The sequence below is a fragment of the Lynx rufus genome, unplaced genomic scaffold, assembly GCF_022079265.1.
Source record: "Lynx rufus isolate CCGP_SWC_20201006 ecotype Redwood Valley unplaced genomic scaffold, mLynRuf1.p SCAF_20, whole genome shotgun sequence".
Classification (NCBI taxonomy): domain Eukaryota; kingdom Metazoa; phylum Chordata; class Mammalia; order Carnivora; family Felidae; genus Lynx; species Lynx rufus.
Genome location: NW_025814835.1, coordinates 183,896 through 255,238, shown reverse-complemented (window position 1 = coordinate 255,238; position 71,343 = coordinate 183,896). Strand labels below are relative to the sequence as shown.

At 45.1% G+C, this 71,343-nt stretch overlaps 1 protein-coding gene and 1 non-coding gene across 4 annotated transcripts; both read left to right on the top strand.

Annotated features, from left to right (window-relative positions):
• Nucleotides 1–19,821: 19,821 nt before the first annotated feature.
• Nucleotides 19,822–19,928, top strand: LOC124517179 (U6 spliceosomal RNA). Its single transcript, XR_006963333.1, has one exon. It is a non-coding gene; the product is annotated as a U6 spliceosomal RNA (small nuclear RNA).
• A 17,166-nt stretch (nt 19,929–37,094) lies between these two features.
• Nucleotides 37,095–67,992, top strand: ADNP2 (ADNP homeobox 2). 3 transcript variants are annotated; one of them, XM_047086200.1, is made up of 4 exons: nt 37,095–37,120; nt 44,812–44,932; nt 58,530–58,619; nt 63,225–67,992. In XM_047086200.1, exons 2-4 carry the CDS (start codon nt 44,825–44,827, stop codon nt 66,498–66,500), a joined length of 3,474 nt encoding a protein of 1,157 aa, XP_046942156.1. In that variant the 5' UTR covers nt 37,095–37,120; nt 44,812–44,824; the 3' UTR covers nt 66,501–67,992. The 3 variants fall into 3 exon arrangements, with proteins under 3 accessions (XP_046942156.1, XP_046942155.1, XP_046942157.1); XM_047086199.1 differs by lacking the exon at nt 37,095–37,120 and adding an exon at nt 37,414–37,955; XM_047086201.1 differs by lacking the exon at nt 37,095–37,120 and adding an exon at nt 38,028–38,042.
• Nucleotides 67,993–71,343: the final 3,351 nt, after the last annotated feature.

The window sequence follows — 71,343 nt, the reverse complement described above, 5'->3', positions numbered from 1 at the left end:
TTTCTCAATGAGATTGGAGCAAATCGAATTGAACACATTAAAATAATAATTCTCCATGTTAAGTGGGATTTATTCCTGGGCTGCAGGGCTGGTTCACTATTCACAAATCAATCAATGTGATACACCACATTAATACAAGAAAGGATAAGACCCATCTGATCCTGTCAATAGATGCAGAAAAAGCATTTGGCAAAATACAGCATCCTTTCTTGATAAAAACTGTCAACAAAGCAGGGATAGATGGGACATACCTCAACATCATAAAGGTCATATCTGAAAGACCCCCAGCTGACCTCATCCATTTCTCAGGAAAACCCGAGAGCTTCCCCCGTAAGGTCAGGAACATGAACAGGGATGCCCATGAGGCTTTTTAAGAAGTTTGTTTACCAGAATGAGGTCCAAAAAAGGTTCAGATATTGCAATTAGTTGATGCTTCTTAAATCTGTTAGTTTCCAGGTTCCTATTTAAAAAAAAAATTTTTTTTTACATTTATTTATTTTTGAGAGACAGAGACAGAGCACCAGTGGGGGAGGGGCAGAGAGAGAAGGAGACACAGAATCTGAAGCAGGCTCCAGGCTCCGAGCTGTCAGCACAGAGCCCAATGCGGGACTCGAACCCACAAACCACGAGATCATGACCTGAGCTGAAGTCGGATGCTCAAACGACTGAGCCACCCAGGCACCCCGGTTCCTATTTTTTTAAATGCTTTTTTTTTTTTTTTTTTTTTAATTTTGAGAGAGAGCAGGGGAGGGGCAGAGGGAGAGAGAGACAATCCCAAGCAGGCTCCGCACTGTCAGCACAGAGAATGACTTGGGGCCAGATCCATGAACCATGAGATCATGATCTGAGCCGAAATCAAGAGTCTGATGCTTAGCCAACTGAGCCCTCCAGGTGCCCCTAGGTTCCCTATTTTTTGAATTGAAATTTACTTTGAAAAGGCTGGAGATGTGGCTTCTGGAACAACCTGTCCACTGTGGACTTTCTGCACCACAGGAATGTTCTGTGTCCAGCCAGGCAGCCCCTGGCCGTATGTTGTCTCTGGACACTTGGAATATGGCTACTGTCCCTGAGGGACTGAACTTTAAGTTGTATCCCATTGAGTTAACTGGAACTCAAACAGCACTGGTAAAGCAGGCTGCCTCATCGGACAGCGCAACTCTGGGGGTTCTCGTGCCCTAGATTCTGCAGCTGGCCATCCAGGATGAACTTTGAAGCAGGACCTGTGGCTGGAGTGGGTGCCGGGTGTGACAGAACAGATGACACAGCAGGTTTCCTGTGCCTGGGAGGGCAGAGGGGCCCTTGGTTGAGACAGGGGAGGCCAGGGAGGGGCCCCACTAGGCATCTGTCTGCCCAGGACCCGGTGGGGAGGCGCAAGGCCTCCTGCAAGCGCAGCGGAGGCTCCAGTTCTGAGTCTGCGGGGCTTGGGAGGTAGGGGCCCCGGAGCCCCCTGAAGCCTGGAGCTGAGCTGGGACAGCCGCCTGCTGGGCAGTGCAGGTGACGCGGTCAGCTCCGGCCTCGGGTGCGGCAGGTGGTGTTGGTGGATGCAGGCCCCCGGCCTTGCGGGGGACACAGAGGGGCGCAGGAGGGCAGGAGGGTGGTAAGGCTCCCAGCCTGAGCTGAGGAGAAGTAGACACGGGGCCAGCTCCATGCACGCAGGGGCAGCAGTGACGGAGGGCAGAGTTGTGGACACCAGCACTTAAAGCAAAAGCCACTCACAGCTCTGCCGACATCGGATGTGTGGGACGCACCCCACCAACCAATCCTGCAGCTCTCTGACCAGCCGGCAGTCTTTCAGTTCACTTCGGAACTCACACTGACCATTGGGATTCGTGCAGACCCCACACACAGACCCTCAGGCACAAGGGGGGGGTCCCAGGTTGTCCCCCGTATTTGTGACCCACCGGCTGCGAATTGGGGTTCCATCGTTTGCTAGGGCAGGGACACTCTTGCTTACGCTGAGTGGCTTACTGTGTCATAAAGGATGTGACAGGACACAGGGGAACGGCCAGATGAAGAGCCACACGGGGTGAGGTCCCAGTGGGTCCCGAGCGTAGGAGCTTCTGTCCCCGTGGAGTTGGGAGCGGGCCACCCTGCCGGGACGTGGGTGCGTTCGCCAACCCAGGAGCTCCCCGCACCCCGCACTTTGGGGATCTTTGTGGAGGAGGCGTGATGGGTCGTGAACTCAGTCTCCGGCCCCCTCCCCTCCCTGAGGACGGGTGTGGGGCTGCAGGCCCCAGGCGTCTGCTCTGGCTGGGCTCTGGTGACCAGCCCCATCCAGAAGCCGAAGCTCTGGGCTAGGGCCAGGCGGGGTCCATTGTGTAAAGGAGGAGGAAGGGGATGGTTTGAAGTTGGGGGCAGACTTGTGGGAGGAGGTGCCCCACCCGAGGGTTCTGGACCACGGTGTCTGCCAGAGCCAGGCTGGGTACAGCTGCAGAGTTCTGAGTCTGTCTTTGGTCAGGCCCTTGGGAATGTCTTGTGAGCTGGGGTCCGCTTCTCCCAAAAGACCCATAAACACCCAGCTTCAGGGTTCCTGGACCCAGAGCACCAGGCCAAGGGGCTAGGGTGAAGCCAGGTGGGTCGTTCTGGGGTTGCAGGAGTCCAAGCCCGGCAGGAGCAACGCAGAAGGCAGAGGGGGGTGGGGGCTTGGAAGAAATCATCTTCCCAAAGCTGTTTCTTCCTGTGTCTGGCCAGCCCACATTGCGCTGACACCGGGACCCCCGCTTGTAGGTCATGTGCGTGTCCCCACGGCCCCTCCCTAGCCCTCCCGTGGCCACCCAGCTCTTAGAACTCAGTCGGCTTTTTCTCCCTCTTCCCCACTGCAGAACTCCCTCCCTCCAGGGAGGGAGAGCAGCTTCGGGAAGCCGTGGGTGGGTCTGCGCAGCAGGTGCACAACGCCCTTAGTCCCAGGCTCTCAGGTTCCTAACCCCATAGGGTTGCAGCGTGGGGGTCCCCACGGGACAGTCCTCCCCCACGGATCCCCTGCCCCCTCGTGGCGAGCTCAGGCCCGAGCTCAGACCCGGGACTTCACCCCTGCATCGTGTTCCCGCCCGGCTGCCCACGGTGCACCTGCCGAGAGAAGAGCCTCTGTTCAAGGCAGTCGTGGCACGGGCCGGGTCTTGTCGGCCTTGCCAGGCCCCGGGCCCTGGTGGTGGGAGCCGTGGCTCCCTGTGGTGGTTGACGGGGCAGTTTGGTTGCCTCGTGGAGAATAGGTTATCGGAAGTGCAAAAGCCGCCTGGCCAACCGGGAGCCGCCTGGTGTGGAGGTGGTGGGTTCCAGACACGTTGGCCGCTGGAGCTGGCGCATCCCCGGCAGAGTGCAGACGGGTGTGAGTGTGCACGGGGAGCTTGGGTGTGAGTGTGCACGGGGCGCCTGGGTGGTCCCAGCTGCGGAGGGGCTGTCCCGCTTGCCTGCGTTCGCGCTGTCAGAGCGGGCCCCCGGGCGCGGTGAGCCCCCTCCCCCCTCCCCCTAGCACCAGGAGCACCACCACCGCCACCACGGTGACCTCCAGCCCCTCGGCCACAGAGCAGACAGGGAGCCTCAGACCTGAGTTACCCTCGTCGGGAATCCTCTCCAGGGGATGCTGATTTTGAGGGAGGTTATTGCACTTCGGGAGTGACATTTTACATTTGTCCTTTACCCAGGATGATGCTTCTAGTATGTGATGCTTTTAAAATTATCTAAATCTTAGGGATGCCTGGGTGGCTAGGTCGGTTGAGTGCCTGACTCTTGATTTTGGCTCAGGTCATGATCTCATGGTTCTTCGGATGGAGCCCGCACCGGGCTCTGCGCGGACAGTGCGGAACCTGCTTGGGGTTCTCTCTCTCTCTCTCTCTCTCTCTCTCTCTCTCTCTCTTTCTCTCTGCCCCTCCCCTCCTTGTTCTCTCTCTCTTTCTCAAAAAAAATAAAAAATAAAAATAAAAAATACAATTATCTAAATCTTCAGTGAAGCATTGAAAGTGTGGGACTTTGTGCAGAAAGTTATTGGAGAGGCGACTAAACTAAGGGGACACCCTGGCTGCCAAGCGGGGGCAGGACACTGCTCTGGGCCCGGGGGAGCCGTGTTGCTGAGGGGGGGCCGGGGGCATGTACCGCCGGGGTGCTCCTTCTCTATGCCTGGCTCCTGTGTGAGGCGAGGGTCGGTGTGCTTTTGCAGCTCCCAGCCTCACCAGGTCTTCCCAGGAGCCAGAGTCTCCCCACCCCCGGCTCACACAGCTTCCCTGTGGCGGTCCCGGCCAGCGTGGGGGACGTGTTTTTCCAAGGGACATGGCAGCCTGGCAGTGTCTTCCGGACCCGTGAGTCTCTCAGGGGTCCCTCTAGCCCCCATCCCTGATGATCACCTGCGAGCTTCGTTCTCGTAACTGGTGACTTTGGAGGCCCGTCTGCAGGTGATCTCCCGGCCAGCCGGCCTCCGTGGGGCAGAAAAGGCCGTGTTTGTCTGCAGTCCTTCCTGTCCCCACACCTTGAGTTGCTGCGGGTCTGTGAACATGATCTGCTCAGTGCCTCTCGTTCAGCTGGGCCCTGACCCGGGGCCTCCATCAGCTCTGACGGACCCCGAGCCGGGGTCCTCCCCCCGTGGCCAAGGCTGCCTGCCGAGTTAGTGCCTTCTGTAGTGTGGGTGTATTGAATCACTCTGATGATAGAACTGGATTTTAAAATGCCTCAGACATGGGGAGGGCCCATGAGACAAGAGGCAGAAGGGCGTTTGTGCCTTTTGTGCGGGGACAGCAGGCCAGCAGACACATGGGCCTCGCTGTTCATGAATTCACCGGTGTCTGCAGCTCCCAAGAATTGGTCAAAGCTGGAACCTGGACGGGCACGGCTTTGAAGGGATGAACTTCACCAGCCGGAATCCCGAGGGCAGACGCTGGCGCAGGCAAGTGGGAGCCACAGAAAGTTCCGGTCCGTGCAGAACTCAGGGGCAGGCGGTACAAATCACACACCTTGGGAGGTAGGCTCAGGCGATTCTGTTTTCTCTTGTTTTTCTGACTTCGGTGATGATTCTCCATTACTTTGGAAAGGAGAGAAAGTGGTGGAGGGTAGGCCGTGAGGACTGGGCCGTGAAGGGGGCGCCCCGGGGGGCTGGACAGGAAGGACGAACTGCGAGACCGACCTGCGCTCCTGCCCCCGAGAACACAGGCCCACGGGGCCTCAGGGGTGCAGGCGGGGGTCAGCCCAGCCGAGGCCGCCCTGACCAGGATGCCAGCGCCGAGCGCCGGGCCCTGAAGGCCATGCGGAACCTGAAGGGTTTCCCAGGTGTTGGGCAGGGGGAAGACCTGGAATTCTGGGCGGCCGGGGCCAACTAGAGGGGTGGGGGTGGGGCGGGTGGGGGTGGCGGCCCCCCCTCCCCCCGCAGGCGCACACCCAGGGACCTCGGTGGCTTCTGACCCGTGGAGTCAGGCAGCCCCTCTCTTGCAGGTGGCACCGTCAGGCTTGGGGACTGTGTGGAAACAGGATGTGTTTGGTTTCCAGTTTTGCTGTGGCTGAAGTTCTGAAAGTCAACATTTTAAAGTCTGATTTTTTACATAATCCTCTTAAGATGGGAAATAGTTCCTTTTTCCTTCTCTTTTATTGTTTATTTGAAACCTATTTTGTCGTTGTGTAGCCTAGGATCTGGGAATGAGAAACCCTAGGATCTGGGAATGAGAAACCCTAGGATCTGGGAATGAGAAACCTAGGGTTACCGCAGAGCAAGCACAGCGGCCTGTGTGTTTCCTTCCGCAGCGGGAGGTGCAGGAGCGGCTTCTCTGCAGTCAGTCGGCGCCGTTGGCCTGGAAAGTGGGTGTCTGCTCGCGGGGTGCAGGAAGGTCAGAGGGAGGGGCTGCCTCAGACAGGCCCACTGAGCCCCAGCTCTTTCCCCTAGAGACACGAGGGTCCCGTGGTCCGGAGGGAGACACAGGAAGCCCCCGGGGCCTGTTTCTGGAGGAGGAGGTCGTGGAGGGTGTGGGGCAGGGGAGGTTCAAGTTCTGGAAGCTCAGAGATTAAAGTTTTCAAGAAAGTTTTTATAATGTAAAAGAGTTCCCTTTGAGGGATTAAAAAGTCAATGGGATATGGGTGCTTGGCCTTGGGTATTGTATTGTTGTTTTAAGTTAAGTTAAATACATACTCATTTAAGTAAAACTCAAATTTTTATTTTGTTTTGTTTTATTTTGTTTTATTTTATTTCCTTTCATTTTATTTATTTTGAGAGAGAGAGCGCGCGCACAAACAGGGGAGAGGGCCTGAGGGGGAGAGAGAATCCCAAGCAGGCTCCATACCCAACATGGAGCCCAACTCGGGGTTCCATCCCATGACCTGAGCCAAAATCAAGAGGCAGATGCTCAACTGACTGAGCCACCCAGGCTCCCCTAAAACCCAAATATCGAAAATATTTTCCTCCTAGCAGAACATGCCATTCAAAAAAATCCCATGCCATCACATCCCGCGACCATCAGTCGGGATACAACAATCCATCCTGACACGCTTGCGGGGAACCGAAGGGGAGGGGTCACATGTTTGCACGTTGAGTCTCCTGGCAATTGCAGGCACCCTCCTCCGTGCCAACCTCACACTCCCCCGGTGTTAAAGTGGGCAGTGTCTTCGCCGACTGATTTTTTGAGCCCCGTGCCCTTGTCCAGGTCAGAGGCTCTCTGGAGCCTGTGGGGGTGGCCCAACCCTGTGACCGTCCTGGCTGGTCCTTCAGATCCTGGGCAGCCCCCCTGCGGCCCAGAGTGATGCTCACTGAGGACCGGGAGCCAGAGAGCCCCTGGGGTGCCCGTGGGGGACTTGGTCTTCGCGAGCAAATGCTCCAGGAGGCGACTGTAGTCAAAGAAAAGGAAACGGAATTGTTTTTCTCCTGTTGGATGGGTGACGATCAAAGTGAGTGGAAGCACCTTTGTCGGTGATGTGCTCTCCCACACTGAGGTGGTCGTGGGGCGCAGGTGGGCGTCCTCACGGGGAGCAGCTCACCGGCGTCTGCTGGAGTCACAGTGCGTTCTCCGTGGCCCCCACGCCACGTGTGGCAGTGTGCCCGGCGTCTGAGTCCCAGCGTCGAGGGGCAGTGAGGAAGAGTCACCGTGGCGAGCAGCATGGTCATTGCGAAGATGAATTTCTTCAACACGGTTTTAAAATCAGTGTGTGCGCTCCGTAACATCCAAGAGTCGGCTCTAAAACCAGCATTAATGAGAGCTGATATCCAGCCAGGGCCGAATTCTCTGGGGGCCCAATACGAAGATGAATTTCTTCAACACGGTTTTAAAATCAGTGTGTGCGCTCTGTAACATCCAAGAGTCGGCTCTAAAACCAGCATTAACGAGAGCTGATATCCAGCCAGGGCCGAATTCTCTGGGGGCCCAATACGGACTTGGTTGTGTCCTTTGGACTGACGGACCCGGTACAGAAAATTCCCGGAAGAGCTTTTTCTATCAAAATGAGAAACACTCTGCTCTCAAGCTGCAAAGCAGAGCGGATGGAGGCAGGGTGGCCACACACACACACACACACACACACACACACACACACACACACAGAAGCTTTCTGGTGGCGGCTCCGTGTCCTGCGACCACTGGGTCGGGCGCGTTTGTGACACGGGGGCTAAGTCTCCTTCTGTTTTTCTTTTTGAAGGTAGAAGAGGAGGGGATGTTTATTCAGTTTCTCCGGTTATTTGTTCTGAAGAACCTGAATCACAGGTGGACTTGCCCTGATGATATTTTGAGTGGCTTCCTGTAAGTTTCACTGACTGCTTTGTACGTGGGCTCTTCATGCTGCTACCAGTTTGGCTTGACTTAAGAAAAATGCAAGGAGCACAGCACTTTTGTTTTTGTTTTCCTTTTTGCTTGGGAGTAGTTCAATAAATAAAGGGGAAGGGACAGTTTCATAGAAACAACATGCAATGACAGCTGAGGGGGTGGCGTTCCTGGTGGGTTCTCCAAAACTATGTGTGTGATCAGAAAAATTTCTGCTTTTTTGGTTTTCTAATAAGTAGGAGAGAATAAAATAGTGCTGTGTAAACTCACACCTTACAAAGATGGGTCTGAAGAAAACGATCCAGTGGCGGGGGTGGCGCCTGGGGGGCTCAGTCGATTGAGTGTCTGACTCTTGGTTTTGACTCAGGTCGTGATCTCACCATTCAGTTTGAGCCGTGCGTTGGGCTCTGTGGTGATAGTGTGGAGCCTCCTTGGGAATCTTCTCTCTCTCTCTCTCTCCCTCTCTCTGCCCCTCCCCCACCCGTGTGCACGAATGCTCTCTCTTTCAAAATGAATAAACTTCAAAATAAAAAAAATTATCAGGAGTTTCAAGAAATATGATGGTACCTAACAAGGTAACCTGGAATAAGTAAGTTTTCCTAATCTTGTGGTCATAGAAAAACTCCCAAAACCTCTAAAGAAATATCATGTTTTGAAACTAAGTTTTCTGCTTAGAGGGCTCCCATTTTGTGTTCAGTCAGAAATTAGCTGGCCAAGCAGTTGATTCTGACCAGGTAGTTTCTGTGGCTCAGGACATCTGTGGCATGACCGCTGACACAGCGTGGGCTCTGCACTTCGGATAGTGGAGGATGTGAACGTGTTTCCTACCACAAACGTGTCATGTTCTCTCTTGGCATTGCATTGAGCCAGCCCCACTATTGCGTTGAACATATGATTTTAATACTTCAAAATGGGGCACCTGGGCAGCTCAGAGGTTGAGTGTCTGACTCTTGATTTCGGCTCAGCTTGTGATCTCACAGTGTGTGAGTTCGAGCCCCTGGTCAGGGTCTGTGCTGACAGGGCAGGCCTGCTTGGGATTCTGTCTCTCTGTCCCTCCCCCCTGCTCATGGTCTCTCTCTCTCTCTCTCTCTCTCTTTCTCTCTCTGTCTGCTTTTCCCCTGCTGGTACTGTCTCTTTCTCTCTCTCAGAATAAATAAATACACATAAAAAATACTTCAAAGGGATACTTCCGAAAATGGTAAAATTTCACAAGACTAAAACTTTGTATTATGATACCATAAACATCCTAAGTCTTAAATTTAAATGAAAAAGCAAGAAGTCTGGTCTGAAACCTCTGGAAATGTATTGCTAATGGCATATGTGGAGTTGAGGGTTTGCAGTTTGATCTTTGGCCTTTGGGGAAGCAGGCCGGAGCCAGGCGCAAACCAAACATTTGCATTACACGCCATTACTTGTATGCTGGTGTTTCCTTGGGACGCGGTCTCCTTTTGGTCATGCTAGGGATCTGCAGCTGTGCAAATCGGGCCTGCGGGGCACACAGCATCTAGTGAGGCCCGGCCACCACCTCCGCAGCCCCTGAGTCAGAGAAGGAAACAATGCAGGACCGCGTTTCAGTTGCTGCTTTAAGCAGGGAGCACGTTGTTCCTACCTGTCCTTCCTCCAAGACGGGTCAGAAGTGAAAACAGCTTATGTAATTCGCCCAACCCTAGCGAACGATATCTGTTGTCAAAGAAGTGTGGGGAGATTTTGGATAGGACAGTGTTCTTTATTTTTAAGTATTCTCCAAATTTGTATTCTCTGAAGAGAATTATGTGAGTATTGAGTTTTGGGCTTTCTAAATGAAAATTTGTTCCTTAAAATCATTAGGCAGGGGTGAAATAAGTATATTTGTAAGTTTTGTGTCTGAATGCTTGGGGAGGGTATCTACAGAGATTAGACATTGTGATTTAGACTCGCTGTATACACAGGACATCGTAATGACTGTCTTCCAGTGATACAGTCAGTGCATCATGCCTTTTTTTTTTTTTTTTTTTAATCTGAGCCCCTGAGAATGGAAACATTCCTAAACTACACGTGTTTTGTTCCATCCATCGTGGCCTCACTCTGCATCGGGCTGGGTCGGCTGCTTGCATAGGGAAGGCATTTATCGCCCATACCTCTGTTGGACCAGCCGTGGGGCTCTTCTCTGCGATGGCTCCACCTCCTTTGTGATGGGATGTCCCCAGTCCTCCGGCTTAGATCCTGGCCCCACATACCTGATAATCATGTGACCCGTGACCTTCTTTACAGAGGAAAGCTTGGTAATAAGAATGTCGATGACAATTATTCTAAGGCCAAATCGATCATAGTTGGGCATCTGTCCTTTTTATTGTTTGTTTTCTGAAAAAATATGACTGTCTTTCTTTCTTTTTTTTTTAAAGTGAGCTCCAGACCCAAAGTGGGGCTTGAACTCACGACCCTGAGATCAAGATCCGTGTGCCCAACCCTGAGCCAGCCAGGCATCCCAAAATGCATGTCTTTTGACACAAACCATTACTTTTGAAATGTTCCAATCTCTATTTGGAAGGGGTCTCTTAGAGAAAACCGGAACATTTAGCATTTCAGAGATTTGCAGCAATTTTTCTCGACCCGAATGTTCTCTTTTGCTCATGAGGTGGTTTTCCTGACGTGTTGGTTTCTAGGCATTCCATACTTGCTCCCCTTGAGTGGGTGGCGTGTGTGGTTTCCCTTCTTTTTGGTTAGCAGGCGTCAAGGACTCCTTTCAGTGGCTCACCTGTGAGTGGCCTCTAGCACCGCAGTGATGGCTCCCACAGAGAGGGAGCCCGGCAGTGCAGCCCGGCCGTGGCGGGCACCCCTGATCTATGTCCGGCCTCCCTGGCACAGTGAAAGCTCAGGGCGAGGCCCGGAGCAGAGTCCACCCGCCAGGGAAGTGAGGGGTGTAGACAGCAAAGGCAACCGTGGAGGCGGACCTGGGAACCTCTTGGGGAAGGTCAGAGCACTCCGCGTTTCTTGGGGCTGTTTTGGTCCTTCTGCCCCATGGAACCAGGTAGGCCTTCCTCCACCCCTCCCCTGCCCCCGAGTTTTTATCGCCAGAGGAGATACAGTGCGTCGGCTGAACGTGCGAGCGCCCTTGTTAGCACGGGCGCCCCGCCGCGCATGCCCCGTCCGCCCCGTCCGCCCCCTGCCGTGCAGGGGTAGCGACCGCAAGCCCGGCTCTTCCCCGGTTTCCCTCGCAGATGGGACAGGTGTGTGACGGCAGGCAGCTCCGGGAGGCCTTATTTCGACCCACTGGACGCAGAGTGGAGTCGCCAGGACGGGCCCAAGAAATGGAGTGTGGGTGTCCACCCGGGGGCCCGAAGCGCCGTGAGAAGAAGGGAGGGTCCGGCGAGGGGCAGGTGCGACCCTCACACCTCGCTCGCGGCCGTCGTCTTCTGACCCCACCTTGCAGGGCCCCTCTGCATCTTCCAAGAGGACGGACTCAACGTCCAGGACAAGATCAGGTCTTACAACGGCACAGGGCAAGCTCTGACATTTTTAAAGCTGACGCTGCGTGACTGCTGTTCACGTGGTGGCGGAGCGAAGGAAAGCCCCGGGTCTTTTCCACGGTACGGGATTTGGGTCTGTCGCAGTCTGTCCATTCAGCGGCACTGTCGGATGACCTAAGACGGGACCAGCGACTCCGGCTGCCTGTTTTGTGCGCCTCCACGGCCACACCCTCAAGAGAGGACCCCTCACCGGGCACGCGGCTGCCCGTGCCTGTGCAGCTGTGTTCCAGAATGGCTAAGAATCGTGGTACAAACCCAACCTCACAAGGGGTGGACCGTGTCTGCTCATGTTTATTATTTTTTTATTTTTAAAACATGTTTACTCATTAAAAAAATTTTTTTAATGTTTCTTCATATTTGAGAGGGGGTGAGGGGCACAGAGAGACAGATAGAATCCAAAGCAGGCTCCAGGCTCTGATCTGTCAGCCCAGAGCCGGATGCGGGGTGTGAAGTCATGAGTCCTGAGATCATGACCTGAGCCGAAGTCAGACGCTCAACCGGTTGAGCCACTCAGGCGCCCCACGTCTATTCATTTTTGAGAGAGAGACAGAGACAGAGACAGAGAGACAGAGAGCGCGAGAGCGCATGAGTGGGGGAGGGGCAGAGAGAGAGAGAGAGAGAGAGAGAGAGAGAGAGGTAGGGAGAGGATCCAAAGCAGGCTCTGAGCTATGGGGCTGGAACTCATGAACTGTGAGCTTGTGACCTGAGCTGAAGTCAGACGCTTGACGACTGAGCCACCCAGGCGCCTCTCATGTTTGTTATTTTTGAGCGTTGGCCGTGTACCAGGGCAAGGCCAGAAAAAATGTTCACTTCTAATCTTATAATCTGGAGTTGGATAAAGGACAGTAAAGCCAAAAGAGAAGTGTAAGATAAAATCACTAAAAGCAAAAAGAAATGAGCGGACGTATATAAAATTGCATTGCATGGTGCAGACAGGATTATGTGTGAAATACGTAATGATGGAGACAGATACGGGAAAATGGTTTCTGTCTTAAAGGGTAAGTTTTAAGCTTGGCACCTATTTGAAGTATGTGAGCATTCTGCTTTTATAAAAGGAAAAGGAGTAAGATTTATTAAAACATGACAATTATGATAATGGACAAATTCTGAACGAGTTATTATGCAGTTTTCCATACAAAATGTTTACTTTTTGGTAAATAACTAATTTCAAAGGTTCCCGAAGGTCATTGCCCTCCTCACCGGGCGTGCACTGCAGAGCAGAAATGGATGTGGATGCATCTGGGAGTGTCTCACGTGGAAAGCCACACACTTAGCTGAGGTTCAGAGTCTGAGTTCTCAATGTGAGCCTCACCTGTATTTTATTTTAAAAGAAAATCATCAACTTTCCTCCTAAATAACTTAGAAATCCGTTTTCTTGCGTGTTTTAAAACAAATGCGGAGTATGTCCTGATGTGTAAATGGAGAGAAATCACCCCCATTTCAGCCGCCTGGAGCCAGCACTTTATGGAAGGAAAGGAAGCTGGTAGAAAAGGCAGAGAGGAGGGAGTTGGAGTATCCAGGAAGCTAAAAGTTATTGAAATTACAGAGGGTGATTTTGAAAGACTGCATCATGATGTAAAAATATATATGGCAAGGAGAGAAGAGAGCATCTTGGAGAGGGAAGAATAAGGAGAAAGGTTTTGGTGACCAAGTCCCGATGTTATTCAGTGGTGATGTGAACACACAAAACCCGGAAAATGAGGAAAAGTTAGATCCAGAGGAAGATGACGACCAAAAATGAGATCGAGAAGTCTTTAATGTGAACTTGTTGCTGTCAGGCTCAAGGTGGCTAACTGCTTGGTCGGCTCCCTCCTGCTGGTGCTGTCTGTCAGGAGTCATATCTGCACTCTGTCAGGCCGGGCTCCGTTCTGGTCCTAAAGGCCAGTGTTGAAGGGTGATTCCTGTGGAAAAATGGGAACACCAGGAGTGTGGAGTCAGATAGCCCATCTCCGCATGCCATTGCTGGTGTGGATTTAGGGACCATCCGAATCTCCCTGAGCTGCAGTTTCCTCCTCTGTAAAAGGAGACAAGAACATCTCTAAGGATGTTTTGAGAATTAAATGTTCGTTCTTTTTCCCTTCTCTACGTCATATGATGAATGTGTGTGTGTGTTTTGGTTTGGGAATCAGGCATATATTGTGTGTAAACGAAATATTTTAAGTTTATTTATTTTTTTTGAGAGAGAGAGAGAGAGAGAGAGAGCACACGTGCATGAAGAATGGAGAGGCACAGAGAAAGAGGGAGACAGAGAATCCAAGCAGGCTCTGCGTTGTCAGCACAGAGCCCAATGCGGGGCTCGATCCCACGAATGATGAGATCACGACCTGAGCTGAAATCAAGAGTTGGACGCCTGACTGAGTCACCCAGGTGCTCCTATAAACCAATTTTTAAATGATGACTTTCTCTCCCTAAAAAATATTTGTATCCCTCTTCTAAGAACACCGTAAGAATACCATTAGGAGGCCAGCAATCCAACTGTTCTGTTATTTTTCTGTTAAGGAGGTGGATCTGTTTAAAAGAGCTTGAGAGGGAACTCTGGAGAACCCTATGCAGAAGGAAATCACAGGAGGAAACACTAGAAACATTATAGAAAATGAGGTGAAACCAGTCCAGGCTTGGGACATGGCTGCTCTGTGCTTCTGCTAATAGCAGCTTGCACTATACTTGGACATCGGCTTGCGGTTTTCTCTTCCGCCAAAAGGACAGAGTGTCGTTTTGCTTCTCTCTAGAGCAAAATGGAGACGGATACACTGAGTCTTGTAACTGTGGTCCTGAGGCACTATGAAGCTGCTGCCAGCACTGAATTGGTGACTATGGACCATCGCTCTTCAGGAAATACAGTGTTAGGTTCCTACAAGCCTCTGGTCACAACATTTTCAGCAACCGATCAATACAAAACCTTGTTCTATGTGTGTGTTTGTTTAAAGACACCCTATTTAATATATATTGTTGATTCATTAACATTGAACTCACAGCCAGCAGTGCTCTAACCCATCCTGAATGAAGCCCATCTAACGCGTACGTTTCCTCCATACGGCACATCACAGCCTTCTTGCATGTAAGAACACTAAGAAAGCACTTCAGCACTATGCCTGGGGACTTTTTAAACACTGAAAACACCAAGAAAAAGCACAAAAATGCAATAGCAACAATCACAACAAAAAAATGTGGCACCAAATGGGCCACAGAAAGGACACACTTATGATAGGAGCTGAAACGAGAAAGCAGAACATTCCCTGTTCAACCTCAGCAGGGCCGGGTGCCTCAAGCACTGTGGTTGGTGTGGTGTGGCAGATGGTGGGTGCTCAGAAACTAGCCACTGGTATCACAGGGCGTGAAGTTTGCAGGTGTGTCAGATACTGAGCCAGATACTCCCTCCTGGGGACTACGTGGGGTGCTGTTCTCTGAGCTGCTGCCTGGGGTGGCCCAGGAAAGATGAGCGCTGAATATGTCACTGATAAAAATCTTCCTCAGATGATAGCATGGTTTAACTTTCTATTTGTAAGCAACACAAACCCGACAAAGTAAGGCTACAAGGAACAAGAGTGACTGCACTCTGCTTCTGTAAATTTGCTTCTTCTCTAACCCTCAAGCCTGCTCCAGGCTTTTTAAGAACTGTTCCATGCTTATTTTTGCTCATTATTTTTCACATGTTCCAGCTTATTTTTGCTGTCAGGGGTTCTTGAAAGGGGCTGAGAGGGAACCAGAGAGTACCCTGGGGAGACAGAGCCTTGCAAGTGCTAATGGGTAAAGGGGCTCCGTAGGCTAGGTAGGGATTTCCTATGCACAGAGTTCCAAGGACACCAAGTTGATTAAACTTTCATAAGCTGTTCCAGCAAGTGGGCTGGACCCCAAGCTATAAAAGAGCGCACTTCTTTGTTTGACCCAAATCTTATCTTTCAAGTTGTTTTTGTTTTTAAATTTTTTTCTAATGTTTATTTATTTTTGAGACAGAGAGAGACAGAGCATGAACAGGGGAAGGGCAGAGAGAGAGGGAGACACAGAATCTGAAACAGGCTCCAGGCTCTGAGCGGTCAGCACAGAGCCCGACGCGGGGCTCAAACTCACGGACCGTGATATCGTGACCTGAGCCGAAGTCGGACGCTTAACCGACCTAGCCACCCAGGTGCCCCTCAAGTTGTTGGCCAGGCGCCCCTCAAGCTGTTGGAGAACAATACAAGTTGACACTACAGCCTCTCCAGACATTTTACCAAAAGTTAGGACATTGACTGGGGAAACGTGGAGCCCTAAGAATTGGAATGGGGATCTTTGAGTGGATTCTGATGAATATGAGAACAATGAACTTCCATGCACTTCTGCCTCCCTGTTGCAGACTTTGTATGTTCTCACTGAGGTAATTAGTTTGCAAGAGAATGCTATTCCCATCCCACTGTGTTTTGTTGCCTCTAACCTCATTACCTGCACATGATGGAAGAAGAATACAAAGTCTAACCTAGGTAAAAAGGCATATATGAAGATTTTTTTTTGTAGTTATTGTCAGAAGAATCCTGAGTAAAATGTTTGAAAGTGATTCTATTGATAATGAGGAGTAGAGCAATGTTGGATTGAGCTGAATGTATTGATATAGAGGTACTAAGCAAATATTCTGGATTTGTTGTTAGCATGAGCAGCTGGTTGTGACTCCTACAGTTTGCTTTGTTGGTTGACTAATAGCTGGAGTAATTGGTGGCCACAATAAATGAATTTGAGATCCATAACTTCCTTGATTTAGCGTACAGGAGGAAATCTCCAGACCTAAGGAGTTAGAAATGAACAAATAGGTTGATGATAATAATGGATTGGAGTGAGATCCCTCATGCATCACCATAGTGTCAGTTCCCTAGATTCTCAAGTTCACCTCCATGTCAATAAATAAAATTAATTTTGGGGGCACCTGGGTGGCTCAGTTGGTTAAGTGTCCGGCTTCGGCTCAGGTCATGATCTCACAGTCTCTGGGTTCGGGTCCCATGTCGGGGTCTGTGCTGACAACTCAGAGCCTGGATTCTGCTTCAGATTCTGTGTCTCCCTCTCTCTGCCCCTCCCATGCTTGTGTTTTGTCTCTATCTCTAAGTAATAAATAAATGTTAACAAAAAAGAAAGTGATTTTTTCTCCTTTTCATGTGTGCAGAAGAGCTTTACCTCCTCTTAGTTATACCTGAAATGAGCACCTTCTCCAGAATTCCTGGTATTCAAGGAGAAAGCACTAACTAGGCTTGACTCTGGAATGATGGATCAGGGATGCCCACCTCATGACCTCTTTACTATGCTGGTATCAGTAAAGACAGTGGACTTGTCAAAGACTGAATTTTCACGTTCCTAATGTGAGAAGTATATCTCTCCCTCTGAAAAAGTTGGCAAGTGGGAAAACAGCAGTATAATTCTAGTTCAAATACAATGTACACTTATCAACAATCATTCTACATGATTTCATGCACATCAAGAAACTGCACACCCAAGGAAATGCTTGTTTGTGCTTGATGTTGTACTGTAGGCTGTCTTCATTGGAAGTATTGGAAATAAGGACTGCCCATAGTTACAAAGACCCAAATAAGTAATTCTATTTTTTTCTTACCAATAGCCAACTGATCAAAAGAGCAGGCATTCAATTGTTGATTTAAAATTTAATGATCCATGTACACTTCAGAATGTGTGTTTTGCTGTTGGTGAGTGGAGTAGTCTGTATATGTCTATTAGCTTTAATTGATCAAAAATTTTTTTCTTAGGGTTTATTTTTGAGAGACAGAGACAGAGCATGAGTGGGGGAGGGGCAGAGAGACAGGGAGACACAGAATCTGAAGCAGGCTCCAGGCTCTGAGCTGTCAGCACAGAGCCCGATGTGGGGCTTGAACTCACAAACTGTGAGATCATGACCGGAACTGAAGTCAGATGCTTCAGTTTTAATATCGTTCAAATTCTGTTTCCTTGTTGATCTTTTGTATAGATGGCCTATCCATTATTGAAGTGGAGCGTTGAAGTCTTCAACTGTTAATGCAGAACTGTTTATTTTACCTCCAATTCTATCAATATTTACTTATGTTTTGGGGCTCCACCTATTTAGTGCATATATGTTTATAACTGTTATCTTTCTTGATGAATTGACCCTTTTATCAATATTTAATGCCCTGTTTCTCTCTTATAACAATTTTTTAACTTAAGTCTACTTTGTCTAATATTAGTATAGCCACTTCAGCTCTTTTGGTAACTATTTGAATGGAATATCTTTCCTGATCATTTCACTTTCAACTTATTTGTCTTTGGGTCTAAATTGAGTCTCTTATATAGTTGAATCATGTTTTTAAATCCATTCTGCCAATATCTGCCTTTTAATTGGTGAGGTTAATCCATTTACATTTAAAGTGATTATGGATGATGAAGGACTTAGTTCTGTCAATTAAATTTTTTTTAATGTTTATTTTCAAGAGAGAGACAGAGAGAGAGAGAGAGAGAGAGAGAGAGAGAGACATAGTGTGAGTAGGGGAGGGCAGAGAGGGAGGTGGGGACACATAATCCAAAGCAGACTCTAGGCTCTGAGCTGTCAGCATAGAGCCCAACATGGGGCTTAAACTCACGGACTGTGATATCATGAGCTGAGCTGAAGTCAGACACTTAACCAACTGAGCCACCCAGGCACCCAAGTTCTGTCAATTTTTTGAAAAAGATTTCATTTTTAAGTAATCTCTACCCCCAACGTGGGACTTGAACTCACAACCCCGAGATCAAGTGACATGCTGTACCTACTGAGCCAGCTAGGCTCTCCAGATCTGTCCATTTGCTATTTGGTTTTCTATATTTATTATTTTTTTGTTTTTTAATTCCTCTAATGCTGTCTCCTTTTATATTAGATTGATTTTTATTTCATTTTTTTTCTATATAATTTTTTGTTATTTTTTTAGTGAAACTGGGGATTAGAGTTAAATCCTAAATTTATGACTCTAGATGGGATAGAAACAAACTTAGCTTCAACAGCATACATCAACTCTGCTCCTATCAAGCATCATCTCCCCCTTTATGCTGTCATTGTCACTAATTACATCTTTATATGTTGTGTGCCCATTATATAAATATATAATTATTGTTTTATGCCTGTGGCTTCTAAATCATTTAGGAAACAAAAAGAGGAGTTATAGCCCAATAATACAATTATACCAGCTTTTATTTATTTGTATGTTTACAGAGGTCTTATTTCTTTGTATGGCTTTGTGTTACCATCTAGGTTCCTTTTGTTTTACACTGAATTCTCTTTAGGTTTCCTTTGTAGGATGGGTCTACTAGTGATGAATTCTTTTAGCTTTTGTTTATTTGAGAATGTCTTAATTTCTCTTTCATTCTTGAAGGATAATTTTGCTGGCTATAAAGTTCTTAGCTGACATTATTTAAATGTAATCCCACTGCTTTCTGGCTTCCATGGTGTTTGATGAGAAATTGGCTGTTAGCCTTCTCAAAGATCATTTGTATGTTACAGGTTGTTTCTCTCTTGCTGCTTTCAAGATTTTCTCTTTGGTCTTTTGATAGTTTGTATATTGCATATCTCTTTCAGTTTATCCGGCTTGGAGTTCATTGAACTTCTTAGATGTGTAGATTCATGTCTTTCATCACATCTGGGAAGGTTTTGGCCTTTATTTCTTCAAATATTTTCCTCTCCCCTTCTCTCTCTGTTCTTATGGGATTCCCATAATGTGTATATTGATACATTTAATAATGTCCTGTAAGTTCCTTGACTCTGTTCTTTTTGCTTCATTCTTTTTCTTTCTGCCCCTCAGACAGGGTAGTTTCAGTTGCCCTATAGTGAAGTTTGTCAATCCTTTCAGAAAGATCTGAACAAATCTGCTGCTGGACTTCTCTCATGAATTTTTAATTTCAGCTACTATACTTTTCAGATCCAGAATTTCTATTTGGTTCCTTTTATAATTTCTATCCCTTTATTTTGATATTCCCTACTATTCATGCCTCATTCTCCTGATTGCCTTTAGTTCCTTGTTTATGGTTTCCTTCAGCTCCCTGTGAACATTTAAGACACTTAAAGTTGGGGCACCTGGGTGGCTCAGTTGGTTAAGAATCTGACTCTTAATTTTGGCTCAGGTCATGATATCACTGTTTCTGAGATCTAGCCCCATGTCGAGCTCTGTGCTGACAGCATGACCTTGCTTGGGAATTTCTCTCTTCCTCTTTCTCTGCCCCTCCCCTGCTCATGCTTGCATTGTTTCTTTGTATGCTTTGTACATTTATGTTGCGAACTGGACATTTTTAAATATTTCTAGGTGCTATGTGATATTATTATTATTATTAATTATTTTAGCAATGAAAAATAGCAGGCATAGGCGAGGGTGTGAATAAATTGGAGCTTTCATATATTGTTGTAAAATGGTATGGCTGCTATGAAAAACAGTTTGGTGGTTCCTCGAGAAGGTAAGCACATAATTACCCTATGATCCAGCAATTTCACTCTTATATACATATCCAAAAAATATGAAAACATATATCCTCATAGAAACTTGGACATGAATGTTTATAACAGCATTAGTCATAATAGCCAAAATGTGGAAACAACTCAAATGTTCATCAATGGATGAATGAATTTTTAAAAATGTGATTTAGTGCTTACTTCGGTAGCACATATACTAAAATTGGAATGACACAGAGAAGATTAGCATGGCCCCTGTGTAAGGATGACACACAAATTCATGAGGCATCCCATATTTTTCCAAAAAAAAAAAAAGATAAAATAAAAATGTAGTTTATATAGACAATGGAATATCATTCAGTTATTGAAAAGAATACATTATGATGGATGCTGTAATTTGGATGAACCTCAAAACCATTATGCTAAGTGTAAGTAGCCAGATACAAAAAATCACACAGCATATGATCCCTTTTACACGAACTGTCTGGAATAGACAAACCCATAGGCAGAAAGATTAGTGGTCAGGGGCTGGGGGAGGGGGAATGAGGAGTGATTACTTAATGGATACAGGATGTTCTCCTGGGGGGATGAAAATGTTTTGAACTGAGAGAAGTGATGGAATGTACTAAATACTGTTAAACTGTACACTTTAAAGTTATTAACTATATGTTGTGTGAGTTTCACCTCAATAAAAGAAAATGTAATCCGTAGCTCATCCTCTGTCTTCAACTGATCATTTTCACTCAAAATTATCACTTATCTTATATTTTTTAACCATAACTAAACATTGCCATGATGTATTGCTATATGTTAAAGTCTCTCCTTTCCCCTTCTCAATCTATTGTAAAGTCAAGTAACAAAGTAAATTATTGGGACTCTTTTGCCATTTTCCAATCAATAATGAGCAATTCAACTTGTCTTTATGTTACCATTCTCTACAAATAAGGCTTATAGCAACACTCAATTGATACATACCTGCAAGTGAGAGGGAGACATGACATTAAGTAAGTGCTAACTAGATTTCAGACACTATGCTCAGCTACTTATACATGATACTTCATTCCATTTCATAAAAAGTCCTGAGATAAATATTATCCCCAATTAACAAATGTGGTGACATACAGTGGAGTTCCACAGTGGCCTGAGGGCACACAGCTCATATGGAAAAACCCATATTAAGACTGAGCTCTGCGTGACCCCAAAGCCTATGTGGCTTCTCCAATGTACTATGCCATTCTAGCAACTCCAATGTACTATGCCATTCTAGCAAGTTCCTTAGAGCTCCATCAGTCACTGTGCCACCAAGGATAATTTATCTATTAAGTAAGGCAATATATGTCAATGCCATCATTTTAATATACGAGTGACCAAAAGGCAAATGATTATAGTGAAAATAGTCAAGTTAACACTTGTCAGTACATTTTTTTTGTTTTATAATTGAGTCCTCTTTGATTGTGGGAAATGCACTGGCATCCATAACTTACTCTAAATCTGTGGGTCCATCATCTTGAGAAGAGGTTCCCCCTGGGTTCTGTGGTGAGGGCAGGGTCTCTGAAGGGGTGTACCAAACCTTCATCTTCTCTCTCTCTGGCAAGCAGAGTCGGAATGTGGCAGCCAGGGTCACTAGCCATTACTGCACAGCACAGTGTCCATGACAGAAGACGCACAGTACTGCCTGGGTTCCTGGATGTTAGTGAGCAGAAAGTCAAAGGAAGACTGGAACCACCTTAGAGGGCAGGAGAAATGGCCCCTTACCTCAGATGAGCAGATCCCAAGCCATGAAGCCACCATTATCACTTCATTCTTTTGTGTTCTAGAGACTTTTCTGTGTCAGAATTCAAACACCTCAAGGAGGGGTGTGATTAGCTAACACCCGACCTCATTCACCCTAACCCCCTGCCACCTGAGCCCAGATTAGATGAGGCAAAGATCAGGAGGAGATGGATGTGGTGGTGGGTGAAAGGAGCCCCTGGGCTTGAGGGCCTTTGAGAGAAGGGAAGGGCATGTGCCTCTGGGCTTGAGGGCCTTTGAGAGAAGAAGGGAAGGGCATGTTCCCCGGGGCTTGAGGACCTTTGAGAGAGGAAGGGAAGGGCAGGGGCTCCAACGTGTGCATCTGTTTCCTGTTATTCTAGGCCCTCCACACACACACTGCTGAGATCTCACGTGGTTCTTTTAACAATGGCCGTAGATCCTGACTGGAGAATATACATGCGAATGATGGTGGCCAGAGCATATATACAGGAGGACTTGATCAGCGACTACAACTGCCCCATCTTCCACCCCTGCTTCTGACTCAGAGAAAGCTAAATTTCCTCCCTAAACCCATGGCATTGGACGCCCCACTTCCAGGAGCCACTTACAGCATGCGCAGGCTCACAGCCACTATCAGGACATACCTGAGGTGACCTTTGTTCCACTTTGAGTCTCCGAAAAACCAAGTGATGGTGGCTGAACCCTTGGTCACAGGAAGCTTTGGATAAGTGGACTGTGTTTGTTCTCATTCACGTGGTCTTCATTTCTTTCCACTGCTGTGCAGGCTCTGCCAAGGTCTAGTCTGCCCTGTCTGTCACTGCAGCCCCCCACCTCTGACCAGGTGTGGTCCCCACAGAGGCTCTCGTGGTAATTTGGCATGGGGTCTGAACTCTGCAACCTTTAAAAAAAATTTTTTTTTAACGTTTTTATTCAGTTTTGAGAGACAGAGCACCAACAGGTGAGGGGCAGAGAGAGAGCGAGACACAGAATCTGAAGCAGGCTCCAGGCTCTGAGCCATCAGCACAGAGGCTTGAACCCATGAACCGTGAGAGCATGACCCGAGCCGAAGTCGGACGCTTAACCGACTGTGCCACCCAGGCGCCCCTGAACTCTGCAATCTTTGATCGGAATATATAAGCTATCCTCAGGCTGCTGCCCAGATCTTGTTAGTTCCAGTTTGTATGGCATCCTTTCCCTCTGCTGTCTTTGCATTCTTGTTTTTTAATATTTACTATTTATTTTATATTATTATTTTATTTATTATATTATTTTATTATTTTATTTTATATTTATTGTTATTAATTGAGAGAGAGAGAGAGAGAGAGAGCTGTGCATGAGTAGGGTAGGGGCAGAGAGAGAAGGAGAGAGAGAATCCCAAGCAGGCTCCACATTCTCAGCATGGAGCCCGATGTGGGGCTTGATCTCATGAACTGTGAGATCATGACACAAGCTAAAACCAAAAGTCGATCACTTAACTGACTGGGCCACCCAGGCACCCCTCTTGTTTTTTGTTTTTTTTTTTTCTTTAAGATGTTAAAGTAATCTGTATACCCAATGTGGGGCTCGAACTCACAACCCTGAGGTCAAGAGTTGCATGCTGTACCAATTGAGCCAGCCAGGTGCCCCTACACTGCGGTTTTCTGTTGTGCTGTCTAAAAGTGTTTGGTCATAATGACAAGAATCTCAGAGTAGAACCTCAGCATAGGCCCACGAGCCTGTTGTCTGAGCCAGCCTCACAAAACTTGGGTTTGTAGTTCCCGTGGACTGGTGTCTTCTTGGACAAACTACTGTGAGTCACCAATGAAACCAGATGAGGTTGTCCTTCTGTCTCAGTCTTGTGTCCTGAGAGCCTGGCTTTGACTCAGAGAGAGCATTTTCTCTGGTGTTCCACCTGCTGGCCCACCTGCTGGGCTTTATTAGTATGCAGAGCCCTCCAAATTATATTCTGAATAGGAAATTATTTCACCAGAAGATTATCTGATGAAAGCTAATGAACAACTTAACACACTTTGGCAACAACCAGCGACTCATCCCCCTGGGATCTGCCTTGGTTGCTCTCTATACATACTTCCGTCAACTCTGCCCTCCTTCTCCCATCTTCTAGACCCCCTTCACTTTCCCCCAAATTCCCTTAAAACCCCAAATTACCAATTGCCTCTAGAGATTTTTCCTTCCATAAGTCAGATATGTGGGCAACTGTGGAATTTAACCCTTGGACCCAAGGCAAATTAAGAACTATAATTAAGGATTTCTCTGAAACCAGGTAAGGCCAACAACTATTCATTGGATTTAGAATTCTTTTGGATCCATGTGACCCAGGGTTATCTGACCTATATCAACAGAATTTCATATTCCAAATCCTGGATGGCAAAAGCCAATTGGGTTGACCTGGAAAGGGACGTACGGGATCCATCTTTCCATGATAAACCTGAGGGTCCAAAGAAAGCCAGAAAAGTAGATTGACATCTCCAAAGTCATACTTGAAACATTTCCTGTAAAAATTGACTAGACCGTAAATGCACACCACAAGGACGATTCCTTGAATCCCAGACAACTCATGTCTTCATAATCAAGTTGAGTCTGCCTTCTCCATGATATTTGATGCAGACCCTAGATATAAAGATCTTGATCCTATAGCTGACAAGTGTAAAAACTCCACGGACATGGGACATTTATACTGTAAAAGTTCAGCTAGATCCTACTAAAACATCTGAACTTCCCCCATATTCCTTGAAGCCAGAAGCAAAGGAAGAGATCAAGCCTCTAGCTGAAGGCCTCTCACCCATGGCCTTCTTGTGCCCCATACTTGCCCACATATCTTCCTGTTCTTTCAGTAAAGGAACAAAATGGGTGAGGATATCAACTTGTTCAAGACCTTAGGCATCAACACATTTGTCATTTTCCCTTCCCACTAACCCAAATACCATTTTGCCATCAATTCCTCCTGAAGCCACATACTCAGTATGGTGGATCTTTGCCCTTTTCGGTGGGCCCCTTGATAAAGACACGTGGTGCCTTTTGCCTTTACCTGGGAAGCACAAAAGTATACCTGGATGGTTATGCCCTGGGGGCTCACTGACCCTTCCTCTTATTTTGCTCAGGTCCTCAATCAAGACTGAAGGGATCTAAATTGCTCTCATGATTCAATTCTGACACTCTGTGTAGATGATTTTCTACTTCGCTCAAACAACAAATCCTGTGAAAAGAACTCCATTCACTTTCAGCCTTGGCAGAAAAGGGACATAAAGTTTCAAAAGATAAATTACAATTTTGCAAAAGCATGGTCCATTATTTAGGGCACAACCTAGCTCAGGAGGAAAAAAAATCCGCTCTTCCAGTAGACTAAAGACCAGCCTAACTTATCCCAGGTCTCTTACAAAATGGCATTTGGGAGGATTTACAGGTTTAACTGGATATTACCGATAATGGAGGCCATTTTCTTCTGAGATTTTGACACCTCTTTACGAATTAACTAAGTTTTCAGGGAGGGCCTGAGGAATCTCTTGTCCTGGAGCTGAAGCCTGATCAGGCATTCTGGAACCTGAAGAAGCTCTTCACCAGCCTCCTTCCCTGGCATCCCTAACTATAAAACTCCCCATCATCTGTGTGTGGAGGGACAATCCAGATAAGCCACTGGAGTTTTAACTCGACTTCCAGCAAAGCCCATCATTTACTATAGCTGTGGGTGGAAGAGCTCCACTCTGTGAGGCCATCAGCTTGCTCTGCAGGTGTCAGGTCCACTGCCTGCTTCTGAAGATGGGCTGAAGTTTGAGGTCCCTTATGGAAATAGTCTTCCAACTGGGTGTAATTCTGGATTGCTTCTTTAGTTGTAACTCGTGAATCACGTTGTGAAATCTGACTCTCTTGAGTTTTACTGCTGGATATGATGTTAGTGATACATCTGTCCCTGGGTTGGAAGGTGAGGGGTCTTCCAATGAAGTTCAAGAGCAGTTTTCTCAGATGTCTCTTCCAATAGACAAAAGCTCCGAGTTGAAGGTCACGAAGAGGCTATTTGGAATGATGTGGCAAGGCCTCCTTCACCTGCTGGTGATGGAGGGGCTAGTACGTGAGTCCTTTGCAACATTTTCTCATGTCTGTGCGCAGCAGGGCAGGGTTTAGTCTCAGAGGGAAAGTCCCTTAATGCACAGGCCTTCCCCACTACCAGGTCATAGGGTAACTGATGTGCACTTGAGGGTGTAAACCATGTGGCTGTAAGGGCTAGTGGGGTACTTTTGGCCAAAGGAGCCCAGACTTTCTGAAAATTTTGCTAATTTAAGGATGCCTTTGGCTCTTTCAGCATTTCCAGAATGTTGCAGATGACAGAGGCAGGATAGTTTTTGAGCAAGTAGGGACACTTCATTGAGTTCTTTCATAATGGTTCCAATAGTGTGTGCCTTGATCACTTGATATAAAAGTTGGGATGCCCCTGGTTGGAAACACAAAATCAAACAGTTTTTAGCAACTATAAAGGGCTACAGCTTTTTGGCAAGGAAATACTTCAACTGATCCTGAAAATATGCATATAATAACTAAAACATATTCAAATCCCATGGAGAGTAGCAGCCAGATACAATTCATTGAAGATATTTAAAAGACCCTTGAGGCTTTGGTTCCTGGCCATGTCCCGTTGTGATGGTTAATTTTAGTATGAAGATTATGGGGTCCCCAGACCAAGCATTATTTCTGTGTGTGTCTGTGAGTGTATTTCCAGATAAGATTAGCATCTGAATTGGTGTGCTCTGTAAAGTAGACTGCTCTCCCCGATGTGTGTGGGCATCATTCAAGACACCAAGCCACTGAGGGGTTGAATAGAACAAAAGGAAGGAGGAATTACTTCACTTTTCTTCCTGCCTGGCTGCATGAGCTGGAAGGAGTCTTCTCCTGTCCTAGACCAGGGTTCATACCAACAGGATGCGGATTGGCATTGCACCACTGGCTTTCTGGGTTTTCAGCTCGCACAACAGAATGTGGGACTTCTCAGCCTCTTTAATTGTGTGAGCCAATTCCTCATCATAAATCTTCCTAACCCGTGACTTTGCTCATGTCCCTCTCTCCCAGATAAAGAATCAATTAATAAAATCTATTGATCAGACTCTAGGTAATTCTAAATTTTGATTTGATAACTCATAGAACAATGAGCAAGATACCTGCCACCTGAAAGAGACAAATAGAGACCCAAATACACAACCAGCTAAAGTAGGGCCTTAGTCTCCACCTGTGTCACAGGTAAGTCCTTTGTTCCTGGATCTCCATGTGCCCCTGCTGGATACTACTTTGGGGGCCAGGACAGTTGGTGCTGCTTGCCTCTGTGTAGCAGGATTCTCACACAGAGAGACGGGACAGCGAGGCTTTTCTGTCCAGGAAGCAACTTTGTCTTGTTGGCCCGGGCTCAGTGGATTCGCACCCAAAAAACTGAGACCCCAGCTCAGTGGGATGTAGACTTTTGTACAATTTTTGCTCCTTTGTCTCCCGTATATGGTAACATACAGTCTGAATGGGCGGTCTGTGTTACAGAGTTGTGAGGAGCGTCGCGCATGCACGCATAGCCAGGTTGCCTTCCCTTGTCTTGAGGTTTTCACCACATTCCTTAAGGAAGAGTTCTACCACATTAGACTAACACCTGATTCACTTTAGGAACAGTACTCTGAGGCGTGTCTGTCCACAGAGGCCCTAATTCTAGAGACCTCTACACTAGAAACCCTAACTCAGACATGAGCTCCAACATGAGGCTACCTTGATTATTCAGGCACTTTTTCTGGATGGATTTCTGACTCACTATAATGCCAGCAACCAGAGCAATGTTCCTAAAGGTGGGAACGCTACAAAGAGATGGAGAGTTGCTGTTTACCCTAGAGAAGCTGTGTCCCCGCTGCCCTGGGGAGCTACAGATCCGTGTAAATGCTGATGGGTGATGGGGCTTGCTCTAGAGTTCCTGCTGGCCTGTCAGGCCCATTCTATGTCACTGCTGATGCTTCTTGCTGTACTTGGATCAATGAAACAGGCAAAGGAGAACAGACCATACTTGGCTTCAAGGAAAAGTCATTTGTCTCTTTAAGGTTAATCATCATGGCCTATGGGGTACTTTTTCTTGCCTGGGTTGGGCAAATGGGGCTCCTAGTTCCAAAGCACCCTACAAGACTATGAATTGTTAGTGGTCGTGATGCTGATCTGTCACATCCTGTCTGATCTGATCTTGAATGCTTCTGGGCAGCTGCTGCTCTCAGCTCAGATGATGCAGCAACAGAAAGACCAGCTATCAGCATGTGAGTGATTGCGGACGCACCAAACAGTCCCCAAGCTGTGAAGATCTGGATCCTCAGCCTCCCGTGAACTGGTCAGCCTCTCACAAGTGACAGAATATCTGAAAGGGAGAAGAACCAGGAGACTAACTGTACAAATGGACATTTACAACCTTCTCTGTAGCCATCAGCCCAGAATGATCTGGGCTTGGTCAGTGACTGCCAGCTTCCCTATTTGTTTTCTCCTCTTCCAAATTAGGACCAGCAAGAGAAAGCCAAACATGTTCCCTGAACCTGTATCCCCCCAGACACACACTGTGACAAATCTAGTTAGCCCCCCTCCAACTTTCCTGTGCCAACAGCCTCCAATCGGAGCACCCTCTTCTGCCCCCTCTGAGACTCTACCAAACGCATGTGTTGGTGGCCGACTCACTTGTTAGAGCAAGATCTGAATAAATAACTGCTGTGTGTTCTCACTTGGGTGATCTTCATTTATTTCCACATGACAAACTGGATTAATGTAGATTATGAAACTGCCTGAAACAAACAGGTACTAAAAGTTGAAATTGGAGTGACCTTCCCAAAGCACACACTTGTTTAGGTCACCCTCTTGCTTTAAGTCTTTTCATGGCTCCCCATTGCCCTTGGAATAAATTCACTCTCTGTATCTCTGGTTTTCCAGTCCTCTCTCTTGAGCTGATAACAAAATTGACCTTTTATTCTCTGTAATGTGTCTTGCTTTCTTTTCCTTTCTGGCTTTGGGAAAGGCTATTTATTCTACCTAGAATACTCCTTCTGTTTCTCTCTTCACCTGGGTTCATCCTCAGTATAGACATCACTTCCCCTGGTCAGCTCTCCCCAGTGCCTGCCTGGGTAAGTTGCCCCTCCTATCGGCACCAGACTACACCATTATTCCACTGGTCATTGTCCCATTGATTACTTGGCTGTGTTTACCCACCATCGTAAGCTGAATTACACTGGTTATACATCTCACCAAGCTTGACCCTGTCAAACTTTCCCAAAGTGTTACAATAGTTCATGTAGATAATCTAAATGAACATATCTGAAAATTTTCTTCTGAAGAAATTACTTCTAGAATTATTATGATAGAATTCTTTTCTATCAGTATGGGATCTAATACTTTGCCAATTACATAATGACACCAACACCAACTATACAATTTACAAGTTTCCATTATCTTGTTGTCATACTAAACCTAGGAAAGTGGTTGTCTACAAAGTGATTTGTACTTTAACTTTATTATTGTATTAAAATATAGAATCACAGGGTAGAAGTGACTCCAAGAAATAACCTCCATCTAGTACATTTTTTATACTAGAACCTTTGTGTTCCATTCTTTCCTCTCTCTCATTCATGTTCAGGGCTTAATTATCGTCTATATTATGGTAACTTCAAATGTATATTTCTATGCCAGGCTCTCTTCTTAGATTCAGACCTTGTTTCCAACTATCTGTTTGATATTAACACCTAGAGGTCTCAACAGCCATGCTCAATGTGGTCAAGACCAAATCTGTGATCCCTCATTCTTTTTCTAGTGTTTCTACTATCCATTCTCAACACAATCATTTTCTTTTTCCCTCTTTCTTGAGGTTTTGCATTTTAAAAAATTATTCATTTATTTATTCTATTTGAATATAGGTGGCACACAGTGTTACATTAGTTTGGGGTATACAACAGGGATTCAACGTCTCTATATGTTATGCTATGCTCTCCACAAGTATAGCTACCACCTGTCACCACACTGTGCTACTGCACTACCACTGACTACATTCCCTATGCTGTACCTTTTCTTACTGTGATTTATTCATTTCATAACTGAAATCCTGTGCCTCCGATCCCCTTCATCCACTTTCCTCATTTCCCTATACCCCTCCCCTCTGGCAACCATTAATTTGCTCTCTGTATTTAAGGGTCTGTTTGTTCATTTGTTTTGTTTTATGGATTGGATGTATAAGTGAAATCATATAGCATATGTATTTCTGTCTGACTTATTTCCCTTTGCATACCCTCTAGGTCCACTCGTGTTGTTATAGAGGGCAAGATCTCATTCTTTTTTATGGTTGAATAATATTATATATATATATATATATGTATATGTATGTATATATATATGCCACATATATATACTATATATATACTAATATATATATATACATGCCACATTTTCTTTATCTATTCATGTATCTATGGACACTTGGACTGCTTCCATATGTTGGCTATTGTAAATAAACATAGAGGTGCATATACCTTTTTCAATTCATCATTTTCTTTGGGTAAATATCCGGTAGTGGAATTACTGGATCATATGGCATCTTTATTTTTTATTTTTTGAAGAACTTCATACTGGTTTCCACAGTGGCTGCACTAGTTTGCATTTCCCCCAATAGAAAAAGGGTTCCTTTTTCTCCACATCCTCACCAACATTTATTATTTCTTGTCTTTTTGAGTCTAGCCATTCCGATGGGTGTGAGGTGATATCTCATTGTGGTTTGTTTGTTTGTTTGTTTAATTTAAATTCAAGTTAGTTAAGGGGGGGCCTGTGTGGCTCAGTTGGTTGAGTGTCCAACTTTGGCTCAGGTCATGATCTTGCAGTTCATGAGTTCGAGCCCCACGTCGGTCTCTGTGCTGACGGCTCAGAACCTGGAGCCTGCTTCGGATTCTGTGTCTTCCTCTCTCTCTGCCCCTCCTCCACTCATGATCTCTCTCTCTCTCTCTCTCTCTCTCTCTCTCTCTCCCAAAAATAAATAAACTTGGGAATATTCAAATTCAAGTTAGTTAACATACAGGGTAGTCTTGGCTTCAGGAGTAAAACAGTGGTTTCAATTTGCATTTCCCTGATGATGAGTCATGTTGAGCATCTTTTGATATGTCTGTTGGCCATTTGGATGTCTTCTTTGGAGAAATGTCTATCCAAATCCTCTCCTCATTTTTTAATTGAATTACTTTGGGGGCTTTGGTGTTGAGTTGCTCAATGCCATCCTTCCTGATACTTCACTCACAGCAGTGTCCAAACTATCATCATGCCTTGTTCACTTCGCCTCCCAAATATCTCTTACAGCTGTCTGCTTCTCTTCATCTTCAGAGCTACTGCCGTAATCTCAACTCCACACTACCACCATCTTCCTTCTGGGCCACTCCAACAAGCTCCTAACTCTTGTTGCTATGGCCACCCTTCCTCCATCACCACTCGTGCCTTTCTGCTATAGCTAGCTATACTTTTCAAATGCAAATCTAATTCTATCAACCCACCTACTGAAAACACTGACTTGGCTTCTTCTTAAGAAGACCAAAATGACTTCATGACTTGGTCTCTAGCCTCCGTTCATAGTATTTTTCTTCCTGTGATCTGCACTTCCATCATTCTGGTCTCTTTGATCAATCTGACTACCCCATGCTCCCTCCAGTCCCAGGGCCTTTTCAGGGGTGCTCCTGCTGCCTGGAGTCACCTCCTCTTACCTCTTCTCACTGCTTTGAGCCACTAATGTTTACCTGTACTTCTGACTTCAGGTTGTTGCTTCTTTAAGACTTCTACCCATGGGGCACCTGGGTGGCTCAGTCAGTTGAGCATCCAACTTTGGTTCGAATTTGTGAGTTCAAGCCCCGCGTCAGGCTCTATGCTGACAGATCAGAGCCTGGAGCCTGCTTCAGATTCTGTGTCTTCCTCTCTCTTTGTTCCTCCCCCAGCTCGTGCTCTGTCTCTTTCTTTCAAAAAATAAATAAACATTAAAAAAAACCCAACTTCTGGGGTGTCTGGGTGGCTCAGTCGGTTAAGCATCCGACTTCAGCTCAGGTCCTGATCTCGCGGTTTATGAGTTTCAGCCCCGCATCGGGCTCTGTGCTGACAGCTCGGAGCCTGGAGCCTGCTTCGGATTCTGTGTCTCCCTCTTTCTCTGCCCCTCCCCCACTTGTGCTCTGTCTCTCTCTATCAAAAATAAATAAAATGTAAAAAAAAATTATAAAAAAAATAAAAAATAAAAACTTCTACCTTATGACTCAGTAATTGCATTACTGGGTATTTATCCAAAGGTACAAAAATGCTGATTCGAAGGGGCACATGCATCCCAATGTTTATAGCAGTGCTATCAACAATAGCCAAATTATGGAAAGAGCCCAAATGTCCATCAACTGATGAATGGATAAAGAGGATGTGCCATATATATATATATATATATATATATATATATATATATCTCCATACACACACACACACACACACACACACACACACATATATATATACATATACGTATACACATACACACAGTGGAATAATACTCGGTGATGAAAAATGAAATCTTGCCATTTGCAGCACTGTGGATGGAACTAGAGGGTATTAAGCTAAGTGAAGGAAGTCAGAGAAATATAGCATATGATTTCAGTCTTATGTGGAATTTAAGAAACACAACAGATGAACATAGGGGAAGGGAAGGAAAAATAAGATAAAAACAGAGGGAGAGGCAAACCATAAAAGACTCTTAAATACAGAGAACAAACTAAGGGTTGCTGGAGGGGGAGGTCTGTGGGGGATGGGTTAGATGGGTGATGGGCATTAAGGAGGGCTCTTGTTGGGATGAGCACTGGGTGTTATATGTAGGTGATGAATCACTGAATTCCGTCTGCTCCTGAAACCATTATTCACTGTACATTAACTAATTTGAATTAAGAAAAAGACTTCTACTCTAGATCAGGTTTCTGCATCACAGAAGTGTGGAGAGCCTACATTCTTCAGGAGTGTTTACTTCTGTTTATAATTAAACTCTCACTGTGTAGCTAGTTCACTAGTGATCTTATCCACTGGATTCTAAGCTGTTGTTTCTTGCTCATCGCTGTCTCTTTAGCACCCAATAGATACACAAAATGTGTATGCAGAACAAAGGCAAGAAAGGCATGATTACGGGGTGCCTGGGTGGCTCAGTTGGTTAAGTGTCCAACTTTGGCTCAGGTCATGATCTTGGGGTCTGTGAATTCCAGTCCTGCATCAGGCTCTGTGCTGAGCCTGGAGCCTGCTTCAGATTCCGTGTCTCCCCCGCCCCCGCCCCTCCCCCGCCCATACTCTGTCTCCCTCTCTCAAAAATAAATAAACATTTTTAAAAAAAAGGCATGATTACACGTAAGTTGTTCACAAAGAATAACTGTTCCTCTTTCCTGTAGGAATTTCAGTGGTTTTAGGTTAACCTTAGCAATTTATTTTATTGTACATGAGCACGTGTATAGTTTGTCTCTTTGTGCGTAGATCAGTCACGGCTGCCAGATGTAGCTGCAGAGTGTGCATACCCTACATGGGGACAAGCTGAGGTGGGCGGGTGGGAGCTGAAATCAAGCCCGTTCTGTTCACCCGTCTGTGTCTTGACGTGGCTTGGGGTCCGCCCAGAGGATAGGATGCTTCCCTCCCCCCACCCACTTCTTTACATATAAAGGCACTTATAATAGCACTTCTCTCTCTAAGCTAGGGCCCTCGGGGCAGCAAGAAGTCCAAAGGGCTTCCCACCCTTTAAATTTGTACAAAAGTACCTGTGGGCTGACGTGTCAGACTAGTTTAAGATTCTTCTCTGTTCTGTGGTCACCCAGATTGCTCTCTCTATGCTGGACTCACAAAGCTAATGCTGATTATGGGGTGAACTAGAGGTGAGAGTAGGAAAGATTCAGCACAGCACCTTCACTTTTAAAAACCCAACTGAACAACTAAAATCAAATCACCTGTATTTGTTCTGACACCAAGTTGGTTAAGAAAAAGCAGAACAAACTCGTGTGTGCCGTGACATGCCTCGCAGATAATTCCTCAGGTATGGCTTCTGATTTTGAATGACTGGCTGACATCTCCGCAGTGAATTTTCCCGAGTCTTTGAAAATGATCTTGATGAGTCACGCTGGGTCAGATTGCTCATTTCTTCTGTGCAGGAGAGAGAGGGACAGTCCTTTCAACATCAAAGCTGTTGATTGTAGTTTTAAACATCATTCCTTATATATCCATGCTTAGGTATGTAGGGATGTAGTGACCTGGACTGATGTCAGCAACTTTCATTGAATGCATAAAAAAAAAGGATGGATCAAGAGGTAAATGTCTGGATGGCTGGGTGATAAAACAAATAGAGCAAAATGTTAAGTGTAAGATCTCGGTGACAGTATTCACTGTAAAATTATTTCACCTTTTCAATTCGTTCAAAATTTTTCATAATAAGTAGGGGAGGGACGCCTGGGTGTCTCAGTCGGTTGGGTGTCCAACTTCAGCTCAGGTCACGATCTCACTGTCTGTGAGTTCGAGCCCCACGTCGGGCTCTGTGCTGACAGCTCAGAGCCTGGAGCCTGCTTCGGATTCTGTGTCTCCCTCTCTCTCTGCCCCTCCCATGCTCACACTCTGCTCTCTCTCTCAAAAATAAATAAACATTAAAAAAATAAAAAAGAATAAGTGGGGGAAAGCTTTTATTCAACATTTATTGAAGTTTTATTATATTTATTATAATATTTATTTACATTATATTTACTGAAGTAGCCTAGGCATCAGGGATACAGTGCTGAAGAAGGCATGGTCCCTGTTGGTCAGCACTCCTGGGGAAGGAGACACATCAGCAGATGCTGACAAAACCACACGGTGAGTGCAGTGACAGACACACACAGAATGTTCTGGAATACCAAGGAGAAGCGCCTCCCACATTCTGGGATGTTTCTGTGTCTAGTGGTTGTGGTTAGGGAGATCTTCCTGGAAGAGAGGCCAGCAGAACTCAGCCTTGGATGGCAACGGAATGAAAATTAGCTCAGGCAGTGGGGAGTAAAGGTATTCTGTGAACAAACACTGTGTGGTGTTTTCGGGAGCAGATGGGCTGGGACTGGTCAAGCGTGGGGAGCTGTGTGCCCTGTTCCCCACTGGGCTTGATGCTGGGGGGGGGGGATGTGGAAGGATGAAGACAGGAAGAGGATGACAGGGCCCAGCTTTCCTCAGCTAGGTTGGTAGAATGGCTGACTAGAGAATATACCTGAGGACCCAAAGCTGGAGATAAGGTAGGTGCTTGTGTTGGTGTTCGTCAGGAATGACGTGAGTTCCAAGGCTGCCAGTGAAAGAACCGGTTGGAGGAATGTTTAGGATGTAAAACGGGAGAACTGGAGATGGGAGAGTGAAGGACAGTTAAGCACACTGCTCACTGTCATTACGAGGAGGGCTGATGGGCTGTTTGGAACATTTTAAATCTGAGGTGCCTGTGGGAGACCCAAGTGGGGCTGCCAATTGGCAGCCAGAAAAATAAAAGTGAAGCTTAGGAAAGAGGTAGATATACTGATTGGGATTTGAAGTGGTGACATTTGAGTCTGCAATGGAGATGAAGAAGGGAGAGTATGCAGAGAAATAAAATGAGAGGGGTGGGACTTCTGATACCTACTACAGTGCCTGGCACATAGGACCTGGGTAATGAACATGGGTTGAAAATGAATGAAAGCGGGCATAGTCCTGGAGAGCCACATTTAAGGATCAGCTGAGGAAGGGAAGCTGATGGAGACGTAAGAACAGCCCGTGAGCTTGGAGATGCTAAAAGGGCACGTTTGGGAGTTGTCAGGGAGAGGAGAGCTTCAGGAAGGGAGAGTGATTACCAATGGAAGGTGAGGACTCACATCTGTTCTTGGGTCTGACAATTGCGAGGTCACGGGTGACCCAGGCATTTCTGCAGTGGTAAGGGTTGCGCGGGAGAACACGAGGACGCAGAGTCAAGGGAGCCCAGGCAACGTTGGGAGAAATGTGACAAAATGCTCTCTTTAGAGCACCTTTATCTAGATCAAGGGGGACTGGAAAGCTTTAACTTTACTGTTCATTACACTCATGATTTCTCAATGGAATATATATAGTTATATCATACCCATTTACCACTGATTCATTATCATATTAAATCATAATTCATTAATACATGTAAGGAACAAACACTTCTTCAATTATGACTTGTATCCCTGCAGGGAATTCCTGTAAAGAAGCAAACTGTGGTTATGTAATATCAGCCCTGAATTTAACACAATTTTTAAATGAATTCAGACGTTTATTTAGTGCCTGCTGTTTTTGGTCTCTGGGCTCTACTGAGTAGGAGGTACTGGTAAAGGGGAAAAAGCTGAAATTATGGGAGAGAATGGCCGAACATGAGGTGCTGGGCAGGGCAAACAAGGTCCCAGGAGTGACGGACTGGTTGTGAACAGGGGCAGACACATCCTGTGAAACTGACTCCCGGGTCGGGGTAGTTGTTGAGGAAATAGGTGTGCACGTAGCAGCTGGGAGATTGAGGCAGACAAAGTCTGATGGTCTTGGTGTTCTGGAAGGAGACATGGTCTTCTGCTGAAAATGAAGTCGAGGAAGGGCAGGTGTTGCCCAGAGAGGGTCAATGAGATGGGAAAGGGGTGGAATGGTCATTAAGGAGCAGGAATAGGACAAGGACCGGATAAGTAAAAGGAGGTGTTTGCATACACACCTGGCCTCTCATTAAAGTGCAAGATCCCTGAAGGCGGTGTGGTCCTTCTCTTCCCCCATGCAAGTTTGACTCAACGGATGGATACCCAAAGCTATTTTGAAAGCTCCTACTTCACGTGTTACCTCGTTTTGAGAAATATAGTAGTATTGCTTCACAATTAAAATCTGGGCAAAAGTGAACTTTTAGGGCAGTTAAGAGTTTTTACAAATGTATGCAATTAACCTCTTCCCTACACAACATATAGTGTGACTCTAACTTAAAAATCAGAATTCTCAAGAAAAAGTGTGACAGTTTTCTCAGAAAAGAATGATGAGTTCAAGAGACCCCATCCAGCCAGTTCACCAAGATGTGTCAATTTCAAGGGCACACTTGTCGAAGTTCTGATAGCCCAAGTTCTGTTCTCCAATGGCAGGGCAAGATTGTCCTCACGCCCGGTTTCCTATTGGCTCTGAGATGTGGGCGGGGTCACCCATTCCTGCTACTGCCACTAGCTCCACCCCCATTCCATGCAAATGAAGTCAAAGCTCTGGTGAGCCCACGTGACCGGTCACGTGGTCGACGCCACCCTCGCTCCACCCCTCCTTTAATGACGTCATCACCCCCTCAAACTCTCTCGAGAGTTTGCAGAGATGCTAGTGAGAGGCTGGCAGGCCAGCCCACTGTGGCAGGAAGGGGGGGAGGGGCGGGGGCTCCAACAGGGGACCCCCCACTCTCACTCCTGAGCCTCCAGTCCAGCTTTAGGCAGGGGCCCCAAGGGTCCTGTGGGGCAGTGTCCAGGGGTCCCAGGCACACTCTCCTCCCATTGGCTGGCTGTATTGGCATGCAAATGAGGGCACGCGTCACTTCCGGAGGCAAATCGAGCGCCATTTTCTCTTTCTGGCCGTGCTGGGAGGAGGGGACGGGGTCGCGCGGGGGTGGGCGCGCGCCGAGGCGGGGGTCCCGCCGCTCGGGGCGGAGGCGGGCGCGGGCGCGGGGCCCCGGCGGGCCGCGGCGGCGCGGCGAGAGGCGGCGGGGGACGCGGCGGCGCTCCTGGCGCCCAGCGGTAGGTACGACCCCGGCCCAGCCCCGCGGCGACGCCCCCGGCCCTGCCCGGCCCAGGCCCGCGAAGTCCCGACGGCGGCCGAGACCGCGGCCCCGCCCCGCCCCGCCCACAGCCCGCGGCCCGCGGCCGCCTCACGAATCCCGCGACGTCCTCTGGGCGCGGGGTTCGCGGCCCGGACGGCGCCCGTCATCCCTCCGCGTCACGTGGGGGTCGGGGGTGGTCGGCGGGGGGCGGGCGCGGGCGGCGGGGGCGTGAGGGGCGGGCCGGGCGGAGCGGAGCCGAGGGACGCGCGGGCCGGGGCGAGGTGAGGGCGGTCTCCGCGGGGCGCGCCTCCCGCCGCGCCGAGCCCCCCGAGCTTCGCCCCGGAGCCTGTTCTCGGAGCAGCCGGGGGCGGCCGCTAACGTCGACCGGGCGGGCACGGCCGCCCCGAGGTTTGCCCGGGGGCGCTTGTCCTCCGGCGGAGAGGGACCGTTGGAGCAGCTCCGGACCGCGACAGCCACTCCGGAGCTGTTGACGTGAATGGCGACGATGGATATGCAGATGTTGACATTAAAATTGTAACTTGCCGTGTGCCTCCGCTGCCTGCGCCGGCAGAGATGGTGTTTGCGAGTTTCCTGCGAACGTTGGGCTTTGGGACGTCCAAAATGCTACCTGCCAGTTCGAGGAGTGCGCAGTTGCCTGCTGATAGTTAACTGTTTGAAGTGTTTTCTCTGCGTTTGAGTGGAAGGCTTGCTAGAATGCGGTTAACGCTGGTTCTGATGGAATCGAACGAGCGGCCCCGGGCCCTGGCGCCACGAGGCGCCCGCGGCGGGAGCTGGGCCGGTGGGCCGCACAGGTCTGATGGGGGCTGCGCACGGCTGGGGGTGGGGGGGACCGCGAGCAAAAGTGGAGGTGACGAGAGCAGGCTCCGCTCTGGTCCGAGGTAGGTGATGGAGGCGTGACTGGCGGTTTTGGGAACGAACTTTGAGAATTCGGTTGGAGCTGGGACCGCCGAGCCGCTGGTCTTCACGCGTGGCACCACGGATCTGTACGGGGAAGGGGAAGGGGTGCCGCTTGCGAGACGGCCAGGAGTGGGGGACCCGTTGACTTGTGTGACCGAGGGGGGGTGGCTGGATGTTGATTGGTTACGCGAGACGGAGGCCGACTTGTGGCCGGGCTGTCACCTGGAGCGGCCCCGGGGCACCTGTGAGCTTTGTGCGCGTGTGCTCCTGCTGCGCGTGTGCTCTCGATGCGCGTGTGCGCGGCCGCATTTCTGCCCTGCCCTCGGCTGGCTGCCGCCCTGTGCCAGGCAGTGTGTCCCGGTGAGCAGGCGGCCGGGGGCCTTCGAATTGTGCTCTCACGTAGGGCACGGGCATTACGTGTTTCTTAAGTTGCTTGAAAAGCAAGTCCTGCATCATTCCAGTGGCCGGGACGTTTCATTAGGATTTTGAAGTTAGACGATAGCAAGCACAGGGCTTGTGCCTTTCTTGTATTCACTCACTCATCCTCACCAACTGCTTCCGAGGTTGTGCGCTCCTGTTTTACGGTCACCTGGGGCCCTGGGATTAAGTAATTTGCCAGATTTTTACAGCTTATAAATTGTGGAGTTGATTTGAACCCAGGAAGTACGGTTAAAGAATATACGTGTGTTTTTAAATGTTTGTTTGTTTATTTTGGGAGAACAAGTGAGCAGGGGAGGGGCCGAGGGAGGGAGAGCAAGCGAGTCCCACGCGGGCTGTACACCGTTAGCGCAGAGCCCGAGCGGGGCTCAGACCCATGGACGGTGAGATCGTGACCTGAGCTGAAATCCAGCCGGAGGCTTCCCTGACTCAGCCACCAGGTGCCCCCCAGTTCCGGAGTCTTTGCCGGGGAGACTAGTGTGTGTGTAGTGTTGCCTCTCACGTGAGACCCTTTTGGAACTTAGATTTCACAAGAACAAGGGTTCTCTGGCTTGAAAAGTTTCGCCTATTACCCGAACGGCTATTTTTTGAAGTGTTATTTTTTCCAGAATGGAATGTTCTTAAATGATCAAGATGCTAAAAAACAACAAAGGAAACCCTACACATGCCCCTTTGGGAAATACTATTGTGCACATCAGTGGGATTTTTGGTGATGAGCGAACTGAGGCTGATGGAGGAGTGCAGCTGCATTAGTCTCCTGTTTCGTGGCGGAGAAGGATTTAATGTACTTGTTTTGGGGGGGGGGCGCCTTAGCAATGGTGTGGGAATGGGGGCACCTCTGTCTGAAAATGAAAAGTGCCTATTCTCCAGATTCAAGGAAGAAGACTGACAGTTCCTGGCCCTACTCCCAAGCCTTGAACAAGTAGCTGTAGGGCCAGCTAGCAGTCCGCTGCAGCCTCCAGGAAGCAGCCTGTGACAGTAGGCCAGCCCCTAAGCTAGTGCTGCTGAAAGGCCACCAGTACCTGTACGCGGTGCTTGTGAAAACCCTGTAGGACCAGTGCTTACTATGTAAAGCCATACTTCTTTGCAAGTGACAAAGTTAGCTTCCTTGTTTCAGGTACATGTGGGTGGTGGCTTTAATCTTGGACACTTCTAACCAGCAGCTGGCTCTGGGCAAGAAGAGCCCCAAAGGCAGAGAGGGTGATGGAACTCTAGGGGGGAAGCGAAGGCAAGTCTGGTGGAGCTGAGTGGAAAGCATCTAATGACTGTTGTTGAGCCTTGCTCTGGCCGTAGGAGCCAGTGTGGGCTTGACAGTGGCCTTGGGTTTAGTTTTTAGGGACACCATCGCGAGGCTCCCGACAGCTCCTCTGTGAGGTGAGGCTTCTGAAAGCTAGAACCCAATTCGGTGCATTTCATTTCCAACAATTTTAGTATTTTACTTTATTTCCTGTGACTTGATATCCTTCAGTTATAAAGTACTGCATGATCCTTCAGTCTCTCCTTTGGAGCCTGAGATACACTTCTGACCTAGATAATGGGGTTTGGAAAACTCATTTCAGGATAGCTTCTGAGGAACTTTGCGTTTCCTTTGTACCCACCCTGAGACTCTCCCTCTTACATGTTAACCCCTCTTCCCCCCAAACCGGCTCATTTGATTCTAGGCTGCCTTTTTGGTTTTACTTACCTTTTGCCAAATACATTGACTTTTCCTTTACCTCAATCGGTTTTTGATGCTGGTCTGTTCACTTAGACTGTCTTGGGCTCCAGCTCTAATCCTCCATAACCTTTTTGAACCTTTGTCTGCATGTCTTATGATTCTTAGCCTGTTTTATTTAATTTCTTGTTCATTTACTGTGAACACTTGCTGTATATTACACTCAGTGACAGGCCCCAGACATGCAAATAAAACATGATTCCTACTCTGAGAAGTTCAGTCGAGTAGGAGAAATGGATATATAAATAGATAATTGCAACCTGGTGCGTGCAAGAAGTGTGAACTTGGAGGGGCACCAGGTTTATGCTGGGGGAGGAGGGGTTACAAGAGGGGTGTGAAAGTGGAATTGCTGACTCACAGAAATTGTCATTTAAAATCTTTGGCTATATGGGCGCCTGGGTGGCTCAGTTGGTTGAGCGTCTGACTTCGGCTTAGGTCCCCGTCAGTGGGTTCGAGCCCCGCATCGGGCTCTGTGCTGACACCTCAGAGCCTGGAACCTGCTTTGGATTCTGTGTCTCCCTCTCTGCCCCTCCCCTGCTTGCGCGCTCTCTCTCTCTCTCTCTCTCTCTCTCTCTCTCTCTCAAATAAATCAATATAATAGTTGAATAAAATGTTAAAAAATTTTTTTTAAATCTTGAGATATGGCCAAATTACCCTCTAAACATGTAGAAATTATGATTTGTGTACTTACTTTCACTATCAATAGATATTATCAATCTTTAAAAGTTATTTTGATAAAAAATTGGCATTCATTATTTTACCTGGTGTTCTTTAACTTGAATTTGACTTTTTTAGCTTTGATAGCTTATACATCAAAAAAAAAAACCCTTTTTTTAAATTATTTTTTTTTAGGTTTGTTTATTTATTTATTTTTGAGCGACAGAGAGGGAGACAGAATCCCAAGCAGGCTCTGCACTGTGAGTGCAGAGCTGGACGCAGGGCTTGATCTATAAACTGTGTGAGATCATGACCTGAACCAAAATTAAGAGTCTGATGCTTAACTGACTGAGCTACCCAGGCGCCACCAAAAAGCTTTTTGAAAGTGTTGCAGATTTATACAAAGTTGCAAGTATAATACAAAGAACTTTTCCCCCTGAAATATTTGAAAGTAAGTTGCCAAACAAGATGCCACATTACCCCCAATGCCGTTTAGCACAAGGGAAGCGTCCTGCGTATCCAGAGTACAGCCGAGTCAGGAAATAAATACATGATTACCATGGAACCCTCAGATCCCACGAAGTCTTGCCAGCTCCAATAACATTTCTAGTAAAAGAATCCAGTTAGACTGGCCCATTGTATTTACTTATTTTTAGTATCTTTCAGTGGGAACTGTTTCAGTGGGAAATGGTCTTTAGTTTTTCTTCATGATTTTTTTAATTTTTATTTTTTATATAATTTATTGTCAAGTTGGTTTCTATACAACACCCAGTGCTCATCCCCACAGGTGCCCTCCTCGATGCCCATCACCCCCTCCCCCCCCCATCCTCTCAGTTCTCAGTATTTAAGAGTCTCTTACATTTGCCTCCTTCCCTCTCTGTAACTTTTTTTTTCTTCATGATCTTTTTTTATAAGTGTATAATTCATATAGAGTTGTATGACTATCACCACGTCTAATGATACAACGTTTCTGGCACACTCCAATAACCTGTTCCCACTCCCAGCTGACAGCTACCTACCTTCTATCTCTAGAGTTGTCTTGTAAATATTTCACGTACATGGAGTCAGACAGTGAGGACTTTTGCGTCTGCCTTCTTTCATTTAGCATGTTTTTGAGATTCATTCCTGTTGTGACATGCATCAGTGCCTAGTTTTTAATGCCAAGTAGCATTGTGTTGTATGGGTGTACCACGTTTTGTTTATCCATTTACCATTCTGTGGACACTTAAATTGTTTCCATCTTTTGGCTGTTATGAGTAGTGCTACCTTGTATGGTCTGGGCACTGGATAAATATAGGCTATTTTGTACAGGGTCTCTTAATTTGGGCTAAGAAGTCTACCAGACTTCTGTGAATTACTCTTGGTTATTATTAAGTAACGTTTAGGGAGCCGCTTGGAAATCATGTACATATCCCATTCCTGATCAGAGTTTCAGTGTATTTGTTTAAATCACCATGGACTTAAATTTATGTTCTGGCGGATTATATTTTAGTCACTGTTGCTATATACCAAAGCACCTCAAAACTTCATAGAATAAAACATTTTCTGAAACTCTAATTCTTTGAATCCAGAGTTCAGGCAGGAGCAGGGGAGATGACTTGTTTGATTCCTCATCCGGGAAGACTCTAAGGCCGAGGTGACATGATAGGCAGGTGTCTAGAAGTGTCTTCGTTCACGTGTCTGGTGGTTGATGTTGGAGCATTTCCATGTAGTCTCTCCACGTGGGCCAGTTAGGTTTCCTCACGATGTGGTGTCTGGATTTCAAGAGTGAAGGTTCCTAGACAGGCAGAAGTGTGTGGCATTTTGGTGCTCTAGTCTGGTAAGTCACGTGGCATTGCTTCTGCCATACTTCGTTGGTTGAGGCAGCCACAAAAGTTCTGCCCAGGTCCAAGGGCATCTGTGCCCCACCTTTGAGGAGGCCTGTCGAGATCATGTTTTAAAACGGCACGTGGAATGGGAGATATTGTCGCGTTGTCTTTGGAAAATTCGTTGGCACAGGTTGTAATCTATTGGATGCCCAAATTGTCCCATATTTGGGTTGTGGGAACTTCTTTAACCTGGCTTCTTTTGAGTCCTTTTGATGTGTCTCTTCATTCTTTGAGCAACTTCTTTATTTTCTGGTACAGGACAATCTCAGCTCATCTTGTCTTTTCCATGGTCCAGCCCTAGAATCAGCCATTTCTCTAAGGAGTCCTGGTTCTTTTTTTAATGGAAAGTTCTTTTTAGAAAGTAAGATTTGGGCCTTAGGAGTGCTCACTGCTACTGGAGTGTGCAGCTGCTTCTAGGCCATCTTAGTGACAAAGCTGTGGAAGATATACACACACATTTACGGTTGTACTTATTTTTTATTTAAGTATATATTAAAAACAATAAGGTCACACCTGTACCTCCTATTCTGGTCAAGTACCACAGGGTTTAGTTTAATTTTATGCCTTTTCAGATATTTTAAAAATAGCTTTATGGAGGGGTGCCTGGGTGGCTCAGTTGGTTAAGCGTCAACTTGTGAGTTCAAGCCCCGTGTTTTGGTCTCTGCTGTTAGCACAGAGCCTGCTTCAGATCCTCTTGTCCCCCCCCCCCCCCCGCCCCGCCCCTCTCATTCTCTCTCTCAAAAATAAAAAAATAAACATGAAAAAAACAGCTTTATGGAAATGTAACTTACATACCATACAGTTCACCTGTTTAAAGTGAATAATTCACTGTCCTCCAGTATATTCACAGAGTTGTGCATACATTGTCACATTTGATTTTTAGAACATTGGTGTTGCTCCTTAGCCATCACCGTAGAGTTCCTCTTCAGCCCTAGACAACTAATATGCTACTTTCTGTCTCTCTAAATTTGTTCTGGATGCTTGATAAGAATGGAATCTTAGAATATGTGGTCCTGCATGTCTGGCTTCTTTTACTTAGCACAGTGTTCCTCAGGGCTAATCCACATCATAGCACGTGTCAGTATTTTATTTCTTTTTATGACCAAATATTTCAGTGTATGGATATACCACATTTTATTGATCCATTCATCAGTTGATGGACATGTGGGTTGTTTCCACGTTTTGGCTATTATGAATAATGCTGTGAACATTTGTGAACAGGTTTTTGTTTGGATGCATGTTTTTAATTTCTCTTGAGTGGAATCAGTGGTTCATGTGATACTTATATATTCAATCTTTTGAGGAACTGCCAGGCTATTTTCCAAACTGGTTGCACCATTTTACACGATTCCCTCCAGGTATGAGAGGTCCAGTAGCTCCACATCCTGTCCAGCGCTGTTGTCTTTGTTTTCTTTTTTCTTTTGTTTAAAATTATAGCCATTTTAGTAGGTGTAAAGTTACATATTTCATTGTGGTTTTGAGTTTCATTTCCACAGCTGATGTTGTTTAGCGTCTTTTCCTGTGCTTCATGGCTATTTGCATATTATCTTTGGAGAAATATTCAGATCTTTTGTCCATTTTTAAGTTGGGTTCTTTGTCTTTTAGTTATTGCATTATGAGGTATTTTCTTAATATGTTCTGGATAGAAGTTCCTTCTCAGAAATACGACTTGCAAATGTTTCCTCCCATTTTTGTGGATTCTCTTTTTACTTTTTTCATGGTTTTCTTTGAGGTGTAAAAGTATTTTATTTTGATGAAGTCCAACTCTTTCTTTAGTTGTTAGTGGTTTTTGGTGTCATATCTAAGGATCCGATGCCAAATCCAAGGTCACGAAGATTTATTCCTGTTTTCTTTTGAGATTTAAGGTTTAAGCTCTTAACACAGAGGTGTATGATACATTTTTGAGTTGATTTTTGTGTATGGTGGTAAGAAAGAGTCGAACTTCATTTTTTGGCATATGGATATGTAGTTGTCCTAGCATAATTTGTTGAAAATTACTCTGTTCTTAGTGTTTTACGAACTCTGTTAAAGATATAGATACAGGTACTCAGTTTTGTTTTCTTTCTTTTTAAGGAAAGATTCAAAAATGTTTCAAATTCCTGTGGAAAATCTTGACAACATCAGGAAGGTACGAAGAAAGGTGAAAGGCATTCTTGTGGATATTGGGCTTGACAGCTGCAAGGAGTTGCTGAAGGTAAGAGTGCATGAGGCAGATGGAGAGAGGACAGTGATGCTAGAGGCGCGAGGTTGGCTTATGGAGGCAAGATTTGAACGGGGAGTTTTTGAAGAATGGATAAGGTTCTTCAAGATGGAAATTGCTAATAATTCAAATGACTGCGTGAGAGCATCATTAGTTCTTCTTTATGTCTTCTGACTTAAAGTGAGCTACTTTAAGCTGTTCAAGTTTTTAAAGTTACTTTCAGGTGGGCCTTTTTATCATCATTAGTTATCAAATATATTGGTTTTTGATCCTTGAAGGGAGTGTATTGAATTATTTGTTATTTTAGCAAAAGAAGACCCTAACTTGATTTCCCGCTGTTGTTGGAGTAATCACCAGATGGGAATTTGTACATGATGTGATAGGGGTTTTCTGATTTGTGAATTTGATATGTGCAGTCTTAACAAAAGTTTAAAAATTAAAGTCACAGTCACATACTCTGATAAGTTGTGTTCTCGTATAATTTTTTCCTTTCTTATAACTTGAGAATATATGGCTGGCATATGTAGTAAAGAAATAAATATCGTTAAGGTCTGGTGTGTATCCTTGAAGCCATTGGTAATTGTATGCATGTTTTATTCATAACTAACAAAATAAGACCGTGTCCTCTTTGTTTTTTTGGTTTTTAAACTCGTGAGCAGTTTGAGTCACAGTATTGGCCTGAGAAGGGTTAAATCTCAGACTTTCAGCCAGATTGATTTTATTTATTAAAAGTTGGTGTAAAACTAATTACCAGGATCCTCGTTATGGCCAGAACTGGTTGTTGCTCTCAAGTAGACAAATACTAATTTCTGAAGGATTCCAGGTAATTCTCTGTTCAGACATTATTGTCGCAGAGAGATCTTTGTTTTCAAATGCTGCCTTCCCCTCTACTCTCTGTTGTGTTACCTGCTCTGTTTTGCTTCAAACCTCCCATAGTACCTGATGTTATTTATTATCTGTCTCCCCCACTTAAATGGAAGAAGACAAGGACCTCCTTGTTTCGTAATCCACTGTAATAACTGTGATCAGAATTGTGATCTGGTGTGTGCACACAGACACACACACACACACACACATATATCTATATATATGTTTTTAACAAATATTTTTTGAACGAATGAATGAAAGTAAAAACCCATGTAGAGCAATACTTTTAATAACAGACTATGAGGGAAAGTCCATCTGCAAATATAAGGATGGGGGAGATACTGAAGTCGAAGCTCTTGGGGAGATGCTACTGCTCAGCGGCAGTCTTAAAGTAAGAGGATTCTCAAGAGTTCTTTGCATCTGTGTTTATAAGTCATGTTTTATGCATGAGGAAGAAAGCAAGGTGATTATTTGGAGACAAGATTGAGAAGGCTGATAGTAGACATAGGCCATTAGTAATAGAGAAGTCTTTTAAAGTTCCTAGACCCAATTCCAGGGTGCCTGGGTGGCTCATTGGTTGAATGTCCAACTGTTCATTTCATCTCAGGTCATGATCCCAGGGTCGTGGGATTGAGCCCTGCATCAGGCTCTGCACTGAGCATGGAGCCTGTTTAAAATTCTCCCTCTGCCTCTCCCCCATTCTCTCCCTCTCTCTTTCTCTAAAATTAAAAAAAACAGTAATAAAGTTTGCATACCCAATTACAATGTGTGTGTGTAAGGGGGGTTCCCCCACCCTCATATAACAGAAGTGTTCTGGTTTCCCACGTGTGGAAGCTCCCTGAAGAGAGAAATAAAATTTTTATAGTCACGATTGATTAAGTCTTTGGTCTCTCCAACTTCCAGCCCTTCTCACCTCCCCAGAAGCTGGGGTGGTCATCCTGGAAACCAGCTGCACTTTTTGGCGGGGGGTGGGGGTGGGGTGGGGGATGGGGGATGGTTCTACCAGTCACCGTCATTAATAACAAAATACCATTGCACCTTTACAGCTTGCAAGCGTTTTCAGGAACTGTGAATGAAGACCAAATTTATCTGAGAAATACATATTAGGTCATCTGAATAACCTTATTAATCATTTCTTATAACTTTCTTGTAAATCACTTTATCGCACTAAGTGTGTGTATTTAATATTTGTGGAGAATATATAAGCTAAGAACACAAGTGTGTACATATAGACACAGGATATTTCAAATGATAACGTGTGGGAACCTCCTACAGTGGTGCCTGGCATGTGGTTGATGCTCAAAAAATGGCCCTGAAGGGTAGTAGCATCTTTCAGTAAATAGACTAAGAATGTTTTTGGATCATTGGGGGGATATAAAGAGATGCTTTTTATTTTAATCTTGGCTCTTAGCTAGTTATGTGACTTTGGGCAAATCAGTTAATCTTTGGACCTCAGCGTCCTTATTACAGTGAAGGAATATAGAGAATTAAGATACCAGGATCCTCACCCTTGTTAGAGAGATGGCAGTTTAGTAGGAGTCAAAAGACCTAGTTAACAGTAATAGTGAGAAATAGGCAGAAAGATCACTTCTAGCTGGGGAGGCTAGTGTGGCCTTTATGGAGATGAGATTTGAAATGTTTTCTTTATCTTTAAAGAATGGGTAGGATTACTCAGTGGGAAGAATTAGAAAGGGTATTCCAGGAACATGGAATTTAGAACCACAACCCAGTTGATTAACCCCCATCCAACCAGCAGAGTGAATTCAAGAACACATTACACTTAAACCAAATTAACCAGTCATTCACAGTTTGCTTTAACATTTGCTCGTGTGTGTGTGTGTGTGTGTGTGTGTGTGTGTATGTAGTACTTCAAATGTGTGTTTTCTAAGAATAAGGATAGTCTGACGTTACCACAGGATGGTTATCAACTGAAGCAAACTGGTATTTTTATATCCTCTGATCCTTTGTAGCACGTCCTCCTTGTCCATGATGGACCTAGTCTAGGGTCAGGCCTTTGGCTGTCATGTCTCTTTCGTGACCTTGAATGTGAATTCAGTTTATAAATGGAATTCTGTTCCAAAATTGGTTTTGTTTTATTCTTAGATAAAACACCAGTAACAACTAAAATTTTCATCCTGGTGTCCTTTGTTTTTGACATTGTGTAGAACAGTACACTAACTTTTGCTTCCTTCGTCAGCCTGAGAATGTGTTTAGTCATCTGAATTTGTTCAAGACTTGTTTACTTTCTTGATTATGTGGATACAGATATGTACATACTTTATAAGGTGAAATTGAGAGATCTGAATGGTTTACAAGTATTCATTTAGATTAACTGTTGGGTTAAATGTTGCTAATTCTTTTGAGGGAGAAGTTTTTTTGTTTTTTTTTTTTTAATTTGTAGCTGGTCCTATATTTTATAAAATTGTTTAAAATTCAGGGAATGTAAAGTTCAGTTTAGAAAAATTAGAAAACATACGCAGAAACATAGATAAGAAAAGAAGACTCGTTTGTAAGCCATTACCCCAAAATATCCGTTGTTAACATTGTGTATTTTTCTAGATTTAAGTGAGAGTGATCAACCTATATATGATAGTATACTAGCTTTGTTTTTGTCTTTCACTGAATTTTATATTAATAATTCTTTTCCATGTCAGATGCATTTATTCTTAATCCCCCATAGTATTTAGAATCTGGGTTTCAAGCAATAGAAACCAACACTGACCAGTTTGAGCCAAAGGGAATTTAGCGGAAGACTGTGAGGCTGGCAGAGTCTGCGTTGGAAACTGGAGGAGCTAAAGAGCGGACACCTGTCATGATTCTTCCTTCTTCCTTACCCAGCATTTCAAGTTCAGTGAGATGTCATGCTACCTTCTCTGATTTCCAGAGTGTCTGGGACTGTACTTTCCCAAGAGTTAGGACTTCAGATTTTAGGCAACACAGTCTTGTTGAAAGCCTGTATGAGAAAAATGAACTTTAGTGAAGATAGACTTTTCCAAGAACCTCATCTTCTTTTCTAAAAGTAGATCTAAATCCTGCTACTCATTGGAGTCTCTTGATTTTTTTTGAAAGTTAACATTTGATTGGTTAAAGTAGGGGCTGGCGATGTAACTTACAGGGCACTGTACAAAATAAAAAAGTGGGTTTGCGCTGGCCCATAGGCCTGTTGTCCCAACCCGCAGCACGTGAGTAACTCCCAAGGGGTTGCAGCCTCTGTGCTGGGGTGCTTGTGGTACCTGGATCCAGGCAGGGGTCAAGGTCCCCACCTGAGCCCTCCCCTGCCTGAGTCTGTGCCAGGCTCCCACTGGAGGTGATGATGGAATGTGGACTTCCTAACAGCTTGGTCACTGCCCCAGGTGGTGTGGATGAGAGTGGGAATGACTGCAGGGTGAGGAGTGGAGAGCAGGCACAGACTCTTCCCCAGGAAAATTGGAGGTAGGACCATGTGCCCCATTGTCCTATCAGACTTGGTTTTACAAAACAAATTCAAAGATAAAATAATTCTCAATTTCAAGATGGTGACAACAGAGCATTAAACCCCAGCACTGGCCTTTCTGAGCACGGGGCCCCATACAGCTGCACTAGTCCTGTGCCCTTGGAGTTGGCTCTCACTGGTATTTTCTAAGACCTCAGATTTTTTTTTTTATATTTAATAATTTAGTTTACTTAACCTAATATATTCAAAATATTTCAGCATATAATCCATGTAAAGTAAGTAATGAAATATTTTGCCCTCTTTTTTCTCCTAAATCTTCCAAGGATATTTAAAGGTGTTTTTTATTATGGCAAAACATATATAACGTAGAACTTGCCATTTTTCCCATTTTTACGTACACACTTCATTAGTATTAATAACATTTACACTGTTTTTGCAACTATCCACAGTATCTGCAGTTGACTCCTGAACTTTGTGGGGGTTGGGGGCACTGAGTTCCCTTCCTCTGCGTGGTCAAATCCGGGCATAACTTTTGACTCCCCCCAGACTTAACTACTAATAGTCCACTGTTGACCAGAATCAAAAGTCAACACCAACAGTTGTATGTTGAATGTATTATGTACTGTGTTCTTGTAATAAAGTAAGCTAGAGAAAAGAAAATGTTAAAAAAATCATAAGAGAAAATACATTTACAGTACTATGTACATATTCATTGAAAAAAGTGTGTGTATAAGTGGACCTGTATGGTTCAAACCTGTGTTGTTTCACGGTCCACTGTGTTTCCAAAATTTTCATCACCTCAAACAGAAACTTTGATTATGAAACAGTAACTCTCTGTCCTCCCCAGCCCGGCCCCTGGTGACCTCTCATCTACCCTATCTCCATGGGTTTGCCTGTTATAGATGTGTCATGTAAGCGGAATTGTAATACTGGTCCCTTTGTGCCTGGTTTATCTCACTTAGGTAAATGTTTTTAAGCATAGTCCATGTTGTAGCATGTATCAAAATGTTGTTCCTTTTTATGGCTAAATCATATCCATGTGTGAATACACCTTTTTTGTTTAGCAGTTCATCTCTTGGTAGACTTTGGGTTGGTCCCATGTGTTAGCTGTTGTGAATGATGTTGCAGTGAACTTTGGCTTACAAGTATCTATTTGAGCCCCTGTTTTCAGTTTTTTGGGTATATACCTAGGAGTAGAATTATTAGATCATGTGATAATTTTATGTTGAGCTTTTGGAGGAATTGCCAAACTGTTCCCACAGAGGCTGTACCCTTTTACATTCCTACCAGCTGCGTATGAGATTTCCAGTTTATCCACGTCCTTGTCCTCTTTCTCTCTTTTTCTGTTCCTTTCTCTCTCTCCCTCCCTTACCATCCTAGTGGCTAACAAGGGTGAGCATCTTTCATGTGCTTTTTGGCCATTTGTATATCTTCTTTTTTAAAAAAAAAAATTATTTTTGGGAGAGCACAAGTAGGGGAGGGGCAGAGAGGTGGGGACAGAGGATCCGAAGTGGTCTCTACACAGACAGGCTGACAGCAGTGAGCCTGATGTGGGGCTTGAACTCACGAACCGCGAGATCATGACCTGAACTGAAATCGGACACTAGTCATTTGTAGATCTTCTTTAGAGATTTCTGTTTAAATCCTTTGCCCAGTTTTCAATTGGATTATTTGTCTTTCTCTTGTTGAATTGCAGTTCTTTATCCTGGTTGTTAAACTCTTATTAGATATGATCTTCAGGTACTTTCTCCCATTCTGTAGGTTTCTTTTTACTTTCTTGATAGTATCTTCCAATGCACAAAAGTTTTAAATTTTGGTAAAGTTCAGTTTCTTTCTTTTTTTTTTCTTTTTTAATTGTTGCTGGTGCTTTTTATGTAGTATCAGAGAATCCATTGCCAAATCCAGTCATGAAGATTCTTTTATATGTTTTCTTCTAAGAGGTTTATTGTTGTATTTCTTTCTGTTTAGATCATTGATTCATTGTGAATTAATTTTTGTATGTGGTGTGAAGTAGGAGTCCAACTTCATTCTTATGCCTGTGGAAATTCATTATCCTGGCACCATTTATCGAAGAGACTGTTTTTCCCTCATTGAATGGACTTGGCATCTTTGTCAAAAATCCTTTGGCCATGGATGTTAGGGTTTTATTTCTGGGCTTTCAGTTCTGTTCCATTGGTCTATATGTCTGTCCTCATGCTGGTGCTACATGAGATCATGAATCATGCTCCACAGACTGAACCAGCTAGGTGCCCATATACTGTTCATTACTGTAGCTTTATGGTAAGTTTTGAAATCAGGAGGTATGAGGCTTCCAATTCCTGCCTGCCTTCCTTCCTTCCTTCCTTCCTATATTGTTTTGGCTATTTGGGTTCCCTTGCAGTTCCATATGAATTTGAAGATTGGGTTTCCATTTATGCAAAAGAGACTTGGAATTTCCATAAGGATTGTGTTGTAGATCACTTTGGGTAGTATTGACATCTTGACCGTATGCCTACCCATGAACATTGAATGTCTTTCTGTTTGTTTAGGTACTTATTCTTGGTTCTTCACTGCATCAAGTTTGTGCTGTTGTGTTCAGAGTAGCCATTTCTGTGGGTCAAGTCTTGGATTAAATTGACATTTAAACCAGTGTTACAGATTGTCATGTTGTGAGCCCACCCCTATACCAATCTTTAAGAGACCTATATATGTATAAGTAGATGTTTAAGAGCTTATTAACCTGTTGTTTGTATATCTTATCTATAAAAATATATTGGAATATTGTTAGTATCTATTTATTTCCTAATAATTGTTTTTTTCTTTCTTACTAGCCCCCCTCCCTCTCCCCCCCCCCCCCCCCACACACCTGGCATTGGAGAACACTTCCTTTAAACTCTCCTCCCATAAATACAAATCAAAGCCACACTGAGATACCACCTCACTCGGGTCAGAGTGGCTAAAATTAGCAACTCAAGAAACAACAGATGCTGGTGAGGATGTGGAGAAACGGGAACCCTCTTGCACTGTTGGTGGGAATGCAAACTGGTGTAGCCGCTCTGGAAAACAGTGTGGAGGTTCCTCAAAAAATTAAAAATAGAACTACCCTCTGACCCAGCAATAGCACTACTAGGAATTTACCCAAGGAATAAAGGAGTGCTGATGCATAGGGGCACATGTACCCCAATGTTTAGAGCAGTGCTTTCAACAGTAGCCAAATTATGGAAAGAGCCTAAATGTCCATCAACTGATGAATGGATAAAGAAGATGTGGTTTATATACACAAGGAATACTGCTCGGCAATGAGAAAGAATGAAATCCTGCCATTTGCGGCAATGTGGATGGAACTGGAGGGTGTTATGCTAAGTGAAATAGTCAGAGAAAGACAGATACCATATGTTTTCATTCATATGTGGATCTTGAGAAACTTAACAGAAGACCATGGGGGAGGGGAAGGGAAGGGGCAAAAAAAGAGTTACAGAGGGAGGGAGGCAAACCATAAGAGACTCTTAAATGCAGAGAACAAACTGAGGGTTGGTGCAGGGTGGGGGAGAGGGGAAAGTGGGTGATGGGCATTGAGGAGGGCACTTGTTGGGATGAGCACTGGGTATTGGATGGAAGCCAACTTGACAATAAATTATATTTAAAAAAATAATAAACTCTCCTCCCTTATCTCCTGTGACAAAACATTGCTGTTTCTTTCTTTTCCAGTGTTTTCTTATGAAAAATTTAAACCTACAGAGATGTTGAAAGGACTGTACAGTGAAAGCTCATCTACCTAAATTCTACAAAATTAATATATATATATGTGTGTGTGTGTGTGTGCATATATAAAAATCATCATCTGTAAAACATTGTATGTATATAGGAATAACTCCATATATTAAACAATTATGTGTTTGTCTTTAGCCCATCATTCTTATTTTTTGATGCATTCCAAAGAATGTTGCAGCAACAGTACATTTTACCCTTAACACTCAGCTTACATGTCACTAGAGTTTAGTGTTTGTTGCAGCATTTGGGGGGTGGGGAATTCATATGCTGTGAAATGCACTAAAGTGTCTTCAGATGATGATTTGTGACATGCTTATCTTCATGAAATACGAGTCTCCATCAAGATGTAGGACAATTCCTTCACTCCAGAAAGTTTCCTCTGGCCCTGTTTCAGTCAGTCCCTGCCCCACTCCACTGACTACCACTGTTCTGAAATTTTGTACTATAGATTAGATTTGCCTATTCTACAGTTTTATGTAAATGAAATTATATGTGCTCCTGTGAGAGATTGTTCTGTGTGGTTGCAGTATTCCATTACCTACATGGATTAGTTTATTGATCCTTTCTTCTGACGTTTGACACCTAGGCTCTCGTTAGTTTTTAGTTATTGTGAATAAGGTTCTTATGAATATTCTTATAAAAGTATTTTTGTGGACATCTGTTTATGGGGTTGTTTAGTTTTATAGGAAACGGCCAGACCTTTATGTAGTGTGATTCCACACTCCTGTTAATAATAGTGTGTGAGGGGAGCACCTGGGTGGCTCAGTTGGTTAAGTGTCTGACTTCGGCTCAGGTCATGATCTCACAGTTCGTGGGTTTGAGCCCTGCATCGGGCTCTGGTCTGACAGCTCAGAGCCTGGAGCCTGCTTCAGGTTCTGTGTCTCCCTCTCTCTCTCTGCCCCTCCCCCACTCACGCTCTGTCTCCCTCTGTCTCAAAAATAAATAAACATTAAAAAAAATAGCGTGTGAGGGTTTCAGTTGTATCCTTAACATTTGGTGGTATTGAATTAAAAAAAAAATTGAAATGAAGCTTAAAATAGCAGTAAGAATGTCCATTATGTTACCATGCAGTGTGATTGTTAGCCCCATTTTTTAAGTTTATTTATTTATTTTGGGGGGGGGGGAGGAATCCTAAGCAGGCTCGGCACTGTCTGCAGGGAGTCCGATGTGGGGCTAGAACTCACGAACTGCGAGATCGTGACCTGAGCCACCCAGGAGCCTCACTTGGTTCTTTTTATATGTTGGATGGATTTGCAGAATTTTTCTTAAGGATTTTTCCATGTATGTTCATGAGTGACATGGTCTGTAGTTTTAATTTTGTAATATCTTTTGTCTGGTTTTGGTGTCAGGGTAATGCTGGCCTTGTGGAATGAACTGGGAATTGTTTCTTCCTCTTCAAGAACTTAGTGTAGAATTGATAATATTTTTTCTGTAAATGTTTAGAATTCCCAACGAAGCCATCGGGAGTTGGAGTTTTATTTGTGGGAAGGTTTTTAACTTTGAATTCAATTTCTTGACTAGATATCAAGTTATCATCTCTTTCTCTTTCTCTCTCTTTTTTTTTTTTTTTGAACCAGCTTTGGTGGTCTTTTTTTAAGGAATTTATCCATTTCAACTTAAGTTGTCTTATTTATCGACATAAAGTTGTTCATATTATTTCTTATCTGTAGGAGCTGTAGTGATCTTGTTTTTTAGGCATTTGTTTTCTTAGTACTTAACACCATAAATGTCCCTTGAGAGCATTGCAGAAGTATCCTTCACATTTGATTTACTGTGTTTCTACTTTCATTCAGTTTTGAAATGCTGTCTAATTTTGTTCATGATTTCTTCTTTGATCCATGAATTAAAAGGGTGTTTAATTTCTAGAATTTGGGGATTTTCTAGATTATTTTTTGTTACAGATTTCTGTTAAATTTTGCTTTGGTTAGAGAATATACTTTATAATTATTCTAATTCTTTTAAATTTATTGAGACTTAGGGCTCTGCCCAAGCTCTGTCTTGGTAAGTGTTTCATGTGGATTTGCTGTTACTGGCTGGAGAGCTCTATTAGCGTTCGGTCAGGTGGTCAGGTGGTTGGTTGTGTTCAGTCCTGTGTATCCTTATCCTTCCTGATTTTTGTGGATTTGTTATATTCTCTCATTGAGAGAAGAGGGGGTGTTGACGTCTCCGACTGTATATTTGGATTTGATTATTTCTCTTTTCAATTTAATCAGTTTTTGTCTCATGTACTTTTCTCTGAGTACATACACGTTTAGGATTGCTTTGTTCTGCTGATGAATTGTCCTGTTGTTACAAAGTGACCTTCTATCCATGTTAATATTTCTCCCCCTGAAATCTGCTTTGTTTGATGGTAATGTGATTCCTCCAGCTTTCTTCTGATTAGTGATAGCATGACACCTCTCTTTCCATCTTTTTACCTTTAACCTGTCTGTCTTTGTATTTAAAGTGAAATTTTGGGGGCGCCTGGGTGGCTCAGTCAGTTAAGTGTACGACTCTTGATTTCGGCTCAGGTCATAATGTCCTGGTTTGAGTTTGAGTTTGAGTTTGAGCCCCAAGTTGGCTTGTTGCTGACAGTGCGAAGTCGGCTGGAGATTCTCTGCCTCCGTCCCTCTCTGCCCCTCCCCCACTTGTTCTCTCTCAAAAATAAACATTTAAAAAAACGTTTAAAATGAAATTTGTGTAGATAGCATTTAATTGGATCTTGTTTTTATTTACCCAGTCTGATACTCTGTGCCTCTTAATTTAAGTATTTAGACCAGGGGTAGGCAAACTATGCTTCGTGGGCCAAATCTGGCTTGCTGTCTATTTTGTAAATAAACTGTCTTGGAACGTAGCCATGCTTGTTAGTGTTCATGGCTGCCTTTGTGTGTGATGGTGGCACTGAGTAATTGTGTGAGAGCCTGCATGGCTGGCAGAGCCCTAAATATTTGTTATCTGGCTTTTACTTTAGAAAAAGTTTCCAGCTCTTGTTCTTTAGTGTGGTTATTGATATGGTTGGGTTTAAATTGCCCATGTCACTGTTTCTTTTTACTGTCTTTTCTGTGCTTCCTTTTTCATTCTTCTTCTGCTTTGTTTTGGATTGGACAGTTTTTATGATTCCATTTTATCTCCCATTATTGGCTTATTAGCTGTATGTTTTTGTTTACCTTTTTTTAAAGTTTATTTATTTGTTTTTGAGAGAGAGTGAGAGCATGCGAGCATGAGCACAAGCAGGGGAGGGGCAGAGAGGGGGGGAGACAGAGAATCCCAAGCAGGCTCCGCACCGTTAGCATGGAGCCTGATGCAAGGCTTGAACTCACGAACTGTGAGATCATGACCTGAGCTGAAATCAAGAGTCCGATGCCTAACCAACCGAGCCCCCCAGGCGCCCCGTTTACCTTCTAATATAATACCGCTCCACGTATAAGAACCTTACAGAGGGTGTCTGGCTGGCACAGTTGGTAGAAAATGTGACTCGATCTCAGGGTTGTGAGTTCTAGTCCCACATGGGGTATAGAGATTACTTAATAAATAAAGATTAAAAGAAAAAAACATCAATACTATGCTCTCATTTCCCATTCTAGCCTTTGTGTTATTGTTGTCATACGTTTTACTTGTACATATGTTATCACCTCAGAATACATTATTTCCAATTTAAATCTTTGTACGAATTTGCACTTTTCTCTAGTTCTGAATTGACTTGGTAAGTAGTGTATTAGCATAGGTACATTTGAAGACAGCTATTATATTATTATCTGGCTTAACTAATTCTTTTTTGTATTACAAATAATCTTTAATCATTGTAAAAACAGCAGTGTAAATTGGGAAAGTTAGAAAATGGAGGTAATCCTTTCTTTAGAAAATAAAATTTTAAATGCCACATTTCTGCCATTCAGAGATTACCGCTACTGACATCTTACTGTTTAGCCTTCTCTTTCTTTGTGCAAACACTTGTGTGAGTAGAGTCTTTACCACAGTGAGCTCTTATTCTCTTACTGGTCATGCTTTTTCAGTTACCTGCATCTTTCGGTGTTGTTAACGCTTGTCTTTCTCATCTGATACCTAGTCCACATTCTGACTTCTCCAGTTTTCCTCCAGATACGTCTTGCACTTGGTTTATCTGATGCAGGATTCAGTGTGAACACTGTTGCATCTGGTTGTCCAGTTCTCACTATCCCCATCCCTCCCTCCGTCTCCTCACCCTCTTCTGTTGTGTTGGCCGCACCCTTGTCCACACTGTCCTCCCCATACTGACTCTGGTGTCCTTGGTCAGGCACACACTTGGAGCTCCTACTTGATACTCTCCCAGGAGCCTCCCAAGTGCTCACCCCTGACAGAAGACCGTGTTTGCTTATGGAGCTTCTCTTTTTTGAAAATTATGGGGGCAGGGGGACGCCTGGGTGGCTCAGTCGGTTAAGTGTCCAACTTCGGCTCAGGTCATAATCTCAGGGTTCATGAGTTCGAGATCCTCCTTCCCCATCTCCCTCTGCCCCACCCATGCTTGCGCTATCTCAAAATAAACTTAAAAAATAAAAATCATTGGTGGGAAATCTCATCTGTTTATTTCTTATAAAACTGTAGTTTTTAACTACAATTTAAAACTTTAATTTTTAGGGGTGTTTGGGTGGCTCAGTCGACTAAGCGTCCAACTTGGGCTGAAGTCATAATCTTGCAGTTTGTGAGTTTGAGCCCCACCTCAGTCTCTGTGCTGACAGCTCGGAGCTCTGTGCTGACAGCTTCAGATTCTGTGCTTCAGATTCCCCTCTCTGCTTCTTCCCTGCTCATTCTCTGTCTCTCTCAAAAATAAATGTTAAAAAAATTTTTCACCCTGTGACCCAGCAATTGCACTACTAGGTATTTATCCAAGGGACACAGGTATGCTGTTTCGAAGGGGCACGAGCATGCCAATGTTTACAGCAGCACTATCACCAATAGCCAAAGTATGGAAAGAGCCCAAATGTCCGTCCCTGGATGAATGGATAAAAGAGATGTGGTATATATACACAATGGAGTATTACTCGGCAATCAAAAAGAATGGGATCTTGCCATTTGCAACTACGTGGATGGAATTAGAGGGTATTATGCTAAGCGAAATTAGTCAGAAAAAACCAAATATATGACTTCACTCATATGAGGACTTTAAGACACAGAACAGATGAACACAAGGGAAGGGAAACTAAAAACGGAAGGGGACAAAACATAAGAGACTCTTAAATATGGAGAACGAACAGGGTACTGGAGGGGTTGTGGGAGGGGCGATGGGCTAAATGGAGGAGGGGCATTAAGGAATCTACTGAAATCATTGCTGCACTATGTGCTAACTAACTTGGATGTAAATTAAAAAAATAAAATATTTTTTTCAAAAGATGTTTAAGACTTTAATATTTAATTGGATTATTTCAGCCTTTTCCTCTGTTCTTGTGCTTTATGGCTGCAGTTTGCTCATGGGCTACATTTTCATTTCACTTTCCCACGCGGATTTCTTAGGTGCTAAGTAATCCCTTCAGGTTATTTATCTTCTGAAATTGCTTAATGGTCTCTCTTTTTCTCCCTTTTTAAAAGGACCTTAAAGGCTTTGATCCAGGAGAGAAGTACTTTTTTAACACATCATGGGGAGATATTTCTCTCTGGGAACCTTCTGGAAAGAAAGTGGTATGTATTTTTGTATTTGATTTTTATGTTTCCTCAGAAGCTGGGGGTAAGTTTCAGTCTACTTTTGAGGAACATCACATGTGTTGGGATTGCTGATGAGTGAGGGGGAGAGGCGTAAATGTAAACACTCAGGGAAGGAGCAGGAGAAAGTGAAATGCTTTATAATATAGAATCATTGATGCTTTGAGAGGTTTCTGTACATAAAGTTGAAAAAGTGATGTAGTGAAACTGTTATTTGTCCTTGATCGTAAGATGCTACTCATATAAGAAGGGCCTTGGTTTCTAACCATTCTGAGTAAAAAGAAATGCCATGACATTATGTGTGATGAAAGTACATCCTGGTTTCAGAAATTTAAAGTTGAAAGCTTACAATTTAAAAATACAGATCTTTTAGTTGAGGAATACAATTTATAATAATTTGAGGCCAAACCCAAGCAGATTCAAGCTAAATTCTCCTCATTAAAGTGTTTTCTGGAAACCCTTTCCTACTATCCAGCCATCCATAACATTAGCATCTTCCTCACTGTCATGCTCAGCCTGTCCCAGCACAGAGCCCAGTACGGGGCTCCAACCCACAGACCGCGAGATCATGACCTGAGCTGAAGTCAGACACTTAACTGACTGAGCCACCCAGGCTCCCCAGGACTTTTGACTTTAAATAAACTTTTCCTATCACTAGTCAATCATTGTTCTGTCACAATTTTCTGTATCAACATTTCTGTTGTCAACTGTTCTCAGTTCCACTTTTCTGCCTGTCTTGTGTCACACCTGTTGGTCTCCTGCCCTCCTTGACCCAACACTTCCCTCTCTACCATCAGACACAAGATGCCTTGAAACCCCTTTGACTTGGTAATTCTCCTGCTTGGAACAGCATATGGCTGTTCAGATATGCCTTGCTTTGAAGACCTTGACTTCATGAATCTTTTCTTACATCTCACTGATTTCTGTCTTCCAAATTCTCAGAAGATCCTATAACGCAACATGCACTGTAATATATAATTATATGCTTTTCATCAAGAAACACTTTTTGAAACCTGCTACAAAGTAGGTAAAACTTTCTGAGTGCCTAATACAAAGAGGTACAAGTTAGGTTTTTTCCTCAAGGTGTGTATGTTTTTGTTGGGGTGAATAGAGCCTGGGCATAACGTGTTAAATCAGTATGAAATAGTGGTGTTTGGATTTGTTGACCAGACACCATGTTCAGAAAAGCCACCGAAGCCTGGTGTGGCAGAGGCTGTGCTGTCTGCTAGCTCAGGGCCTTATTCCTGTTTGTTCCTAAGGTGGCAGAAATGTGCAGTCATGCTGGATTGATTCTGTGGCTTGTGCTACAGTGAGGTCTTCAGGGGCTCAGAAAAAAGAGATTTGTTAAACATTCGGGTTTTGGGGAGAGAGACGTGCTAAGGTCCTGTCAGGTGACGGAGCTCAGTGCAAGACCTGAGGAAGCAGCCTGACAGGGAGACGGTGAACTGTCCAGGGCAGGGGTTTCTGCCAGCACCTAGATCCTCTGCATCTGTCCTTTGTCATTTTTCTTCCTCTGTTGCCAGTAGGGCCCAGGTCTCCACTCCCCGTGTTCCCCAGTGATATTCACCCCAGAGCTTCTGCAGGGGGCTGTTATGGGAATGTAGACTTTCATTTCTCTTGGATAAGTGCCTAGGCTTGAGATTGCTGGATTGTATATGATAAAGAAGTACATATTTACCTTTATGACAGATGCCACACTGTTTTCCAAAGTGGCTATACCCTTTTGCTTTCCCTCTGTGATGGGGGGGGGGGGGGTCTAGTTACTGTGCACACAAGCTAGCCTCAGTTCTGTCTCATTTATGGTGCTTAATGGTTTTATCCACTTATTTTCCATTCTAATAGGGTTGTAGTGGTACCTTTTCTGGTTTTAATTTGCATTTACCTAGTGACTAATGATGTTGAGCATCTTTTCATGTGTATATTTGGCAGCTGGATGCCCTCCGGTAGTGTAAAAGTCTTTTACCCATTTTCTAAAATTTGGGTTATTTTTTTCTTATTGGGACTTGAACATGTCTACAACATGTATTCTGGATATAAGTCCTTTATTAGGTGTGAGGTTTGCAAATATCGTCTCCTAGCCAGTGGCTTGTCTTCTTTCATTTCCTTCCTTCCTCCCTCCCTCTCTCCTTCCCTCCCTTCCACTTTTGAGAGGCAGAGAGAGAGGGAGACACAGAATCTGAAGTAGGCTCCAGGCTCTGAGCTGTCAGCACAGAGCCCGACGCAGGGCTTGAACTCATAAAACCGAGAGATCATGACCTGAGCCAAAGTCGGACACTTAACTGACTGAGCCACCTAGGCACCCCAACAGTGTCTTTCACGGAGCAGAAGCTTTCTTACTTTGATGGAGTCCAGTTTATCAGTTGTTTTTTTTTTTATGGATTATGTTTTTGTTTTCATATTTAAGAAATCTTTCCCTAATCCAAAGATCTGTTCAACATTAATATATAGTAACGTGCAGTTGTTAGTAATTTCTTTTGGCTCTTTCATTGAGTGTAATTTTCATTAACTGGTTTTTCACTACGCTATTTCATTAAGTATAAAACACACCATTTAAAAAATGTATTATTGGGGCTCCTGGCTGCCTCAGTTGGTAGACCATGAGGCTCTTGATCTCGTGGTTGTAAGTTTGAGCACCACATTGGGTGTGGAGGTTACTTAAAAATAAAAAATTCTAGGGCCACCTGGGTGGCTGTCAGTGGAGGGTCCAACTCTTTATTTTGGCTCAGGTCATTATCACGGGGTTGTGGGATTGAGCCTGTGTGAGGCTCCAAGCTGAGCGTGGCTCCTGCTTGAGATTCTCTCTTTCTCTCCTTCTGCCCCTCCCCCTGCTTACACGTATGCGTGTTCTCTCTCTAAAATAAAATACATATATATATATATATATATATATATATATACGCACACACATATATATAAAAGATAAAAATTAAAAATGCTAAATTGTACTAGTCAAGTATAGTTGATGTATAATGTTAGTTTCAGATGTAAACAGTGGTTCAACAACTGTGTACATTTCTCAGTGCTCCCCACGATAAGTGTAGTCAGTTACCATACAATGTTATTACAAAATTATTGACTATGTTCTGAGACACACCATTTTTTAACGAACCACTAATAAAAAAAAACCTAAAGCAATGCTTAAACTTTGTTGTACTCTTGAACTGTTAGTTGTAAGGTGTATCCAGATTTCTGAGATAATAAAATATGAATCTGTGAAATACGGGTTGTTGTTTTTTTAGTTTTTGGTCCGGGGTTGGCTGTTGCCTTAGGTTTATTCTGCGTGCTATCAGAATGGCAGAACCTGGGATATTGCTAATTGCTGAGAAGGCAGTTCCACATTGCTGAACATGTTTCGGTGACTTCTCTGACTTGTGACAAGAGGGAAACCTGTACAAATAGAGAGAGGGTGACAGAACCTACAGAATGTGTGTGGGGGCATGAGAACACAAGCTTAGGAAGGGTGGGGTGATCCGCTGTGGCAGCAAGAATCCGTGTCTCAGAGAGATCTACGACACAGCCCATCTCCCCTACAGCCGATGCTGGGACCCAGCATGAAGGTCCAGGTCTTACCTTCCTCCTCAGTGACACTAGGGCCAGGTGTTCTGTGGTTCAGCACCTCTAGGGTCTGGAGACTTGCGAGACCAAAGACTTCATGGCTGTCAGACCTTCACAAACCCAGCAAATTTTTGGATGTTAGAACATTGCATTGCTCCGTTGTCTTGCTCTTATACAGATGCCTGTTCTTATGCCCCAAGCCTATTGGATTCCCCTGTGTTTGCCCCGAAGAGAAGTTCTGCATGGTTGGTCTGCGTTCTGGCCTGGAACTCGTTCAGGATTGTTGTAGCTCTTGAGGAACAGCCTCTTTCCTTACAACTTGTCACATAGCGTATTGGACACTTGCATGTTGTAAGCACTGTCCATTTGGCTCCTACCTTCTCTAGGAGTGAGGGAAATAACAGTAATGACGGTTTAACAATTTGCATGTTAGGTTATTTGCAGGTAAATTCTAGAGGTTTTAGAATTTGAAGTACAAACGACATTGGAACTAGGGGAAGTGGGATGAGAAAGGGAGAAACTAACTTTCTGTAGCAGAGAACAGAGTTTCTTGTACTGGAGTGAGGAGATTCAGGTTTTAGTAGATGGCCTGGAAGGGGTCGGAGTGACGTGCTATGGGCCAGGTCCTGTGAGCACCGTCTGCAGCTAGGAATCGCTGCTACATTTTTAGACGTTTGAGGCGAAAAATGAATACTGTTTTGTGATATGAAAATTCTTTGAAATTTGAACTAGTGTCTGTATAGTTTTGTTGGCGCAAAGCCACGCTCATTGACTTGCATATTATCTACAGGCGCTTTTGTGTTACGATGGCTGCACCAAGTAGTTGGCATAGAGGCAGTATTTACTCTCTGGCCCTCTAAGAAAAAGCTTGCCCTGGCTCAGAAAAACACCATTCCCTGAGGGATGATAGTGTTACATTATCTGGCACATTAGAAGAAAAAGAATCCTATACTTGTGAACTGTAGAAGGTGTAGGATCTGGTATTTTTATTGAAGTATGTTTGACTTTCTTTTTTGTTTTTTTTAACAGAGATATCGAACAAAGCCATACTGTTGTAGCCTCTGTAAATACTCTACAAAAGTGCTTACTTCATTCAAAAATCATTTACATCGCTACCATGAAGACGAAATTGATCAAGAGCTGGTGATCCCTTGCCCAAACTGTGTATTTTCCTCTCAACCCAAAGTTGTGGGAAGGCACTTCAGAATGTTTCATGCACCTGTCCGGAAAGTCCAGAACTACACAGTGAATATTTTAGGCGAACCTAAGTCTTCTAGGAGTGATGTGATAAGTTTTACATGTTTAAAATGTAACTTTTCAAACACTTTGTACTACAGTATGAAGAAGCATGTGCTGGTAGCCCATTTTCACTACTTAATTAACTCCTACTTTGGCCTGCGAACTGAGGAAACGGGTGAGCAACCGAAAACCGACGAAAGTCTTTCTACTGAGAAGATGCCACCGTCTGACAAGTACTATTGTAAAAAGTGCAACGCCAATGCCAGCAGCCAGGATGCTTTAATGTACCATATTTTGACTTCAGATATACACAGGGATTTGGAAAATAAACTCAGATCTGTGATCTCAGAACATATTAAGAAGCCCGGCCTTTTGAAGCAGATGCACATTGCTCCAAAGCCAGTGGCACCCTTGGCTGTGCCCCCAAACGGCGGAGCTCCGGGCATCGCAGCCACATCTCCCTGCTTTCGTCTTGCCTTGCCACAGAACAGCCAAAGCCAGACCGTCGTGCAGCCAGTGCAGGGCGCAGTCCAGCCAGTGACTGTGGCCTCGGGCACTTCTGGAAGCCTCACCCACTCTCCGCCTGCTGTTGCCCAGTCCCACGTGGCCCTGGTCTCCAGTCCTCTGCCGGTGGGCCAGAGCAACCTCCCTCTGCCGCCCTCAGCCCCGCAGCCTGTCTTTCTTTCTCATGGAGTCCCGCTTAACCAGTCTGCAAATCCTCCTGTGTTGCCCTTGAGTCAGCCAGTCGGACCTGTCAATAAGTCTGTTGCAACTGGTGTCCTCCCCTTAAACCAGACCATCCGCCCAGGGGCCGTATCCCTTAGCCAGCCCGTCGGGCCCATAAACAGACCAGTTGGGCCTGGAGTTCTTTCAGTAAGCAGACCTGCTGGGCCTGGAGTTCTTCCTGTCAGTCCGTCCGTCACTCCCGGGGTTCTTCAGGCCGTCTCACCAGGGGTGATTTCTGTGAGTCGGACAGTCCCGTCAGGGGTCCTGCCTACAGGCCAGATGACCCCTGCCGGGGTCATCCCTTCGGGACAGACGGCAACTTCTGGGGTGCTTCCTGCGGGCCAGATGGTCCAGTCAGGGGTTCTCCCCATTGGCCAGACGGCCCCATCGGGGGTTCTCCCCGCTGGGCTGACGGCCCCCTCGCGGGTTCTGTCTGCGGGCCAGACGGTCCCGCTGAGGGTGCTGCCTGCAGGCCAGGTCGTCCCACCGGGGCTCCTTTCTCCCAACCAGACGGTCTCGTCGGGTGTTCTCCCTGTGAACCAGGGTATTAATTCCGGCGTTCTGCAGCTCAGCCAGCCTGTCATGTCAGGAGTGCTGCCTGTGGGCCAGCCGGTGAGGCCTGGCGTCCTGCAACTGAATCAGCCTGTGAGCACCAACATCCTGCCTGCAGGTCAGCCAGTTAGACCTGGCGCTTCTCAGAACACCACTTTCCTCACGTCAGGCTCTATCCTCAGACAGCTGATACCTACGGGGAAACAGGTGAATGGGATTCCCACGTACACACTTGCCCCCGTATCAGTCACTTTGCCTGTGCCTCCAGGAGGTGTTGCAACTGTCCCCCCACCCCAGGTGCCCATCCAGCTCCTGCAGTCGGGCACAGCTGCGCAGATGGCCAGTTCCATGGCCAGCATGCCCTCTCCTCCAGTGGTGGTAAATGCCACTCAGAATATGTTTGTTCAGGCGTCTCCATCTGTGGCAGAGGCCAGTCAGGCGCTCAAACAGGCGAAGCAGTGGAAAACCTGTCCGGTCTGTAATGAGCTCTTCCCTTCCAATGTCTACCAGGTTCATATGGAAGTGGCTCATAAGCATAGTGAGTCCAAATCTGCTGAAAAACTGGAGCCTGAAAAGCTGGCAGCGTGTGCGCCGTTTTTAAAGTGGATGAGAGAGAAAACCGTTCGCTGTCTCTCTTGTAAGTGCTTAGTGTCCGAGGAGGAGCTTATCCATCACTTGCTCATGCACGGCCTGGGGTGCTTGTTCTGTCCGTGCACTTTTCATGACATTAAAGGTCTTTCGGAGCACAGTCGGACTGTGCACCGAGGGAAGAAGAAGTTACCTGTGGATTATAGTAACAAAGGTTTTCAGTTGGATATCGATGCTAATGGCAACCTGCTGTTTCCCCATCTTGACTTCATTACCATATTGCCAAAGGAGGAGCTCGGGGAGCGGGAAGTCTACTTGGCGATACTGGCGGGGATACACTCCAAGTCACTGGTGCCCGTGTACATAAAGGTGAGGCCCCAGACGGAGGGCGCCTCTGGGAGCCCCAGCAAACAGGCTCTGACTTGCCCCTTTTGCTTTGGCACCTTTGTGACGACGGAGGCGTACGAGCTGCATTTGAAGGAGAGGCACCACATCACGCCAACGGTCCACACCATCCTGAAGTCTCCGGCCTTCAAGTGCATCCACTGCTGTGGGGTCTACACGGGCAACATGACCCTGGCAGCCATCGCCATCCACCTGCTGCGCTGCAGGAGTGCCCCAAAGGACAGCAGCTCAGACCTCCAGATCCAGCCTAGTTTTATTGAGAACAGCGAGCTGCTCTTGGTGAATGGGGAGGTGATCCACGACTCCAGTTTTTCTGTGAAGAGGAAGCTGCCCGATGGCCACTTTGGGACAGAAGACCAGAGGGACGTGGAGGAGCGGCCCCTCGTCATAAACACCGACGCAGCCCCGGCTCCCGAAAAGGTGACGAGTGCGGTGCCTTTTAAAAGACAAAGGAATGAAATCAGGACAGAGGGACCGCTCATTAGTGAGGATGCCCTTCAGATTTTAGCATTAAATCCTAAAAAATATGAAGACCGTTCTTACGAGGAAAAAAAGCAATTTCTTAGAGATTATTTCCACAAGAGACCATATCCTAGTAAAAAGGAAATAGAACTTCTTTCCTCACTCTTGTGGGTGTGGAAGATTGATGTGGCTTCATTTTTTGGAAAAAGAAGATACATTTGCATGAAAGCAATAAAAAATCACAAGCCTTCTGTGCTTTTAGGCTTTGATATGTCTGAACTTAAAAACGTTAAACACAGGTTGAACTTTGAGTTTGAGCCACAAAACTTGTAAAAAAAAAAAAAAAGAAATAGGAAATCTGAAGTACTAGATATTTAGTAGTTTTTTCAATTGAGATTTAAAAAAATGTTATTTTCTTCACTGTATGTTGAACTAATCAATTTCAGTGGTCTTTATGCTGCTCTTTAGATTTATTTCAGGTGCTCAGAAAGACTTCTATATAAAAGAAGTGAATAGTTGTTTCGGATTTATTGTTTCCTGCGGTTTGATTTTGTAACAATTATTTTTAGTTCTTCCCTGTCATGTAAATTAAATCCTTGGCTCTTTCATGCACGTCTTGTTTCCTAGTAGTGTCAGTATCGTAGGATGAAAACTGAAACCTGTATGTTTGTGTTTTCATTTAAGGAAATTTCAGCTTGTTTCAGAATACTTGATTAACTGCATTGATCTCCCTCAGTTAGCTTCACGTGTAGCAGCAAACGGTAAGCGCCGAGGCTGACAGAAGTGAGTACACACCCCTGTGATGTGTGTACTTCCCTCAGGACGCACTGCGTTAACTTGCGCTGGTTTCTTCTTCTCAAGGTACTTGCTTTCTAGATTGTGATTCTGATTTACATTTTTTCAAGTTTGTCCTAGCTGCTGTCTTTTATTACAACTCATAGAAAACCAAATGTTTTCCTTTGTTAAAAATATACTGAACCTGAAGCTTGCTATTTAGCTCGTTAAGAGTTATTTTCAAATAAAGCAGTTTTGTAGGTGCGGAAATCCTTTTTAGTGTGGACTTCTCCCCTTTTTGATATGATGGTAAGTCATTTCCCCGTTCAAAAGTAAGACAATACATTTTTAGTGCCTTTAGAATAAATGCTGAACACACACTCAGACTCTCCTCCCAATCCAACTCTTCATAAACCAGTGAAAGGAAAGGACCATGTGACTCAGGAATTAAATTTTTACCCCTGAGTGTGGAAGCTAACTATAGAGTGTAGACATAGGTTTTCAGAGAACGAAGCGAAATGAGTAGAGCAAGAGCTGTATCCGTGTTGCTGTATTACATCTTTGACAGTTTTCTAGAGGTAAACGTACTTGTTCTGGGGAGATGGGCTTTCCTCTAGCCCAGTTGTCTGGGTTAATGGGGTGGGGATTGCTGAAGAACTCCACTGTATTACTGTCCTTTGGACAGTTAAACCTCCAGGGTTTTTTTCCACACACAGAATAACTAAAAGCACCAGAGCCAGCAATGGAGACCAGCCAGTTTTGACCTTAAATCATATTCCTGGTGGTACCCAGCAGAGGCACCTGTCCGACGTACTCAGAGGATATGATGGTCTCTGGGAAATAAGACAATGTTACTCTATGGATTTTAAAAAGTAGAATTCTTGCATGTAATTGCTTATAATGTGCATTTTTGAGGCATTTGTGAAACTGGTCTGTGATTGTTGGTGTACTCTGTTGTAAATCCAAAAAGAGCTTGTTGAAGTTTATTTTTTTTTTAACCTATTGTTTCAGAGTGTCTATTTTGAATTAAAATTTGTTATACCACTGCAAACAGAACTGTTTAATTCTTTTAACAGATGTGTCACTGTGACTTAGTAATCATCTAAATGTAGAAATACATACCACATTTATTTGCTAAAAAACACTGCTTGTCACTGTGAAAGTAGGTCAGGATAACCCCGAAGAGCTAGTTACCAGTGCCTCCACGGTAGATGTGGCTAAATCCTCTTGACGTGTCTGTGATGTTGGCCTCCACCGTCAAATCGGATGTCAAGTAGCGTCGAACTCGCCTGTCCTGAGGCTGTGCTGGTGACTGTCCGTGTGGTGGAGGCCAGTCTGGAGGTGCTGACAGCAGCAGTTTACTGTGTGCAGCGGTGAGGGGAGCACCTGGCCCACCTTTGTTAAGTGATGTAAGTCAGGGTTTCTGTTAGCCTCTTGGGTGATCATTCTTTGTTGGGGGTGACTGCCCTGTTCGGTGCAGTGTTGGGCTGGCACCCATGGCCTCAGCTGCTCCAGTCACGGCACTGCCACCCCCCCCCTGCCCCCACCCCGTCATAACAAGTAAAGATGTCATTGAATCTGCCCTGATGAGAACCACTGTGACAGAGGAATTCTGATTTCTAATTGTGTTGTAGCTGTCGGTCAGCCTTTGATGCTAAGTCTCTATGTGAACGCTTTTCTTTGATCTGTCCTCCACCCACACCAGCATGCTGCTTCCAGAGTGGGTCACTGCCTTGCTAATGGAATGGAGGTTTCTAATATGGTTGAGAGATCTGGATAAGTCCTCTTGGATTTCAGCCTCATGTTAAGGGTCATGAATGTTTTCTTTTCTTTCTTTTTTTTTTAAGTTATTTATTTTGAGAGAGAACAAATGAGCAGGGGAGGGGCAGAGAGAAAGGGAGAGAGAGAATCCCAAGCAAACGCTATGCTATCAGCTCAGAGCCCAACTTGGGGCTCAGTCTTGCAGACTGTGATCATGACCTGAGCCAAAATCAAGAGTGAGACACAACCGACTGAGCCACCCAGGGACCCTGTGAATGTCTTCTTTAAAAAGCTGCAGGTGAATGGTACAGGGCGGAGGCACGAGGTAGAAGCCAGCAGGAGGCCGGAGGGTGCTCCCACAGCGCTAACGGATGTCAGGTCTCCCAAGGCTGCAAGTACAAATAGCACGGTGACTCCCAATAGCACGGTCACGGGAAAGATGTGCCTTTTGCCGCTTCTGTAACGTGGGCCAGAATCTGGATGGCAGACATCACCATGATGGAAGTGTGCAGGGTTGGGGCAGACAGGCCAGACAGAAGCAAAGGTGGCCATGTTCAAGGACAGTGCTGGATACAACAACAGCATTGGTGCCTTAGTCCAAGAAGGGGAGCTGGCCCAGTGGCGTGGAGACCTGCATAGCGCAGGTGGTTCCAGGGAGCTCTTCGGGTCAGCCACCCGTGTGCTGACTCTTCCGCCCTTCACCTCCATCAGTGAGACCGAACTGCAGTCAGCGACGAAGCCAGTCGGGAGCCAGAAGACCTTCATGCACACACCACAGATAACCACCAAAACGGAGACCCTGCACAGCTGCTGTGTCACCGCACTGGACTCGTATCTCTGGGCATAGATGTTTTTCCGGAGCTCTTTTAGAAAATGACCCACATAGTTATCAGGAAAGGGCTGTTGCTCATAAGAGACCTTTGGCCACCTGGCCTCCTTGGTGTTGGGTTGGGCTCATGTTATCCCTTCCCTCAAACTCAGGTTGGTTTCATCTCCCTCATAAAAGTCCACATGGACAGTTCTTAGAACTCTCTGCCCTTGTTTCTTCATAAGTTTTGAAGTAAGAGCCCTGGAAATTCTCTGCTGTGCAGTAGTCGATACTTGACCGACCTTCCCTCGCTTTCAAAGGCAGCAGCCCTGGTGGAGCCTCCAGGACAAGAGTGTTCTCTGAGGCAGCCTGGCACACCAAGCTCCTTCTGCCGAGTTCCCAGGTGCGTGTGGGAGGACAGCTGCCCGCCTCTTCCAGCCTCATCCAGCTGCCCCTTTAATCTGATGAGTACCGTGCAGTTCTAGATTTCTTTAAAAACATTCTTTTTAAAGTTTATTTATCTGAGAGAGCACTTGAGCACAAGTGGGCCGTGGGGGTGGGGTGCGGGTGGTGGTGGTGGGGAGGCAGAGAGGGAGGGAAAGAGGGAGCAGGGCTTGAACTCAGGAACCACAAGATCATAACCTGAGCTGAAGTTGAACACTTAACTGACTGAGCCACCCAGGCGCCCCCAGTTCTAGATTTCTTAAGAGCTCACTAAATGAAGCAACAAATAACCCTAAGAAAAAAAAGAAGAAAAACTCAGCCTCAAACTCTAACCTAGTTTTTGCTTCAGCTTTTAAGCAGTGTTTCTAGACATTTATCAGCTGTTTACTGTTGCTAGGAAATGGGCTGAATACTTGAACAATAGTACTAGTGACAACGTCATGTCACACTGAGCGATCGCTGTGCTGTCTGCTAAAGGGCCATCTGCACTTTATACTGTTCCATTTTACATAGATGGCACCTGATGCATAAAGCGGGCCCTTTTGTTGCCCAAGGTAGGAGGCGTGGAGAGCTTCATGCCCTTGATGGACGAGATACGGTGCCTCTTATTTCATAGATGGAGAAATGGGGTTAGAAGTGGAATGACCAGCTGTCCCAGTGTGCTGAGGACTTGAGGTATTTCTCTGGACTTTCCAGTACCCAAACTGGGAACATCCAGGCAAGTAGGGACAAGTTGGTCACCCTACTTGATGTTAATTTACTCCAGGTGACCTGTCACTTAACGATGATGCAATACTGTCTCTAATACTACATCTACTCTCTCCATACACGTACTTAGTTCTTTGTGTATCAAGATATATAGTGCATCCTAATAGAAAGACCTCATAAAATAGATTAAGGTCAAACAAAATCTGTTGTGTCTGTCCACCATATGGTCATATTGAGAACAAACACTAATACCAGTCATTCATGCATTTGATCTGTCGACACATTTCGAGGGGAAATATTTCTAAGGTTGTAAGTAGTCGCTCAGATGAGCTTTTCATAGCCTTTAAAGAGGTGCGCTTCTGGCCACTTTTCTGTGTCCCACTCAAACTCATGAGCTATATGTTTATTTTTAAAGAAAAAATATATGGAGTCCTTTTCAGAAGGCAAGCTTTTCCAATAAAAATTTAGAATTTTATTAAGATTTAAATGATAAACCAAACTTCAGCAACCATATAGACATATTGACTACAAACTAAGATTGTGTGGTTCTACAAGTACAGATTCAGAATTAGTTGTCATAAATGCATATATTTTTTCAGAAATTGGTTTCTTACAGCTTACAAATCCATGATGTGGAATGTTTAATGTAATGTTAAATAAGTTACCATTTACCTAGAAGTA

Excerpts from the sequence above, each read along its gene's own strand:
- ADNP2 (XM_047086199.1), top strand. The coding sequence starts at position 37,858 with ATGCGGTTAACGCTGGTTCTGATGGAATCGAACGAGCGGCCCCGGGCC. Across the intron at positions 37,956-44,811 it reads TGGGCCGGTGGGCCGCACAG|GAAAGATTCAAAAATGTTTC; the intron begins GTCTGATGGGGG and ends TTTCTTTTTAAG. Across the intron at positions 58,620-63,224 it reads AACCTTCTGGAAAGAAAGTG|AGATATCGAACAAAGCCATA; the intron begins GTATGTATTTTT and ends TTTTTTTAACAG.